The 72,089-nt window shown below is 38.1% G+C and overlaps 2 protein-coding genes across 2 annotated transcripts; one reads left to right on the top strand and one right to left on the bottom strand.

Moving 5' to 3' along the window:
- The first annotated feature begins 37,031 nt into the window (after positions 1–37,031).
- On the top strand, positions 37,032–37,352 carry LOC131896849 (large ribosomal subunit protein eL42-like). Its single transcript, XM_059247660.1, has one exon. It carries the CDS (start codon positions 37,032–37,034, stop codon positions 37,350–37,352), a length of 321 nt encoding a protein of 106 aa, XP_059103643.1.
- A 12,879-nt stretch (positions 37,353–50,231) lies between these two features.
- Anxa1 (annexin A1) lies at positions 50,232–68,414 on the bottom strand. Its single transcript, XM_059259840.1, has 13 exons — positions 68,225–68,414; positions 62,199–62,278; positions 61,990–62,098; positions 60,620–60,714; positions 59,745–59,858; positions 59,000–59,090; positions 57,516–57,595; positions 56,816–56,872; positions 55,315–55,408; positions 54,448–54,543; positions 53,522–53,580; positions 51,668–51,790; positions 50,232–50,582 (listed from the first exon to the last, which is right to left on the bottom strand). The coding sequence occupies exons 2-13, from the start codon at positions 62,262–62,264 to the stop codon at positions 50,526–50,528; spliced, it is 1,041 nt and encodes a 346-aa protein (XP_059115823.1). The 5' UTR covers positions 62,265–62,278; positions 68,225–68,414; the 3' UTR covers positions 50,232–50,525.
- Between the last annotated feature and the right edge of the window lie 3,675 nt (positions 68,415–72,089).

Below are 72,089 nucleotides of genomic sequence, written 5' to 3'. Positions count from 1 at the left end.
GTGTAAAATAGGAGTGCATGAGCACAGATTCGGATAAGCTAAATTGTTAAATAAATAAATGATAAAATAATTTGTTAAATCTTCTGTCTCATGCTTCATAAAGATAAGAGTTTAATGTACGCTTCCACCTCCTTAATCAGATACTGCACATTCTTTAAATTTTAAAGCATTTATGGGCTGAAAATGTCATTCGGTGGTGAAGAGCACTGGTTGCTCTTCCAGAGGATGCAGATTTAATTCCCAGCATCCACATGGCAGCTGACCACCATCTGTGATTCCAGTTTTGAAAGATCTGATGCCGTCTTCTAGCCTCTGAAGGCACCAAGGCATGCAAGCCGTGCAGACAAACATGCAGGCAAAACCCCCATGCACATAAAACACTGAAATTAAAATATCGTTTACTCCTTACATGAATATATAGAATTTAGTGGGCAATGTGAGGGAGGGGCTTTTGTTTGCATTTTTTTGCGTAGAATAACAGAGCTGTACTTGAGAAACAGTCATAGAAACTGTAGGTGTATTTTTATAGGGCCACATTTCAATATGGACCTTGGTTGACTAAAAACCATGTATGCACAAAAAGTTGTTAGCATCTAATTGTATCTTTCTATGTATGGTGAATGATTAAAAATTATTTACCAAGAAATCGATATTTGTTTGCCTTTATTTTTTTTTTAGAAGCATTCATTCACTGTGCATAAAACCTGACCTGAAGACTAAAGAAGGGAGAACAGGTGAAAAGGAGAAACACTGAAAACAGAAAGTAGGAGAAAGGCAAACAGGAGGGTAGAAGGGAGAGAGCAGACAGGATTAAAATGGCAGCCAAGCCTCCATTCTCTTCATTATATGAGGCTGCTACCTGAGGGGTGATTCCTAGTAAAACACTTTTCCTCCCTCAGATACACTATGGGCTTTCACATGTTTTTAAAAATACAGCACGTTCATTTAATTCGAAATAAATGATTTGCTGAAGGGGAGAGAAATCCAACAGGCTGAGTCATGACAAGGAGTCTTAGATGCTATTGGCTTATTTTGATTGCATTTGCAAGTACCTGATGAAAATGTGCAGAGCTGCCCATCTCAGAATTGGAGGCTTCCTGTTGATTGTGTGGCAGAGTCGCCAGGCACACAACACATTTGTTTTACAGCACTTCGTGATGAACTCACAGTGTTTTACCTTCAGGACGGAGAGTCCTTAATTTGCTCTTTGAGGAACAGTCTGTTTTCATCAAGAGACACACTGTCGTTGATCAAGCAATTCGAAGGAGAGTGCATTGAAGTGAAAGAATCAGAGGGTGAGTCTGAGCAAGGGAAATCTGTCCAGTGTCCACGAAAATACAGCAGCTTTTATTTCCCAGTTAAGCACGTGTATTAATTTTTACATGACATTTCTTGGTATGCCTCAGCATAATAAGCTCCAGGGCACAGAGGCAGGAAAACAAAAACAATGGGAATAGATCAGTGAACTTGCACTAAGCACTTCATTTCAAGAAAGGAATATATGTGTCCTGAGAGATCTAATACATTTTTTAAAAATGATTTTAGTAAGACATAGATGTCTGCTTCAAATTCTATCAGAATTTGTCCTAAATCTAGTTTAATATGTGGGCTAAGAATAATATATAGATGAGGAATATGGACTTTCTAATTGGTTTTCAATTTCCCTTTGGGAATATACCCTGATGCACTCATTCAAGTCATATTTAATATTAGTGTACTGCCTTTCTTTCTTTTTTTTTTTTTTTTTTTTAGTGTACTGCCTTTCAACCAGCACACTTCCCCTCGTACCTGTGGATGGTAGATACACAGGCTAGAAATGGTAGATGTTCTTTCTCCCACCGTGGAGCCTACTCCAGTCTGAGCTCATGTGTCAGGGACCTCGGTGTGAAAAAGACACAAGGAAAGAAGGGCAAAAAGGGATTCGTAATGTCCTCTCCATAAGAAAGGGGCAGGCATTTGGGGCTGGAAACAGTAATAAAAGCAGACAAGAGTTGAAGGTTTTAAAGGAAAAAGAAGACTAAACAAATCACCCGTTGATATACCATCATGGCTAGAAAAAAAAAAAATCCCACTGGGCCCTACCCCTAGATGAAGAGCTATAGGCAATTAATGACTATGGAGAAATGGAGAATTAGTTTGGGAATGAGTCCCCTAAAATGTTATCCAATACCAAGTAGTCAGTCCTAAAAATGTACATACAAGCAACACTAAATGGACTCAACAAGTTATATTTATATATTTATTTGCATATATGTAACAATATTAATTAAAGAAAAATAGGGCCATGGATTTAAAAGGAGGTAGCCAAAGGTGGCATAGCAGGGATTGGAGGTAGGGAGGGAACTAATGCAATCACATTTTAATTAAAAATAAAATAAATTTTTAAATTGAGGTTAAAAAATCTGAAGGCTGGAGCAATGAAAAATTACTGAAAATCTAGGTTCAGCCTATCTATTGAGCAGCATTCTCCCTAAAGACCTTTGTGGAACTAGAGTCCACCACATACAGGAGCAACAAACAGACACATAGATGAGAACTGATGCTTCACAGAGGCTAGAAAGTGAAGCAGAGATGTCAGGATAAAATGCAGCACCAGAGGAGTCATAGGACTCTAAGTACTTCAGATGATCTAAAAGTAGCAAAATGATCTAAAAGAATGCAGGGCAGCCAAGGAGAATCATTGATCACCCCTATATCTGTCTGTCTGTCTATCTGCCTATCTATCTATCTATCTATCTATCTATCTATCTATCTACCTATCTATCATCTATCTATCTATCTTCTGCTCCTGAAAGCTAATGCCCCCAATTTCATGTCCAGCTCTAAAGCAGGAAATCTGCTGCAGTCTCCTTTTCCCATCTGACCCCATCCCCAAGGGATCACAAAGAATTTCTCCTCTAACCTCCCTTTCCTCAACTCACTCCAGTAACCCAGTCTCCAATCCAGTAGGCATTCCTTGTGAACATACCAGCTTAACAGCTTAGCAGGCCAGGAAAATAGGTAGGGAAAAATGACTCCACTAGAACCCAGCTATCCTACCACAGCAGGCCCTGAATATTGCAACATAGCTGAAGCACAAGAAAAATTGCTAACCAACTGTATGAAAATGATAGAGTTCCTTAAAGAGAAAATTAATAAATCCCTTAAAGAAATCCAGGATAGCATGCACACACACACACACACACACACACACACACACACACACTTGAACACAAACAGTGTGAGAAAATGAATAAATCCCTTAAATAAAAACAAGAAAACAAAGAATCAGTTGAAGGAAACAAATAAAACTGCTCATGACAAGAAAACAGAAATGGAATAAAAAAAGAAAACACAAATGGAGGGAATTCTGGAACTGAAAATTTTAGGAATGTGAATAGGAACTACAGGGGAAAGCTTCACCTACAGAATACAATAGATTGAAGAGAGAGTCTCAGGCATTGAGGATATGATAGAAGAAATCGATACATTCATCAAAGAAAATGTTAAATCTAAGAAACTGACATGAAACATCCAGGAAATCTGGGACACTATAAAAAGACCCAACCTAAGAAGAACAGGTATAGAGGGAGAATCCCAGCTCAAAGGCCCAGAAAGTATTTTCAATAAAATCAAGGAAGAAAAATTTCCTAACCTAAAGAAGAAGATGCCTATAAAGGTATATGAAGCATACAGAACACCGTATAGACTGGACCAGGTAAGTAAGTCCCCTTGCAACATAATAATTAAACATATAGAACAAAGATAAAATATTAAAACTACAAGAGAAAAAGACCAAGTCACATATAAAGGCAGACCAATTAAAATTACACCTGATTTCTCCATGGAGACTCTCAAAAACAGAAGGGCCTGGACAGATATGCTGCAGATTCTAAGACATGACAGACACTAGTCCAGATTACTATATCCAGCAAAACTTTCAATCACCATAGATGGAGAAAATTAGATATTCCATGATAAAGTCAGATTTAAACAACATCTATCTATAAATTCAGCCCTACAGAAGGTGCTAGAAGAAAAACTACAACTTCAGGAGATTAACCATACCCATAAAAACAAAGGAAACAAATAATCTCACACAGGCAAAATCAAAAGCAGTGATACACACACACACACACACACACACACACACACACACACACACACACACATATAAACAATACTAACAACAACAACAACAAAAACAAAATACCAGAAATAAAAATTTATTGGTCATTGATATCTCGATATCAATGGTCTCAAGTCACCAATAAAATGATAAAGACTAACAGAATGGATGCAAAACAGGATCCATCCTTCTGCAGCATCCAAGAAACACACCTCAATATCAAATATAAATATTACCCTAGTGTAAAGGGTTGAAAAAAGATATTCCAAGTAAATGGACCTAAGAAGTAAGCATGTGTAGTCATTTTAATATCCAACAAAATACTTCAAACAAAAACTAATCAAAAGAGATAAGGAAGGACACTATATATTAATCAAAGAAAAATTCTACTAAGATGGCATTTCAATTCTTAACATCTATGCCCCATATACAAGGGTACCCATGTTTGTAAAAGAAACACTACTGCAGCTTTAATCACATATTGACTCACACACACTGATAATGGAAGATTTCACTACCACACTATCACCAACAGATAGGTCATTCAGATGCAACTAATCAGAGAAATACTGGAGCTAACAGTTATTATAAACCAAATGAACCTAACAGATATTTACATTTTACTAAACACAACACAAAGGAATATACATTTTTTTTTCTCTTTACCTCATGGAACTTTCTCCAAAATTGGCCACATACTTAGGCACAAAGTACTTTTCAACAGACACAAGAAAATTTAAATAAACCCCTTTCAGATCACAATGGATTAAAACTGAACATCCACAATAGGAAGTGTACAGACTCATGGAAACTGAACAACTCCCTACTGAATAAAAAATAGGTCAAGACAGAAATAAAGAAAGAAATTAAGGTTACTATAGAATTTAATGAAAATGAATAAATGACATGTCCAAACTTATGGGACACAGTGAGAGTGATATTAACAGGAAAGTTTATAGCACTAAATATTCACATAAAAAAATTGGAGAGATCAAAACCAGCAACTTAACAGCATACCTGGAAGCTCCAGAATGAAAGAAGTAAGCACACCCAAAGGGAGTAGACAGCAAGATATAGTCAAACTGAGGGCTAAAATTAGTAAAATTGAAACAAATAGAACAATATGAACAATCAATGAAAGAAAGAGCTGGCTTGCTCTTTGAAAAAATCAGCAAGATAGACAAACCCTTAGCCAAACTAACTGAAAGGCAGAGAGGCAATATCCAAAATAAAAAAAAAAAAAATCAGAAACAAAAAGAGTGACCTAACAACAGATACTGAAGAAATCCAGAGAATCGTAAGGATATACTTCAAACACCTGTATTCAAACAAACTAGAAAATCTAAAAGAAATGGATAATTTTCTCAATAGGTACCACTTACCAATGTTAAATAAGATCAAATAAACAATTCAAATAACCCCTATAGCCCCCAGTGAAATAGAAGTAGTTAGTCATTTTAAAACCCCAAATATAAAAAGCCTAGGGCCCGAGTAGTCTACCAGATTTTCAAAGAGTTAGTGCCAATACTCCTCACATTATTTCACAAAATAGAAACAAAAAGAACATCGCTCAATTCATTTTAAGTGGCCACAGATACCCTGATATCCAAACCACGTAAAAATTCAACAAAGAAAAATAATTACAGACTAATTTCCCTCATAAACATAGATATATTCAAAAATACTAAAAAGAAAAATACAAACCAAATACAAGATCACATCAAAAAGATCATCTACCATGATCAATAGGCTTCAACCCAGAGATGCAAGGACAGTTCAATATACAAAAATTAGTAAATGTAATCCTCAACAAAAATAAATTGAAAGAAAAAAACTACATGATCATTTCATTAGATGCTAAAAGAGCCTCTGAAAAATCCAACACCCCTTCACGATAAAAGTCATGGAGGAGGCTTAGGCCAGTACCATGCCTTGGAGTAGGTGGGAATGGGGGTAGGCTGGGGAAAAGGCTGAGGGTGGGAAGAGGGAGGACAAGGGAATCTATGGTTGGTATGTAAAATGAATAGAAAATCTCATAATAAAATAATAATAATAATGTCATAGATAGATTGGGAATACAAGGGATATATCTAAACATAATAAAGGCAATTTACAGCAAGTCTATGGCCAACATCAAATTAAATGAAGAGAAACTCAAAGCAATTTCACTAAAATAAGAAGTAAGAAAAAGTTGTCCACTCTTTCCATATCTATTCACTATGGTACTTGAAATCTTAGGGACAGCAGTAAGACAAATTGAAAGAGATCAAGGGGATACAAATTGGAAAGGAAGAAGTCAATGTACGGTTATTTACAGATGAAATGATAGTATAAATAAAAATGTATAAGTGAACATAAAAATTCCACCAGGAAACTCCTATAGCTGATAAATACTTCAAGCAAAGTAACTGAATGTATGATTAACTCAAAAAAGTCAATAGTCCTCCTATATACAAATGGCAAGTGGACTGTGAAAGAACTTATGGAAAAAACACCTTTCACAATAGCCTCAAATAATATAAAATATCTTGGTGGTAACTCTAATGAAGCAAGTGAAAGACCTGTATGGCAAGAATTTCACATTTGAAGAAAGAAATTGAAGAAGATATCAGAAGATGGAAAGATCTCCCATAATCATATATCAGTAGGATTAACATAGTAAAGACAACCATCCTACCAAAAGCAATATACATATTCATTACAACCCCCATCAAAATTCCAACACAATTCTTTACAGACCTCGAAAGGACAATTCTCAACTTTATATGGAAAAGACAAAAAACCTAGTATAGCTAAAACAATCCTGAAAAATAAAGCAACTGCTGGAAGTCTTGCAGTTCACAATTTAAAGTTGTACTATAGAGTAATAGTAAAAAAAACAAAAACAAAAAAAAACAAAAAAAAACCCAAAAAACATTATATTGGCATCAAAACAGACACATTGACCAATGGAATGGAATTGAAGACCCAGACATAAATCCACACACCTATGGACACCTGGTTTTTGGCAAAGAAACCAGAAATACACACTGGAAAGAAGACAGCATCTTAAACAAATGGGGCCTGTCAAACTGGTTGTCTGCAAATAGAAGAATGCAAATAGATCTATATCACCATGCATAAAACTCAAATCCAAGTGGATCAAAGATTTTAACATAAAACCAGATACAATGAACCTGAAGAAAAGAAAGTGGGGGACAGCCTTGAATGCATTGGCACAAGAGACAACTTTCTGAACAGAGTATTGATAGTGCAGGCACTAAGAGCAACAATTAATAAATAGAATCTCATGAAACTGAAAAGCTTCTCTAAGGGAAAGGATTCCATCAATTGGAAAAAGTGACAGCACACAGGTTGGGAAATGACTTTTACCAGTGGATGGAAGACTAAAATCCAAAAATATATAAAGAACTCAAGAAACTAAGTATTTCAAAAACCAAATAATCTAATTTTAAAAGTGGGGTAGAGATCTAAACAAAGAATTATCAATATGGGAATCTCAAAGGGCTAAGAAACAGTTAAGGAAATGTTCAACATCCTGAGCCATCAGGGAAATGTAAATCAAACCTATCTTGAAATTTCATCTTATACCTGTTATAATAGAATGAGTGATAGCTCGTTCTTGTGAGGATATGGAGCAAGGAAGCACTCATTCATTGTTGGTGGGAGTGTAAACTTATACAGCCACTTTGGAAATCAATATGGTAGTTTCTCAGAAAATTGGGAATTGATTTACCTCAAGACCCAGCTATACCACTCCTGAGCATATACCCAAAGGATACCCCATCCTAAGGGCACTTGGTCACCTATATTCATAGTAGCTTTATTCATAATAACCAGAAACTGGAAACAAACTAGATGTCACACAATCGAAGAATGGATAAAGAAAATGTGGTATATGTACACAATAGAGTAATACTCATTTGTTAAAAAAAAATTACACCATGAAATTTAGAAGCAAATGGATGGACCTAGAAAAAAATCACCCAGAGTGAGTTAACACAGACCCAGAAAGATAAATATGAAATATTGTATTTATTCACTTATAAGTGGATATTACTCATTAAGTAAATGACAAACAAGGTACAATCCACAGACTCGGGGAGGTTAAATAAAGTAGAGGGGTCTGGGAGGAAAGTCGGATCTCCCAGGGAGGGGGAAATAGGATAGATTTTAAGGAGCAGACAGGTGGGGATGGGATCAGGAGGATCAGGTAGGAGGCAATGAGATTGAGGAGCAAAGTGCAGGCAGAGATGGTGGGCTTTTTTTGTGGAGGTGAAATCTGGTGCAGGGGAATCTACCTAGAATCCATGAAGGTGTTCCTAATGAGGACTCCTGATAATGGAGGATATGGAGTCTCAGCTGTTCATCTCTTGTTGCCACGTGAGGCTTCCAATGGCAGGGCTGGGTTTCATTCAACTGAGTTGTTGGCCAGGAGTATCCCCTGGAAATTCCTAAATAACCCAGGCTATTGCTAAAGCAAATAGTTGCTCACTGAAAACTGACATAGGGGGTCCATTCCCAAAGAGAACACTCACACAATTCACTGAACATGGAGAACACAATCTGGTACCTACATGGAGCCTACACCCCTACATTATAGTGTCTTTGTGTGGGAAAGTACTTTACAGGCTACTGAAATAGAAACATGGGCACCAACCCAGACATAAAACCTTTGACCTAAAATTTGCCCTGTCTGCCAAAAATGCTAGGGCAATGGTGGCACAGAACTTATGGGTGTAGCCAACCAATATCTGATTTGTTGTAAGTCCCACTCCATGAGAAGGAACCCATACCCAACACTGCTAGGGTAACCAAGGATCATAGACTAGATAACCTGGATACCTATGGTAAAATGAAACACTACAGGTTTAAAAAAAAAAGTATCAATAAAATGGCTTCTAATGATATTCTGCTATAGTCATAGATCATGCCTTACCCAGTCATCAGATAGGCTTCCTCAGGCAGCAGATGGGAACTGACACAGAGACCCACAACTCGACATTATGCAGAGAGAGAGTCTAAATGGAAAATCTCCATCAAATCCCTCCATTCAGCATTTAGGGAATCCAGTATAGGTTGTTAAGAGCCAGAGGGGATGGAGAACACCAGGAGATCAAAGCCCTCTGAATCAACTAAGCAAGGAGCATATGATCTGCAGAGACTGAAGCAGCAAACACATGGTCTACATGGGACTGCACCAAGTCCTCTGTATATATACTACAGCTTTTAGTTTAGTATTTTTGTGGATCTCCTGACTGTGAAAAAGAGTGGGTCTCTGGCTCTTTTGCCTGCTCTTGGGACTCTTTCTCTCCTTTTCAGTTTCCATGTCCAATTTCAATACACTTTTTGCTTTGTCTTATTATATTTTATTTTGTCATGTTCAGTTGTCATCTCTTAGATGGAAACAGATGCAGAGATCCACGGCTGGGTTCCAGGCCGAGCTTCAGGAGTCCAATCGATCAGAGAGAGGAGGAATTCTATGAGCAAGGGATATCGAGACCATGATTGGATAAAGTACAGAGACAACTAGCCAAACTAGTGGACCAATAGCTGAGGAGCCCCCACGGTACTGGACTAGGCCCTCTGAATAAACGAGACAGTTGTTTAGCTTGAATTGTTTAGGAGGGCCCCAAGCAGTGGGTTTGGGACCTGTCCCTGGTACATGAGCCAGCTTTTTGGAGCCTAGCACCTATGATGAGAAGTCTGTTCTTTTCTAATGAAAGTCAAAAAGTGAGTGGATCTAAATGGGGATGGGATAGGAAGTAGGGAAGAACTGGGGGTGGGAGAAGAGGGTGGGTAAACTATAATCAGGATGTATTGTATGAGAAAAGAGTGTATTTTCAATAAAAAGAAAAAAAATAATGTGAACAGTTGGTCTGGAGAGATAGCGCATTGGATAAAGTCCTTGCCTTGAATGTAAGAGAACTTATGTTTTATCCCTAGAACCCATGTAAAAAGCTGAGGGTGATGACATGATCTTGTAATCCCAGTGCCTGGGAAGTAGAGACAGGCAGAACTCTGAGTCTCATTGGCCAGACAGCACAGCTTACTTGGTGAGCTCCGGATGAGTGAAAAGCTGCATCCAAACAGAAAAGGATGACTGTGACTGAAGAATAATGTGAGATTATCATCTTACTTTCACATGCACATGCATGAACAGGCATACATATCTGTGCTGCATACACACACACACACACACACACACACACACACACACAAATATACACAAGTACAGTGAAGAGCGACTGAGAGAAAGTAAACTAGAGAGGGTGTTGGAATTAAAACAGGGCTCCTACCACCCTGGGTAATTGCTTCACATGGCTTTTTCAAAAAGCAGAAATTATAGCTCCATAATACGCTAATGAACATTCACACTCGCAGCATGCATGCTAATGACTCTGATGGAGAAGCACAGAGCTTCCATTCAGACCTGAGCAGCTTGCCAAGTAAGATTATACCTAGTTTCAATCTACCATAGATTAAATAATGATTTATCATTAACTTGCTTTAAAATATACACACATACCACTGTCATACAATACTAATTTCAATTATAATAAAACAGAAGTGTAGTCAGAGAAGAAGAAAGTAAATTCTGAAATTTACCCCCCCAAAAAAGTTTTAAAGGTTAAACAAATCCAAATGAGTCAGAAAAGCCATACTTTCACTGAAATTTGCTGTCAATCACAGTTTATGGGAATGTCAGTGCCTAGGAGGCATGCCATCAGGAAGATACAGTAGTGACATGAGCACAGGGCACAGTTCTTCATATTGTCACTAGACACAGTGGTTGATCTACTCCTATGTATACATGGGTTTCAGTTTATACATTGATCAGATTCATTTTATTTGCCAATTAAAGAATTAAAATGTAGGAAAAATATCGTAAGTGTAACAGGTAACAGCAGATGAAATCTCAGAGCATACAGCAATATACAGCATTGTCCTGTAAAAAGAAGCTTCTCTTATTCATGCAAAAATACACACACAGCAAAGTACATAGAGAAAAAGACTCTCTGCCAATCACATGGGAAGCTGCAGCACCATTTCTCTTTGAGGGTTGGGGGGTTTTAAAGGTTTTGAGGTGGTCTTCCTCCTCACGTTGTCAGTAAGTTTGGACAGACAGGAAGGCTGCTAGAGTGGTAATGCCACAGCTTTGGGACAAACACTTCCTGAACTGGCCTTGAACTTGCTGGTCTGGCCTTGAACTTGCTGGACTAGTCCACAGGCAGGGGAGCTTACTGGCTGTAGCACAAATCTTAAAGAGTCTTATTAATAAAAACAAATCCAAGGCCAGTTATTGGGGTAAGCACTGGAAGATCAGAGAAGCAGAACAAGCCACAGCTTCCTCACCTCGTCAATTCCTCAGCTGATCCTGTTTCCTTAGACTGGAAGCCTGGAGTCAATGAATCTCAGCTGAACTGCTGTTGGAAGCCGAAAAGCTTAAACAGCCTGTAGTTCCTGGTCCTCATGCCTTAAATACCTTTCTGCTTTCTGCCATCACTTCCTGGGATTAAAGGTGTGAGTAACCATGTCTGGCTGTTTCCAGTGTGGCCTTGAACTCACCGAGATCCAGACGAATTTCTGCCTCTGGAATGCTAGGATTAAAGGTGTGAGTGCCACCATTTTCTGGCCTCTATATCTGTCTAGTGGCTGTTCTGTTCTCTGACCCCAGATAAGTTTATTAGGGTGCACAATATTTTGGGGAACACAACTGGCAGAGAAAAAAGACTGTCAGGCCTTTGGTTTAATCCACCAGGCTTCTATGTCAGGTCAGGAGGCTGAAGAAGAAGCTAGCCCTCTTGGAGTTTCACCATCTTTATCTTTTCATGGCCCATCTCTCCTTTTCTCAGCCTATCAGAGAATTTGTCTAACTTCTAGTCCCTCAAGTGCACATTTATTTTACATGCATATAAATAAGTTGCCCAGTCCCCCCCCCCGATACTCACTACAACAATACAACTTTTCAAATCTGAATACTTCAAAATTCAGTTAGTTTCCTGTTATCTCTCCACGTCATTTTGCCAACCAATAAGAGAAAATCTAGAATCCAAAAATATCTGAATACCACCACTGCTATTTCTCTGGGTGTGAACAGAGAGCGTAGCTGTGCCTTTGTGCATGGCAGTCATCCTTTCCTTCTCCTGGCTTCTCTACTCAGGACTTAAACAGATTTGACTACTTGTCCTAATTGAAACTGTACAGTGAGTTCCTTGTCTTGAGATGGAATCCATTCTCATTTCTTATGTCCCATTCTGAGGAAATCCCATTACACAAGACTGAAACAGTGCTCTCTCAACTCCAGGTATCAGTTCTGATCTGACATCAGGAAGCTTTACATTCATGGGTCTATTCACAGAGATGCCATAGCCTGAGATCCTCCAGAAGACCATGGTGAAATAAGGAACTGAGGAAGGGGCAAGTCTGGCTACACACACACACACACACACACACACACACACACACACACAAACTGACAGACACACAGAGATACATACACACAGAGTCAAATACATACACAGACACAAACACACAAGCACACACAGAGACACATAAACACAGTGATACAAGCACATCTGCACATAGAGATTTGTAAACACAAAGACACACACATAGACACATACACACAGATGCATACACACAGAGACAGAAACACACCCATACAACACACACATAACTGAAAAAAGGGGTGCAGAATATGAGGTAAATAACTAAAAATTGGCTCAAACGGGAGAGTGATAAAAACCTTTATCATTAGAGCTCTATTAGCACCTTCTAGATATACATATACAAGACACTTAAGGCCTGATTCAATAATATTTATTAAATTATGGCTTGAAGTAATATGATTATGATAAAATGTTTTGTTGGCTTGGATGCTCATTTTATATACAATCATCTCTGCGCTTTTCAATGAATTCTTTATTGTCATAGAAGTCTATTTTAGTACTTCTAATAAATTCTACAAAATCAGCTGGGCATTGGTGGTGCACGTCTTTAATCCCAGCACTTGGGAGGCAGAGGTAGGTGGATCTTTGTGAATTTGAGGCCAGCCTGGGCTACAGAGTGAGTTCCAGGAAAGGCTCCAAAGCTACACAGAGAAACCGTGTCTCAAGAGAAACCGTGTCTCAAAAAACCAAAAAGAAAAACCAAAAAAAAATCTACAAAATTTAGATATGGAAAATGGGGAGATAGAGAAGAAAGAGACAGACAGAAACTTAGAGTAACAGTATCAAGCAATACAAATAGATGACAATCTAGATGCTTGTCTTGACTGTAGAAATGACAACATTTCAGCCAAAATATTTCCTATTTAATCTGAGAATAAAGGACAGGGAAGGAATTGGCAATTTCTTCTCGAGCCAAAAATGATCCTCTAGACCATTTGAGGACCCAAGGTAATCTGGAGACAATTTGGGCCATAATGTCTATAAAACTCTATTCTGTTACCGGAAGTAAAAGTTATAGCGATATATCGGTATGTGGTTGTCACTTTTATTGCAATACAGGGAAGGTCACATGAGCTTGCTCCTGCTTATGAAATTTCAAAGAAGTAATATCAGAAGAAAGTTCTGGCTTTCCCTATAGACTCCCACAATTATGGACTTCACCCATGAAAAGGGTACTTACTTATCCACACAGCTTTTAAAAGAAATAATTAGTACTTTCTCAAATTTTCTTTGTTACCAGAACCCTTAGTGTTTACTAACACTTTAAGGTCTCTTATACAAAACTAAAGCATCTGGGTGGTGGTGGAGCAGCACTTGGGAGGCAGAGCCAGGTGGATCTCTGTGAATTCAAGGCCAGCCTGGTCTACAGAGCGAGAGCCAGGACAGGCACTAAAACTACACAAAGAATCCCTGTCTCATAAAAACCAACAACAACAAAAAAGCATATCTGCATTCTATTTACTAAGTAGTGTGTCTAAACTTAGAAACCAGAGTCTGTGTTCTCCCAAGATAGTCACAATGGAAAGTAACAGTAGCCCCAATGTCAATGAAACATAATAGGTTTGTTTCTTAAAAATACTTACAAGGTGTTGTACTTTGTGTGGGACAACTCACATTACTCCTATTTCCTGTTGCCTTTGATAGAGAATTTTAGATTTGGAGATTAATATCTGACAAAATACTCCCTATGGTGAGGTGTACAGTCTATGACCTGACATCTGTGCTTCTCTTAGAAGCCATATGTTGAAAACTTAACTCTCAAAATAGGGATAGAAAGTGGGTTTTGGATGAGATTAGGTCATTAGAGCAGAGCTCTCATGGATGGAATTGATGTACTATTGAAGTGTTCACAGAGAGATTCCTTATCCTTTCTTCCACAGGAGGTTTTTATGAAAAGCATTCCATCTATGAACCAAAGAGTGACTCCTTACCAGACACCAAATTATTAGTGTCTTTGTCTTGGATTTCTCTATAACTGAGATAAAACAAACAAACAAACAAATTAAAAAAAAAAACCTTCTATCACTTAAAAGCTTTCCAGCTCATGGTTTTTGTGCTATAGCTGTCTGACCAGATTAAGATAATGCATCAATACCCAGTTCCCTTGCCTGTTAGACTAAATAGGTCTGCAGAATTTGTTTTTGTCTATCTTCCAGAGCTCCCTAACAGAATTAAGAGAGTCAGTCACAGTGTGTTCTTGTTTAGTAGCATGCTTTCTGATCAGAAGGTAATCTTTCTGTTTAGTTTCTCTGTTCTCTTTCTAGAGATACCTGGAATCACCTAGTCACACCATCAGTGAATGTGTACCCACTCTCCGAGTCTTCCTTAACAGGAAATCAAACTAAGACAATGAATGGGTGAATTGCCATTAATGCACTATATTAGAACCAGCCATCTTCCTCTTTCTAGCTTCTTTCCCCTGGTTTTTATCATCAAAAGTAATTATGAGTGGTATCCATATGGTGGGTACTAAGCTAATTATTGGGTTTTTATATTGCCTAATAACAATACTGGTCATTCAATTAAAATATACTAAGAATATCCCTTTTAATGATATTTATATATTTCACTTCATTTTGTTTTAAAATTTTTACCATTTTACATATCTATTAGAAAGCAGAAACAAACTCATTTCCATCTATTTATTAGACTCAATATAGTCAAACTCACAGACACTTTACACTTTGCACTATTTCCTATTGGTATTTCAAAAAGGGAAGACATTTGAAGTTTTCTGTGTAGCTATAATTCAGGGGACTTAACTCTGTGTGTTGAGGTAGGGGAATGAATAACGGGTGTAGCAAACTTCCCCAATTCATACTAAATAAAGGGAAGTAGCTAGAATTAATGACTATGTCGAAGTCAATACCATCTTTTTTTCCCTCTGGAGTGTGTTCAGGACCTCACACTAGACTAATAAAACGTTGCCTGGAAGCTGTCATTAGAGAAACTGCTTTACTAAATAAGAATGTAAATAAGAAAGAGTCACAATTTGTAGTGTATTGATTGTTTTAAGGGATCATTTCAAAGTAGAATTTACATAAACTAATTAAGGACAAACCCAACAAACTTGCTTTCACTGATAAAACCAAGCCATGGGCTCCTATCACTGCAGAACAATACGGCAAAAGTTTGTGGATGTTCACACAGCAAGTCTACCACAAACACTTCACTACAATAAGGATTCCACTCCATAATGCTGATACCATATCCACTCTAGCACATGTCCAAATTAAAGAAACACTGACAATTCTCTGTACAGAAATATACATGTATGTGTATGAAGCATTTGTTAATACTTATCAAAGAAGAAATAAATATACATTATTTGTTCCTGTTTTCCAGATCCTGTAAGACTATTTTAACTGTCCAATAGGAAATGATCCAACGTGATTTTTTATTTACAAGTTTTTTAATAGTAAAGTTTATTTAAAAAGAATATTTTAAGTGTTGCAAATCAAGGCCTCTCCAAACAATCAAACAAACAAACAAAATACCCCAAACAGAACTTTAAACACAAACACTTTCCTCCAGGAGGAAAAAAAAATAAAAATGGAAAATAAAACCAATACTAGGGTTTATAACTACTAAAGAACAATTTTAAATACACTTTTGTCTGGGGATGCAATTAATAGCAAATACAAAAATCAGAGCATGTCATGATGTAGTTATTTACAGTCAAATACTGGTGGTTCAGTTCAAGATAGATTAGAGATGAGGTGAGAATTAAGGCAACGTCTTTGAAAACACGATTCTACTAATCAAACTAGGAAGCTGGGCAACAGACAAACAGCAGGTAATGAGGGTCTGATGCTCGCCCTTTCTGTGATGTTCTTGTTAAAGAACAAGGTAATTTCAACGCACACATCATATAATGAAAAATCTTCCTTTGGCAAGAAGCTGTCACTGGACTGATCAGAATCACATGCCACTAAATACCTAAAGGACACTTTCAATTTATTTGCTTTCACCTCTGGAAGCTTCTAGTCATCCGTTTTTAAGCTGGGGGAAATCTATGCATTCTTAAAAATATGTATTTTCTAAAACCACTGGATTTTTCTCTATTTTGGTTTTTTTTTCCCATTTTAATTTGAGTTTCAGAGGAGTCTACATAGCATGCAGGCCAATAAGATGCAGAAGGAAACATAATTGACTGGATCTCATCAACATGGGACAGGAATCTTCAACTAAAACAGGCTGTCCTGATATTTTGTCTAAAACTTGGTCCAGTGGCTTTTTCTCTGGTACACAGAATAATAGTTGACAAGCACATTGCAGTTCAGACTTGCATCTTTTTCCCTCATGTATGTGGCAGAATCATAAGTGATGAAATGCTGGAGATATAGGTCAGTTGGTGGCATGACGGCCTAACATGTATGGCCCTAGATTTGATGTCCCTATGGCAAAAAAATCAAGCCTGGTGATGCATATCTGTAATCTCAGCATGTAAGAGGTGGACAGGGATGAGTATCCAGAGTCCAAGGACATTCTCCACTTGCATTTCAGGCCAGCCTGGAAAATGTGAGATCTTGTGTCATAAAAGACAAAAAGAAGAGAGACAAATAAAGAACAATAAACTGCAGACAGTCTACAGAGAATATATTTTGAGGCTTTAAGTATATTCTCTTGGCTGTCTTTTCAGAATGATAAAGGAGACAGTCAGCCTGTGTTACTATCAACTCCAGTGAAATTGCCAGTGACATGGATACTTAAGTTGCTGAGAAATGGATGGAGTATACCCATTCTTTTAAACCAACATTTAACAAAGCTTTCTGAATATATTACAGATGGCATGTATCAACTTCTGACATTGGGCCAATAATGACGGATGTAAATTCAACTTGGAAAATTAGATATGAAGGGCATACTAACCCATTAACAATTTTTATTATTTAACATTAGCAGCAATACACAAGTAATAGAGTGTGACACAGTCAGTGAAGAGATTGCCACCATTGTCAGCAGCAGGAATTCAATGTGGGAGTTTAGTGTGAAGAAGCAGAGCTTTTTGTTCTTCCTGGAGTTATGGAGGGAAGCACTGTCAGAATTTTTCCAGGGTCTCCACATATACACACCATAGTCACAGAAGATGAAGATCGTAGAAGCAGGAGAAATGTAGAGCATTACTGCTAAAGTGAACCATTTTCAGTGGAAAAGCAAGTCACCAATGGCTACATGGCATTGCTAGTCATGTGCTAGAACTGTTGAACTCAGACAAGGTAGTAGACAAACAGCACACAGGCAGCAATTTCTCTATTCAAAACAAAACTAACCCACTTTAAATACCCTCAAACAAAAAATCCACGAGAATGTATAGAAATTTAGGTGAGGCTTGAAACTCAAAAGCCCCCAAAGGCAATATGTTATAGTATAAGTTTGGAGACCAGGGTACCACTTGTGGGAGGGCATGGAGCCTTTAATAGGTGGAGCCTAGTGGGTAAAGTATCCTTGAAGAAGATATTAGAAACCTAACCCCTGAGTGAGTGTTCTCAAGTCTCTTTTGCTTCCCCACTCTTCACACTCCTTTTCTCCCTTCCCTCTCCAGCTTCCTCCCCCCCCCCCCCCCCCCCGTCCCTCTCACTCTGTCTCTCCTTCCTTCTTCCTCTGCCCTCCCACCACCACATTTCTCTCTTTCCTTGCCATCCTCTTCCTGTAATATTCTCACCATCGGGGTATTCTGCTACTTATTGGTCCAAGACAACAAAACCAAGTGAAACTTCTGACACCACGAGGCAAAAAAAAAAAAAAAAAAATGTTTCTTTTTTAGGTTGTTGGGACTGTACTGAATCTGGAGGAGGTAGGCATCTTTCTGATAGTACTCTGCTAATCATGACCATAGTGGTTTGTGCCACTTAATTAGGCTTTTCACTGTTGAAATATCTCTCATCAAGTTTGCAAACTTAAAAGAGCTTAGTTCACAATAATGCAGACCTGGAAGCAACGTTTACCTCCTCTCCTATTTGGAAAACACATGAATTTCAAACCATTGTATACTCAGCTGAGTTCCTCCTGGCTTTATGACAGTGGCACAGATCTTACCAGCACACATTAAAGACACAGTCTACAAACAAAAATAAATCAATAAAATGTGGTGAAGATGATTATCATTATTGTTTAAAATATGAGTTTACCACTAAATAAGAAATGAGTAGCAATAACTGCCCTACCAGACTCAGACTGACAAAGGAGAGGAGTGCATCTGACTGGTCTGCTTTAGGTGTGAAAGATATGGATTGAGAGAATACTCATTGTTAGAACAGGATACTCCCAAAGGAATTTGCTAGGACATGGCAAAAGATCTATATCTGTCTTGCCCCATGTTGTAGGCACACACGTTGTTATAGAACATTTGAAATGTGGCTAATGCCTCAAGGAAACATTTCACAATTAGGATAAGAATTTATACTGTACCAAGCTGATAATAGAAAAATAAATAAATAAAAAAGTGTGGAAAAAAAGAAATGTGGCTAATGCAACTGAGAAAGTGAATATGAATTTTATGTAACTTTAATTAATTAAATTTTAAATTTAAGTGGCCATACAAGGCTATTGATGGGTGGGAAATCTCAAAAGCTTTAGGAGAGAAAAATAGGATGCAAATTGACTTTAAGGTGCACGAATTTGGCAGTGTTATTTAAGGACTTCTAGAGAGAAATGAGATGGTCTCTTGAGAAATTGATCTGGAGAAGTTGACATCTTTGAAATGATACACTACCAGTCACAAACATTATGGATAGCTCTGTTTAGTTAAAACTTTTAATTTTAAATGTCTTTTAACAAGGCTTACTAAACTAATAGCAACATGGTTCATAACAATGAAAACATGAAAGCATCCCAAATATCCATCAAATTGCCAGGCATATAGAAATGTGTATTGTAAGTAGTTGGAGAACTGTAGTTGTATACAATACAAATGATAGTAAACAAACCAAACCACAACATGAAATACATAGTACTTCAGCATGCATAAAGTATGAGCACAGGTCAACAAAGTCTATTTCTATGTAAATCACAGATAAATGGTTTAGTGGAGAAGATAGGCTGGTGGCTTCACTACTGAATGAATGGCATTGCTTCATGAGGTATTTCTAGGACAATTATTAATAAAGGTACTTCCTAATTTAAGTGGTGGATTTATAGACATTTACTTTATATTTACTTATTCTACTGGAATGTCTACTTTATGTACTTCTCAAGATGTGCAGCACAGTAACCAAGGAAAAATTTTCCCAATTTAATGCAAACTAAAATTGAAAACATTAAAATTAGCAGAGATGACCAACACAAAACATGACCTCCAAATCTCTGAACATGATTTCAGTATTTGTTAGTCAATACTAGAGCCAGTATGATTCATTTCCCCTTAATTTACACATTCTTTGTGACTTACTTTAGCTCCTCAGATGTTAGTAAGCATGCTCCAAGCAAAGGCTTAAAAGTGATTGAACATTGGGGCTTGCTTTTATAGCTTTTTTGGAAGAGAATGGGTTCAGTAGATTCTGGAGACACATGGCTTGGTATTGCTTGAAACCATAGAAAACAATAACACAACTGACTAGAAGCTGCAGGTTCCTATTAGCTGACTGATTCTACAGGAAGGGGATTACCTGAGACATAGGGAGGAAGTTCCTGGCTGAACATAGCCCACATAACCAAATCTAGGACATTAGCTAAAACCAATATTTCAAGTCACTAAGTTTGGGTTTACCTAGGTAATAAAGCAGCAGAATATTTCTCTTTTCCTAGCTACCAAAACTTTAGTTCAGTTGATCAAGGGTTCTAATCCCAAGTGTTTCACAGTAAAGAGAAAACACATTGGAGTACAGAGTTTCAATTTTATCTTCAACATCTACCAATAAGAGGCAGAGAATAACAGGGGACTGTTGACTAGCCTATTGACCTGTCACAGGCTTGAATTCATGTCAGGGCTCCTTTAAAAGAACATTAAGTTCAAAATGAAACTATAGTTTCAACTCTCCAAGTCACAGAAAAGTTCCAAGTCAGACAAAGAGCATTACAGTTGCTGGCTATGGTGGCTTACACCTGTAATTCCAGCACTCAAGAAAACAAAGAAGGGAAAGGCAGAGTATCCAAGGTCAGCCTGGGCTACATAGTGAGCTATAGGAAAGCCTAGGCTATAATGTGAGACAGTATCCAAAAAGAAAAAAGTCAAAAAGGAAAGAAAATATAAAAGAGGAGATGGGGTGCAGGGGATTAGTCAAGCTTGATTAGTCAAGAACTCTAGTAGACTATTTAGGATAGGAGCAGGGGAAAAATGAGCCAGATAATTTGCTTTCTAATGAGAAACATCGCTATGAAGATTTCATATCATTTAAGCAGTTTTTAAAGTGTCTGTGTTATAGTCAATTTGTGAGTAAACTTATAAACCTTCTGAAGTATAGGTACATTGCTAATTAACCTGAAGGATATGTCGTTAAGGTACACACAAGTTGAGAACAATTTGTTTTGCTGAACTATTAAAACTTCACCATATTTTCTTTACTTTTTCATATTTTTTCCATTGGAGATTCTTGCTGCCTTCCACATTATAATAGTTTAATTTTCATTGAAGGGATTAATGAATGCCTAGGGCATTGTGTGGCACTAAAGGTATTTACAGTGAGGAGAATATGAATGTGGGTGGCAACATGCCACAGACTAGGGCCAAGGATTTAAAAAAAAAGAAGAGGGCCAGAGAGAAAGCCAAATGAGCATCAAAATTTTCCGTTCTTTGTTTCCCGATCAGCTCAGATGTGAACAAGCCTGCAGCCATGTCTTCCCTGCTCTTATACCTTCAACTATGAGCAGAAACACCTTTGCCTTCATGAAATTGTTTCTTGTCAGTTATTTGCTCGTAGCAATGAGCGAGGTAACTATATACACAGTTTTAAAACTGTTTATTAAAATTTTAAAAGAGATTTAAAATTAGGAGGTACAGCAAGATAGCATAAAAAGTAGAGACTGATAACTTGAGTTCAATCCCAGGAACCCATGTTAAGGTACACAAAGTTGTCCTCTTACCTGCACACATAAGCCATGAATGAGAATATTCCACCTCATACATATCATAGACACACACACACACACACACACACACACACACACACACACACACACTCTCACACACACACACACGAGAGAGAGAGAGAGAACAAAAATTGTATCTAAATATTCATTTTTAAGCTGGATATTGCTATATAACCCAGACTGGCCTCAAATTTGTAATTCTTAGCCCCCAGAATGCTTGGATAATGGGTGTGAATTAGCACGTACATAATAGTACTACAACTTTAAATTTTACTACTGTGAAAATTATATATATAGTCTCAAGTTTATATGCTCACACAAATCTGCAACCAAAGTACTGCCTGGACGTCCTGCTGATCTTGCATGTAATGATGCGAAGACAAAGAAAGTTCCCTATGGTTGTATGTACAAACTGAATCATCAGGGGTCTGCAACAGGTCCCTTTGCTTCCAAAAGCACTGTCAACACCCCCTGAACATGTGCCTACATACTGCTTTTCCTACTTTTTACACAACTTTAAGAGTATTCTTTGCTGTAATATGGTCATTGTTGTGCAACTTAAGTGTGTTGAGGACAAAGATTATTTGTTATTGTTTTGATTCTTCCTGGTGCTCTGTTCATAAAAATGATCTACATAGATATTCAGTAACTTTAAACTTTGAAATCCAATCTTACATCCTCAGTCATTATGGTCACCTTACTTTAGCATGGGCATATGTCTATAGGCAGAAGTGAATTTAATTTGGCTAAAACCTTCTGAAGACTATGCTCTGTGGGCATTCTAGAGTACAGGCTTGGAAAAGTATCTGTGCTCATGGTACTGTCATTACATGGAGTCTAGACAGTGTTTCTGTAAAATACAGAACCTTGATTACAAGATGAAAAATGAACCAAGAGGTGTTGGAAGTGATGGAGAATATACAATGGAAATTACAAGTGAATACAATGTCTCAAAACTGACACCTAGCAGTGCTGCACAAGGCAGAGGAAGGACCCTGGTGCACAGGAGAAACTGCAGTGTTTGTGCACATTAGTTAACACTCTCTCTTCCCCTTAGAAATGTTGTGTAATTATCAGTCATTAAACTGAAGACTTTGGAGTTCTTCATTTTTATTAACATAAGGCATACCTTAAAACTTTTTTTAATATTTGCATAAATTTGATTTGATTTTCACCAATTTCTGTATTTTCCAGTATGAATGGACAACCCATCTTTATTTTCAGGATCAAAGGAAAGAAGAACAAATAAGCAGTCACTATTCCTAGGCAATATATGTTTTGGTGTTAACTAGAATTAATAATAACAATGTTTAAAGTATGATGTATCTTTTGAAGTGTCACCAGAAAGCTATCTTTCTGAACTGGATAAAAATCATAAGAGATTAACTACCTTAGTGAAGAAACAAACATCAGAATATACCTACTACTGCAAACAATTTTGTTGCTTTGTGTATAGGGCTGTTTTCCTGTGTACACTGTGTAACCACACAGACAAATTCATCACTGCTTCTAACATCACACTGTTCCAGTGTTTTACTGCTGCTGCCCAACAGATTTTTATGTTGTACAAACTCACCAGTTTTCATATTATTACTTAAAGCAATGTCAAAAGTTATACATATTGTGATATACTAAAAATCATAGGTCTCTTATTCTTTGACTATTGTTACATATATATGTCATAGGTATAGATATCTCAAAAAATTTTTAAAACATTTAAAATAATAAATAAAATTAAAATTAAGGGTTTAAGAAAATTTACTATAGCCTGGCTATACTTTGTACTGCTTGCTAGTTATTCATTATCCTGCCTCTCATGTGTATAATTTCCTATCAATGATGAGTGCACTTTCCTTGGCTGCTATCAGAATTTCCAATGATAAGATTCTAAAACTAGGTGAGCTTGTTAAATCAAAGGTAGTGTTAATCACAGGACATGATTCCTGATTAACAAAAGAAACCTCTAAAAATCTCAAAATAAAGACTTCAAAATATATACACATATTTTAAGTGCTAAATAGAGTTGATGTTTCAGAGTCCCCTGCATTTTATAAACTTTATAAATTTCTGAGGATCAAATAAAATTATTGGCATATGTCACCTAGGTAGGTAAAGAAACAGTACAGATACCAAAAGTTATGTTCTATGCAATATTTTAAAAATAAAACATCCGTGTATCTAACGTAACTTCCCAGGCTACCTGATCAATGGTACAAACTACATAGTTACGGAGAGAGGACAGCAAGAGGATTCGGCAAATATTTCTGAACTAATGGCACTGATTCATTGTAAACCTTACAAGCTATTATTCTGGCTTTCATAAAGGCATCATTTTATCATAGTTTTGAATCAAAAAAGTTTTTTAGTATTTGTAACTTCTGTGTGATATATTTACTAAATGTATTGTAGAATAGCTGCTATTTTTAAACTACTTATTGATTGTTTTTTATTTTAAATTATGAGTTTTAAGAATGCTAGGATCTGAAGAGTTCAGTCATCTCAGAGGCAGAAGGAAGATGCTGAACAGAAAGAACTCTTACCTGCATCCTCTGAAGCATCCTCACATTTGTTATTTCCTTACTCCCTGATTCCTGGATGACTTTGTTGTCAACAGCTTAGAGTAGAAGAGGGTGACATTGTTTTTAAGGTGGGCAATTGCGGCGTTTAGTGGAGAAAGGACAGACTATCAGTACCAAATACAGAAAACCAAAACAACAACAACAACAACAACAAACAAACAAAACGACAGAATAGTCTGAATGTTACAGACCCAAAGTACTTTCCTGAACTGGAAAAAGAATGTGGGGCTATGTTGACGAAAGGTCTGTATTGACGTGCTAAAAAACTGTCATGACAGCCCATAAAATAATTAACCCTAAATGCTTAGGACTATGTCCGCCAAGAATACTTACCATTGCTTCATTTTAAATTCTGAATCTGCAGTCACTGTCAACCTAAGTGTCTTTCTCTCCAGTCAGTACTACTTAGCATACATGCCAAGTATTAGCTACTTTCTGTTTATACACGAGAGTCTGCGTCACAGGCATCTTGGTACAGTTAAGAACAAATCTTACCTTCAACTGTTTCGAGTGAAATCCATATGATCTCCCAGTTACTAACCCTAACAGCATTAATAATGCTAAATGTTATCCTACGATTGTAATATATAATGTAGGTGCCAATATCAGCAGAACCCCTTTGAAATCTCTGTTTTTTTCTGCCCCCACTAATGGATTGAAGATGATTAAATTGCAAAAGGCAGGACTGCAAGGTGATGTTTTGACAAAATGAGCTTGGTTGTTTGGAAGCAGCCCTGATGCAGTCACTCTGAATCGGGGCCTTGTGCGTTTCTCGGTAAAGCAGATAGAACTTCATGATATATTTAAATCCTTTTCCGCAAACATTTCCCTGATTTGTTGCCAAGCCATCACTGAATTTAGTAATCCAGACAGATTACCAGAGGGGGCCTATTTTTAGTGTCCGTCTGTTGCTGTGGCAGTTGCAGCTGATCGGATTATGGCTCCATCCTACCCATGTAGAATGCATTGATGCTTCAAGAGAAACCTCACTCCACTCCTGTAATTACAATGTCAGACTCTGAGCTGGATATTTCTCTCTGAATTTATTTTGTAGCTCTGTTGTGGCCAATCCATTATTGACTCCTAAGATGGTGTTTGTCTTCTAGCTTTGCTCTGTGCCACTCAAATGAGCTCATATTCTCTCTCTCTCTCTCTCTCTCTCTCTCTCTCTCTCTCTATCTCTCTCTGTGTGTGTGTGTGTGTGTGTGTGTGTGTGTGTGTGTGTGTGTGTGTGTGTGTGTGTTGGGGGATGGTAGGTGACAGTAAATGTATGCTGTGGGTCACAGAGGACATATATAATTTTCTTATTCATAGGGCAAAAAAAATAAGTCGCCCAGCCCTTCAGTTATGGCTGCCTTCTACAAATGACAATATCGCCATCTAGTGGTCACATGACCACATTCTACTTTACCATCTGATGAGGAAAGCAGTGTGTTAACAAATTTATCTCAGATGCAACTTTGTGATTTACCTTTACAATAAAATGTTTTCCTAAGAAGAATCATGATTCACCAAGTGACACTGGATCCCGTCCGTAGCTTGGTCAGAAAAAGAAGAAAAGAAAATGACACTTGTTTAGAGCCAAACGAATGGAAACACATGAACTATGAACCAATGGCTGAGGGGCCCCCAACTGGATCAGGCCCTCTGAATGGGTGAGACAGTTGATTGGCTTGATCTCTTTGGGAGGCATCCAGGCAGTGGGACCGGGTCCTGTTGCATGAGTTGGCTGTTTGAAACCTGGGGCCTATGCAGGGTCGCTTGGCTCGGCCTGGGAGGAGGGGACTGGGCCTGCCTGGACTGAGTCTACCAGGTTGATCTCAGTCCTCGGGGGAGGCTTTGCCCTGGAGGAAGTGGGAATGGGGGTGGGCTGGGGGGAAGGGGAGGGGGCGGAGGGGGGAGAACAAGGGAATAAAAAAAAAAAAAGAAAATGACACTTGTTTAGAGGGAAGTTATCCTTCCCAATACTACATGTACAAATTTGGTCTTTGGCAATCTTTACGTGCATTGTAAGGCAAGAAGTTATCAAATGCAATAAAATACCAAAAATTAATTTACTAGTCTTGTATGTGGTCGAGAAGATACAAATCTCACATCTCTTGTTAAATGATCTTTCATCAACTTCCCAGCTATTACTTCCAAATAAACTAATAGCTATTATGCACATATAAGCAAACAAATCACATTTTCCTGGGAGAAATAAGAACTAAAGCAGATTGCTGAGAAATTTTTTTTCTTTCATAGTTTATCACAACAGTAGTCTCCAAGCTGTTGTGGTATGAAGGCAGTAATTTAAAGTTCTTTCACAAATAGTCTTGATTACATTATTGTTATTTGTTAATGCAAATTCAAGATTGTTTTATCTTTTGCTCCAGTTAAACATCTTGTTGTGCCAAATGTATTTATATGAACAGAGGAATTATCAAGAAACAAGTGAGCCACTCTGTGCATAGCAGAACCACCAGGGGGCAGCACTGTACCCGCTCAGCACATAACAGATCTTTTCTCTACCATAGCAGCCCCCGGGCTTTGTTGGTAGACTTGGAGATTTGGTCCCTCCAGAGAAGCCCAGAATGCTGATTGGTCAATGTAAAACTGAAGTATGTATAAAGTCCTTAGCCAGCGTGATTAGATGTGTATATCTCTGACCTACTCTTCAAACTATACTTCAGAACCCCAAAGACAGACTGGAGGGAGTCATTGGATCCTTTTGACCCTCTTCCCAATGTAGACACATTAACTAATTCTCTTTTTCTGCTTTTAACTATTATTTTGGCTCTTCTTTTAGTGTTTGTATTTTTTTTTTAACCTGACTTTTGGGACGCAGACTGTGACCCAAAGTTCTATAACACTTTTGTCTCTTCATTTTCCCTGACATTGGTGGCTTTCCTTCTTTTCTTTATTTCTTTCTTCCTCATAGCTTCTCCCTGGGGCTGATCTTTGGCTTCATTTCTTCAAAAGTAACAACACTGAAAATGTTAAAAGCAACATCAGCAAATGATATAAATAAGTGGATTTTATAAGACTTGCATATGCTGTCAACTCAAAAACCACAGATCTCGCTCATCTTAAAGGGAATAAGAGACAGCTTATTCTGTAAACATTTTGAGTGGCAATGGCCCCGGAACACAGATTTAGGTTACCCCAAAGTCCATGTTTGAACATCAAGGCAGTTTCATGAAGTTTGACAGTTTTATGGAACAAAGGGAGTCATATCAGGGCAAGTTTAAAATACATTTGTGGAAACATCAGACGGGTAGTTACAGCAAGATGGGGAAGCCAAGTCTATAGGCCTAAAATGCTGTCTGCTGGCATTTTTAGCGTTTGGGTTAGTGGAAGCCAGTGGGCAAGCTAAGCCAATAGATTCCAAAGGCCAAAGGTTTTTATTTATTAATCACAAGATATTAGTTCTGGCACAGCAGTGGTGCCACGATCTAAAGCTAGCCCAAGGAAAGGTTTTGTCTCTGGACCTCTGGCATTCCAATCTCATCACAGTACTGAAATTCTGAATCAGTCAATCAATCCCTGTGGACACAGCTTCTTTTCAGCTTTCATTCAGAACACCTTGGTGAGATTATCTCACTTAACAGTTTTTCACCTCTCTCTCATAACCTGAGTTTACAGATGAGTAAAATGAGGACTAGTCTGTTCAAGGGAACCTTTCAATGTATTAATTTACAGTGAACTTTGAACTTATACTACATTAAGGATGAAACTGAAATAAAATCAGAAACATATTCTTATATGTTTATATCCCCCCTAAAAATAGAAAGAGTATGAGTAATTTGCTTTGGTTTATGATGTCAAGGGATAAAGTCTATCATGGAGTAGAATGCCTAGCAACAGGCAGCTCCATAATGGCACAAGCATGTGTCTGATACCCATCATCTTCTCAAAGCATAATAGAACATGCAGTGGAGACCAAACTAGAAGTACAGCACTCTAGATAATTCAAGGTCTCTCTGACTCAATTCCTCCTTCAAGGCTCCACCTCCTCAAAATTCCAGTCTCCCAAAAGAGCACCATCTGCTGGAAGCCAAGTGTATAAACAGAGGGATCTTTGGGAAAATACATTCCAACCTCAACAGGATACATTTTTAAAAGAATGCTGTTAGGTGAGTCGGTTGTATTAATATGTATGTGTTGCCTATTGACTGACATGTGTCTATGTAGTACTTGAATGTGTATATGCATGCTTAGGTCATGAAGAAGCTGTATACTCAAGATCTGTCATCTTCTGTAAGACATAGAGAAATAAATCTCAAACTGACCTGAGTAGTTCCACCCTGCTTGCTAGTTTTCATAATGCTATAAGGTACTGTGCAGGTTAATGGATAGAACACATATTGATGGTCTTATCCATCTTTGGACCCTGCATGCTACCATAATAGCCTGCCAGTAAAAATGAGTCCACTGGTATAATGGTGGCAAACTGTTATGGAGTAACTATATACTCTCTGATTGGATTTAGGCATGCTACACAGGAGAGAATTCCATGTCTGGTACTGCAATTCTGGTCAAAAGATCACAGCTTGGGGAGGTCATACTCTCTAACATACAATCTGCTAGTGTTGTTTTGCTAAATTGGCTATGCTTTCAAAATGCTTTCTAAATACATATGTTTATATTCATAGATTTGGGCTGCTCTCAACCTTTGTCAGAAAAGAGTCCGTGTTGCAGTAGTCAGTCAATGCAGTGACATATAAACTGGTCATAAGTTGAGTGCTCAAGGTTAAATTTACATCTTTAACCAACCTCACTGCTCCCACCCATACCCTCTTGTCAAGACTCAGGAACACAGCAAAAGAGGAGGTGAAAAGAATGTAAGAGCTGGAATATGGGCTATGACATGCTAGTGAAATTATGAATTCAGGGCAGCTGTGGCTATTTTCATATGACCTACACAAGATCAAAACTACACAGTCAATACTCTGGAATAGTTTATGGAAGTGCTCTACAGGCCCCACCTCTTACTGAGGAGCTATTGGCAGTTGGTAGCTGCTAGAGGAGGGAGAACCATTCTTTTTGAGGACGTGGACACTGGTAGGTTTCCCATGCTCCAGTGCATGTCCCCACACCCATGCACATATGGGAAGCACTAATTGGGCTTAATGGGTTATTAAAAAAATATAGAAGACATGAAGTTGATGTGTTGAAGGGCTATAGGAGAAATTGGAGAAGGGGAATAGGGTGGATATAATCATATTTCATTTTATACATGTATAAAATTCTCAAAGAATAAAATAAATAATAAAGAAAAGAAGTTGAGAACATGTCCCTTAACTAATAAATATGCAAATAAATATCTGCTGTCTTGCCTGTCTGAGCTGTTGCTGAGTTCAATTTGCATGTACTTCTTGAACAAGAAGTTTTGTTTATACTCTCCTTAGTTTTGTTTTGCAAAATCTAAAAGTATTAGACTTTAGTTATCTTAATAATATACCTTAACCCTGCTTCCCTGGGCTCTATGTCCATCAGATGAAAATCTACCAGACTAGTTCTTCAGGTACATATTCACAAATGCCGTACTTGTAGAGATGGTCACTTTTATCTGCTATTCACAAATTATCATCTTTATTTTAAGTTGTGGAGATTTTTTACATACCTGAGTACCTAATACTCACATGTGAAATAACACATCATATTTTAGAAGAAAAATTTGTGAGATTTAAAATATATTTTAAGTGGTTTTAGGAATATGCAATCCCCAATATAAAAATGTTGTTACTTTTTAATAAATTTAAAACAGTTAGGATATTATTTATTAGCTGCCTTTTAACACCCTGTGCCTCCAATCTACTGTCTTCTATTGCTAGGTTGTATAAAAAATAGTAAACATTATGATGGGGTATTTGACATAGTTATGAAAGAGGAAAGGTAGATTGAATACAGGTTGGAAATAACAGCCTTTAAGCTACATGATAGAAATCCATTTGTTTCTTTTGCTTCATAGTTACAACTTTGAAGATGTTCTTGAAAGATTCTATTGCATTATTAAAGGTATACTTAAAATTTTCTTATCCCTAGAAAAACATAAAAAAAACATAAAAACTTTTAAATAAATATTTTCAGTATATTAGTTAATAGAAACTAAAATTTCTCAGGTGGAAAAAAAACATAATAGTTCCAGAACAAGAAATGTTCATGCTCAATGTATTTTTCACAATAATTAGTGAGATTTTTTCTATCTTCTAGCAATTACATTAGATTCTTTTGGTTCAGTCTGAAGAAATAGTTCTGGAGTATTAATTGAGAGGATACATTAATTAATAAGTTATACAAATTAACAATTTAATTTAAATTATTGTAAGCTCTAAGAAGTGCAGAGAATGAAGAGAATATACTAATGAGACAATCTACTAGAGGGAACCATTGGGGTATAGTAATAAGAAGCTAATGTGTTTTCAATGGCCTAAAATAGTTTTTAGAAGTTTGTAAAAATCAGTCAAGATCTGATGAACATCCAGCTTTTAGAATGTGGTTAGTCCCCTCTGATATTTAGTAAAGACGAAATCTCAAACTAAAAACTTACAGTGTAATAAACAAAAGACCCTATCACTTTAATTCTCACTGTGTCTGAATTAAACAGAGATGACTCCTCGAGGTGGGTTTGTAGATAAAATAACACATTTTGTCAATATTAATTTCCAAATGTTAGGTTGCTATGATTTTGTAAGCAAATATTTGGTTAGACAGAGACATGACTGGATACACGTGGGCTGAGAGATACAGGACCAGCACAGGACTGTGGCTGTGAGCCTAACAGTTAGTCTCCAGGGCACCATGGAGGGTCCTGTCCCTGCCTCAGGGAGAGGGGGAATGATAATGCAAAGCACACTGTTATGCTAAAACCACCTGTGCAAGAAACTCGGGCCAAGGGTGATCTGCTTCCCTTCTACTGGATCGCTGCACACCCAGGAGTCTGCTTTTACAGGCCTGAACTGGAGTTGCAACCTGTACCCCCCCCCCCCCCCGGCCCCATGACTTCAGTCTATTACAGGAATCATCATGGGTCAGGACAAAATTCAAACTCATTCCACTAAAAGGGGTACTGACTGGTGTGATAATCTGTACTTTATCATTTCACTTAGTCTTTTACTTCTCCTTTTATTTACAAGTATCATCACTCCTGTGTGATATGCCTTAATGACCTTGCTTTAGTTTTTATATTTGATGGTTATGTCTTATGACTGTTCTTCATGTTTCTGTGCCCATTTTTTCTACACTCCTTACTCTTCTGTTGGAGAACTCCTGCAATTAAGGTTGCAGTCTACCATGTCCAGATAGCTCTCCGAGCTCAGTGCAAAATGGAGGACTTCCTTTCTCAGCGGGTCTTCCTCTTCTCCACTAACCTTATTTGAAGAATGTCTCTAAGCTCAGATGCTAGACCTTATTTGGAGGATGACCCTGCACAGAGCTCCCTGCAAATGCTGTATGACTCAACATACAAGGCCTGCTTTTTACTCCCATCCACATGATAATTAGGTGCTGTGTCATGGCCAATCAGCCCTACACTCCCAGAACCCTAAGAACACTTATATACCTTACCCCTGGAATGATAAAATGAGCTGTCTCTCTGAAGTTCTTTCCATCATGCTCACGGCCTTCCACACCCTGCTTGAAGCTTCTGCTCTTTTCACCCTGATGGTGGTCAATGACCCGCGAGGAAAAGGAGACCCACATCTTCTTCTTATGTACAAGCCATCTATTTTCTGACTTGCCTAACTTCATCTCTCCCCTTTCTCTTTTCCCTACCCCCTTTTATTTTTACTACAGACATCTAACATTTCATGATTTCCTTAATCTTTCAGCACCACAGACCCCAATAACATCCAACATGATCATTTTATCTTTTTTTTGTCATCCATTTTTTAATGTCCAAAGGCTAGCTCTCATCCTTATAGTTTCCCTTCCATTCTTAACTTTAATAATAATGAATACTGGTACCCAAAATTTGAGAGAATCCAACAAGAGTTATTATATAATATTATGGAAAAATGGAGTTCTCTCTTGGACTTAATGATCTTTTAATAAAGGAATTTAAGAAAGGACTTAAATGGAAGCTTACGGATAATTTGTTAGTGTCTGAAAGAAAGACCATAAGTCTGGCAAGTTGTAAATCTAGGCAGCTGCTCAAAAGAAGAGAGAGAAGAAGACAAGAAGAAATACATGCCATTTCAGTTAAGCTGGCACAGAGGTCAGAAACATGATGGACAAGTAGCTATAGTGCAGTGTGTGAGTGTTAGAGGAAGAGTAAGTGAGCCCAAAGTACCAGAAGGAGCATTTGTAGGGTCTGGCCAGGAAAATAAATAAATAATAAATCATAGATAAATAAACATGTGCACATGTGTGCATACATGTACACACACACAGAGAGGAAGAGAGGGAGAGAGAGGAAGGAGGAGGAGGAGGAGGAGAAAGAAAGAAAGAAAGAAAGAAAGAAAGAAAGAAAGAAAGAAAGAAAGAAAGAAAGAAAGAAAGAAAGAAAGAAAGAAAGAAAGAAGGAAAGAAGGAAGGAAGAAAAAAAGGAAGGAAGGAAGAAAAAAAGGAAGGAAGGAAGGAAGAAAGAAAGAAAGAAAGAAAGAAAGAAAGAAAGAAAGAAAGAAAGAAGCACCTGTCTGGGGCATTACTCCAAAAGGCAGACCAACTCAGCAGAATCTCATGAAGAATTATAAGGACTGTGCTGAGAGGGTTGGAATTCTTGGAAGGAAAAATATATTATCTCATTAAAGATTAATTATTCTTCCCACTGTTTTAGCATAACTTAAGGTACACCTACCTTCCTAGGGATGATTCTGCCTTTCTGAGAGGTAGTGGCTTAACTATGTCTTTGACCTTCTTAACAGGAATGTTAGGTCTCTATTTATGCCAGAGATTTCACCCACTTGACCAAAAGGAAAAAGTTTTCCCATACTGGGCCTTAACAGATGTAATGTCAACATCTTTGTGACTATTCTACTGTCCTTGTTCTTCTATGCTCCCTCTCCCAGGTACTAAAGTTAAGGGGACCATTTTAACTGGATATTAAATATTTAAACACTAAGACCGTCCAGCAGATGTGATGTGCAGCCAAGTCTGGTTTGACTGCTGAATTCCTCCAGTCCATGGGGGTAAAAGAGTCCTGGAGGGCTACTACAAAATACTCTCACTTGAACATTGCAAATACTTCAACTGAAAGACTGGCTGAAAAAGAAGCCACTACTTTATTTGTCCAAAGGACTCCAAGGTAAAATACCACAGAGGTAATTCACTGCAGCACTATTCACAACAGCTAAGCTAAGGAGCCAACTGAAGAGTTTGCCAAAAAAGGAATGGATAAATACTTGGCATGTTTCAATCCCCAGAACCACACAACCCATGCATGATGTGAACACCTGTAGTCCCAGTGCTAGGGAATTGGAGGCAGGAAAGTTGGGAGTTACAGACCTTCCTTGGCCTATGTAGCAGGTTCAAGGCCAGTGCCAACTATGTGAAACCTTGTCTCAGAAGATGAAGAAGAGGAAGAAGTGGAGCAGCAGAAGGGAAGATGTGATACATACTTGAAATTTTATTGACCCATAATGAAGAATAAAATTATCTATTTAGGAAAAAAATGAGGCAAATGAAGATTGTCATACTGAGTGAATTAGGTCAGACTAAGATGGAAAAATGGCCCACATTTCCTCTCATTTGTGGACCTAAGTTTTATATAGATACAAAAAGTCTTGCATGTGTGTGTGATATGAAAGGAGAGGGGAAACAATAGGAGTGCTCTCTCTCTCTCTCTCTCTCTCTCTCTCTCTCTCTCTCTCTCTCTCTCTCTGTATGTGTGGGGGGGGGATCTGTATCTGTGTGGAAATGGAAAGGATAAAAAAAAACTTAAAATTAAGGGATCTGAAGTAAAGCTTCCTGAAAATTTTATGTTCTAGAGTTACAACTTTTCTGAATGTCTGAAATTGTTCAAAATAAGAAAAAATTACAAATATATTGTTTGAAGAGTTGTACTAAATACAATTCCTGGCAGTAAAATCTTCATAAGTGGACAGCCATTAAAAAGCACTGGTTGTACTAGTAGAGGAACTGGGTTTGATTACTAGCACATGGTGGCTCACAACCTTCTATAACTCCACTCACATTGAATCTGATGCCTTCTGCCAGCCTCCACAGGCAAAACACCTATACACATAAAATAGAAATAAAAATAATGAGTATGTTTAAATTATCATAAATATCAAGTTAGAATTAAAATTTTCAATAAACAATGGGACTGAATCTCAAGGGTGTGGTAAACTAAGTAAGAAATCCCCTTCAACTTTTAATTCACAAGGAGAAGCATTTTTGTGTGTGTGTGCAGAAAAAAAATGGGAATTTTTCTTCTAGCCCTCTATCAATCTTCATGAAATTGTAGTAAATACACTCAAACAAGTATTATTTACATACTAGAAGAAAGAAAAGATAACATCAACTGGTCACATAAATGTGGAACTTCTACAGTACTAAAAAATCATAACATCTACTGATTGACAAATTAGAATATACAAGGTAATTCAAATTATGGAGATTGAGAAAAGGGGCAAACACTGTTTCTTCATGTGACACCCCAGAGAAACCAGTTAAATCAGACAGTGAGAGTCAGGAGAGATGGGACTTCAGTCACAAAACACAGTGTAAGCTGAAGCTAGGATTGCTGAGCTTGTGTTCTTCCAGATGGCTACTCTACACCATCTCCAATAATGCACAAAAGAAAATGGGGATCGTCTGTTATCCACTCAGTCATAGAGGACAAACACAAGAGGCAGCAGAGCCACTGTCCTGGGGCTTACTCAAACTCAGCATCCTTTACAGAACCCGTGGTTAAGACCTACAAGTTTCCTGTTATGAGCAGGAAGTAAATCCTTACGTGTTCAATCCACAATAATAAGACCAGATTTACTTTCATGAGGACCTAAAATCATTTAAAGACACAGTCCACATTTATATATGCAAATGCAATTATCAGAAAAACTCAAAATTAAATTATGATATAATTATAAGATATCTGTAGAGCAGGTGATATTAAGGAGAATAAGATTTATCTTCATCTTTTTTTAAAAATTTTTTCGTGGTTTTTTTTTTTTTTTAAGACAGAGTTTTTCTGTGTAGCCCTGGCTGTCCTGGAACTTGATCTGTAGACCAGGCTGGCCTTTAACTTACAGAGACTCAACTACCTCTGCCTCCTGAGTGCTGGGATTAAAGGTGTGCACCACCACTGCCTGGCTTGTCTTCATCTTTTACTGTCAGAACCTTAGCATATATTTACTATAGTTAATTAACTGAGCAATAGATCTGTAGATTGTTAGGGAAAAATGGTAAGTTCAAAACTTTCCAAGATCATGAATATGTGAAATGCATTAAACAATGCCATAGGAAAACAAACTAAAAAAAAAACAACAAATAAGTCAAAAGAACTTCATATGAGATGAGAGAAAATTTTAGATGACATTTATTACTCTGTCAGTTTATCATGTCTGTATTTACCTGCTCAAAGAAGTTACTATAACTATTTTCTATATTCCTTAGGATATTGTGATTTGTTTTATAATCTATTTCTAAAGAATGGGCCAAATAAATCAAACATATGCAAAGAAAACATAGTGTTTGTAGCAGATGTTTGAATGCAAAGATTCCTAGAAATAAGCAAAGGCAGTAATTATTGATTTTATGAGGCTCTACCTGGCTAATTTCTTCCCTTGCATTTCCATTTTCATGGCTCTTTCAAAATTTCTTCCCTTAGAATCAGACGTATACACTGGATTTGATGCCAAAACTCTTGAGCATTTAGGAGGCTGCCTTTAGTTGTGACCTGTTATTTATTGGACAGTGCTGTGGGATGTCGTTCTTTATGCTGTTAATATGTGTTTCTCTGATTGGTTGATAAATAAAATGCTGATTGGCCAGTAGCCAGATAGAAAGTATAGGCAGGGCAGGCAGATGAGTAGAATTCTGAGAAGAGGATGGCTGAGTCAGGAGTTGCCATCCAGACACAGAGGAAGCAAGGTGACAAGGCAGAACTGAGAAAAGGTATCAAGCCACATGGCTAAACATAGATGAGAATTATGGGTTAAATTAAGTGTAAGAGCTAGTCAGTAATAAGCCTGAGCTAATGGCCAAGCAGTTATAATTAATAGAAGCCTCTGGGTGATTATTTTATACAAGGCTGCAGGATTGTAGGTAAGAGATTTGTCCCAACCATGGGCCAGGCAGGACACAGGAAACCTTCCAACTACAGGACAGTCTGCAGCAAATCCAAGAGGCAGTTGACACAGGTCTCCCAGTATGAAACAAAGAGTATTCAGAGCAGGAAGTATGTATCCAAGGGTTGGAACGATTTCTGCCAAAGTACCCTTGAAATTGATGACTTCTAGGCAGAGTTAATAAGAGTTTTTATTGACAGTGTACCTGTGGAGCCCCTGAATGCCCTGCTTGTGCTCATGTCCAGTTCAATTATTGGTACAGCTGTTCTTGCTGTCTTCCCATTGGTGACTGGTGTGATGATTTTCATAGTGATGACAAGAATAGCTCATGTGGTTTCTAAAGATCTTTTTTTTTTTTTTTTTAATTTTAAGTTTTTCGAGACAGGGTTTCTCTGTATAGCTTTGCGCCTTTCCTGGAACCTCACTCTGTAGACCAGGCTAGCCTCGCACTCACAGAGATCCACCTGCCTCTGCCTTCCTAGTGCTGGGATTAAAGGTGGTTTCTAAAAATCTTAACACCACACAATGTAAACCTAAATAGGGAAACTAGACAGGAGTTTATTGATAATTTTTTTTCAAGTAAAAATGATGAATGTGGAACTTCTGTTGCTGGCCTTGCCTCTTTCTTTCTGTGCCTATCACTCCTGCCAACATGGTGAATGTTCCTGAGACCTGCCAGACATTCTTCAAGAAATGTGGCAAGCACCACCCCCACAAAGTGACACAGTACAAGAAGGGTAAGGATTCTTTGTCTGCCCAGGGAAAGCGGCGCTATGACAGGAAACAGAGCAGTTATGGTGGGCAGACTAAGCCTATTTTCGGCAAAAAGGATAAAACTACAAAGATGATTGTGCTGAGACTTGAGTGTGTTGAGCCCAACTGCAGATCAAAGAGGATGCTGGCTATTAAGAGATGCAGGCACTTTGAACTGGGAAGCAATAAGAAGAGAAAGGGCCAGGTGATCCAGTTCTAAACTGATCTTGTTATGAAGACAATACAATCATAAGCTTGTATTCACCTCTTAAAAGATTATAAATGTGTAGAAATCATTGTTTTCTATTTCAGTAGTGCATATATTTGGACATGTAATTTAGAGTCCATTATAGTTCAGTAGGTAAAAGCCCTCGCTGTACAAGCTTGGCAACCTGAGCACATGTCCTGAACCAAGAAGTGGAAGAAGAGAACTGACTTTAACATGTTGTCCTCTGACCTCCATAACCTCTGTCCCAAATGCATATACACATCTACATATATAGACACGCAATAATAATAATAAATATTCATTTCAATTTTAATGCGTAATTTCTCTCCCTGTTCATGTTTTTCTACCACATTCTTTCCATAGAGGTATTATACTTTCCAAAAATAATTTTTACTGTGTCATGGGCTAGATCGCAAACCCTAGAAAGATACAGAGCAGTTTTTCTAGTTCCATTGCGTTTTATTGAGTATGATTCTTTACACTATGTGAATTGAGGGGAAATTTTACAGTGTTACCACTAGATGGTGGTAAAAATCAAAAGATGGATGAAGCCAGAGTCAAAGTCTTCCAACAGAAGTAATCAATCATTTTGAAATAAATTACAAACGTGTCCATCAGAAACCAATATAAGTAGCGCATTGCCTTCTTACATAGCTAGAAATTTTCTAAAAATATGCACTGTCCTAATGTCAGTGTTTAAAAGCAGATTAGCTGAAAAACAGATCATGGAAATGTTGATGCCAAGGTGCTAAAGTGCAAAACCTAATGAGCCACCTGCTTACTTGTATTTGTGTTTTCATAAGCCCTCTAAAAGGATTCTAAGCATTTTGCACCATGAGGGAATCACACCTAACACAGCACAGCTCAATGCTGCCCTCGGTCAGCACATGATCGCTAACAAACAAACGTGGTGGGGTTTCTTTACTTTGTATCTTAGCCTTTTTCTTTCCGGCACTTTCGTCCATCTTCCTCTAACACATGAATAGAATAAACAACATTACGGTGTTTTGTAATGATTCTAATAGAATATCTATAACTGAATATATTTAGTAGTGTATTTTGGAAATTTTAAATAATGCCCCAGTTGCTCACTTTTTTTGTCAGCATTTTATTCTAGAGAGGTTAGTGCTGCTCTTAAATGTATGTGATAATCTGGGGAACTTTAGCCACTGTCTCAGCACTCCAGGCAGCTCCACAAACTTTCACAGAACTTCTTGAGGATCCCGTAGTACTTGAGCGAACATGTTTATTGACAGGAAAGAACCATGGAAGTGGGACAGCTCAACATACAGCTCTTACCCTGTTTTTAATCCTTGCCCACCTAGATAGTCAACAGATAATTTACCTATTACCTAAATTGTATTGTTTTAATTTTTATTTTATGTATGAGTGTTTTGTCTGCACATAGATATGTGCAACCTGTGCATGTAGTTCATGTGGAGGCCAGAAAGGGGTGTTAGAGTCACTGGAACTGGACTTAAAGATTGGTCTGGGCTTCCATGTGGGTACTCGAAATGAAATCCAGGTCTTCTTCAAGAACAGCAAATACCTTCAGAGGCACCTCTCCAACCTTTTACTTAAAATAGCTTTCTCTTGTGTCCAACACTGTGCATACAGACTAGACTAGACACTATTTCTGATTTTATGTATTTTTGAACTTGGAAAATTCTTGACTCTTTAAGTGAAGACAGAAAAGAACCAATAAAGAGATACAAAGTATAGATGGTCATAACAGTCTGGGAAGTGCTGTGTTCCACTGAATCCATCAAATAACAATGGAGAAAGAAGAAACAATGGGCAACTTGACTACATCCAGAATTAACTAAAACTCAAGCCACTGGGTACGGCTCTGAAGGATTTTCTAGCCTGGATCATTCTGCAGGCAGTCCCATGCTGATCTTAGCCACACCTGCTGGTGAGGTCTACATAAAAGGACATGGAAAAAGGAAGCCTTTGCCTTTTGCCTTCTTGTCCTCACTCTCACTAGCAAGTTCACTTACCCTGTTCCAGAGGCATTACTTTGCTTCACTGGTGCTAGAATCTACTTCTTCAGGATGCCATTGTACTGCCAGCAGTTCTCTAGGATGTCTCTGGGACTTTAGGAGCAGAATGGGACAGCCAGATCCTTGGCTTTCCCTTCAGGAGACAGTCATTGCTGGACTACTTGGACCATAGCCTGTAAGCCACTATAGTCAATTCCCTTTATAGTAAATTCATATATTTACTATATCATCATCAAAATGTATATATGTATATGTATATGAAATCAGTTCTCTTCCTCCTGCCTAATACAGTTGGCTACCTTTCTTATCCATCCCAGCACACCTACAGTGAGCTGGGCCGTCCAACACTAATTCAATCTGATCTGGCCCATTCTTCAGAGGAGGTTCCTCCTTCTAACTAACCAGCACATGTGGCAAACATGTGCTTCCTTTGTCATTGCAAATTATTCTGTGACTTCAGTGTACTCTCCCAGTGCAGAAAAGGCAGTTACTTTCCTCCAGTCTTCCTTCCTTTCTTTTCTCCCTCCCTCTCTTCTCCCCACGCCCTTGCGCTTTTTCCTTCCATGTACTGTGCCTCATCTTTTCTTGCTTCACCCTCCCTCCTTCATGCTCTTTTTTTCTTTACTTTCATTTGAAAATAAGCATAAACTACAGCTTTTCTATGAAGGTGTAGATAAGTTTCGTGCACACTTCTTTGATAGTTTCTTAGATTTTATTAGATTTGGAAAGACCAAAATAGAGCTCAAAATTCAGACATCTGAAAGCAACATATGTAGATGTTAAACATACCATATCCGTGGCATGATGGTATTTAAAAAAACAAGAGTTGAAACATTTGAAATCAATTAGCTGGTTTATATACTGCCAACACAAATGTTCCAATGGTCACGGTCTCCACAAAAGTGCTACCACACTCATTGTTTCCAGATAGAGAAAAGAGCCTATAATTATATTTCCAGTGCACTGCCCCAAACACTCTTTTTCCAGAAGGATAGTTTGGTTAATGACTCAGCCTGGGGCTATGCCTGAGTTTGTGTAGACTTCTCTTTGGGGCCTCAAATATGTGCAATTCTTTTTCTGTCTCTGTGTATGTGTGTGTTGGGTTTTTTTTGTTCAATCACACAACTTAATTAAGCTGGAATCACTGCTAATTGCATAAAAGCTACATGTTTATGCCAAAATCTATGAAATTCATATGGAATTTTTGTCACGCAAATAAGAAACAAATGTTATGCCCGATATAATAAGAAAATAAGCTGCTATGTGAGTGACGAAGGCTGGAGAGAGGGAAGCCACATTCCCTCTCTCATTCTAGTTATTAAAGTGGTTTATGCTGTGCTGGGGCCACTTGCATGCTAGACAACAAACACCTCCTCTCTGCAATCCCCTCTGTCTTCCTCCAGGTGGATACCTGTGTGTCTCAGAGCTCCAATCATGCCCAGGTCCTACAAATTCTTCTGTTCATTCACACTGTTGGGTCCCACATTTTTCTTACTTAGAGTTTCTATCACTGTCAAGAAACACCATGGCCACAGCAATTCTTAGAAAGGAAAACATTTAACTGAGTGGCTTACAGTGTCAGAGGCTTAGTCCATTATCATGGCGGGACATGGTGGCATGCAGGCAGACATGGTGCTGGAGAAGGAGCTGAGAGTGGAGAAGGAGCTACTTCTTGACCCCATAGGCAACAGGAAGTGATCTGTGACACTGGGAGTGACTTGAGCATATATAAGACCTCAAAGCCTGCCTCCACAGTGACATACTTTCTCCGACAATGCCATACCTACTCCTACAAAACCACACCTCCTAATAGTGCCACTCCCTTTAAGGGGGCGTTTTCTTTCAAACCACCACATTCATCATCTATCTTGCTGGCATCGCTGGGCATAGCCAGCATCTTCCTTTCCTTCTCTAGTACCATGTCTACTTATAGCTCTGAATTCAACATCATTGGCAATAGCAGTACCTCAGCAATTCTTGCTATGTAGAAACATGCAAGCATTTTGCTACTCTTTCTTTCTCTTATATTTAATATTTCCATTTTCTTCTGTTATTTTTCATGTTCTTCCTGCTCATACATTGTCTTCATTTGTATTCCACATTGTCAGAAAAAAAGGACAGCTGCTGGGTAATCATTACGCTGCTATGAAAACTAGAACTATTAGATTTGACAATCTGCAGAAGTAAGAACAAAGGTCATATAACCCATAGCATTTTACTAAATATGAAAATTGGCATCACATTTGTCTTCCTAGGAATAGGAAATGATGTGAGGTTTCTCATATTATAAGCTGTGTCATGCATTATCATATTAAAGGACAATGTATTGCTTAAGAATGTGACATCGCCCCAGGCAGTGGCAGCTGTATGTTATAATATTTACTGAGGGTTTTCTAGATTCTGGATGCTGATATTCTCATTTATTTATTTTTTTTATTCATAATCACCATTGTCCTCATATCACACTAAAACATGGACAGTGAGTGGTTGGGTTGGGGCCTCGTCAATGAGAAGAGGCCTCAGTATGAATCAAATTTCCAAACTGAATGGAGTACATTTGTGAAGAAGTTCTCCTTAGAGCCAGTTTTCAGATCTAGAAAGTAGTCAGGATGGTAAATGCAAGAAGGCACATTGTTTTCCTGCCAAGACCAATGAAAAGATTTGGAAAGGAGGACCCTTTGGCCACTGAGCCAACAACCCTAATACACAGTGCTGTACATAGGGAAGGACCATTTCCATTTGACTGGTTGCATTTGCGGCTTCCCTGCACTATTCCTAGCCCTGTCTTTCTGGCCCAGACTGTAGAAGGTACATAGGACAGGATAAAATTTCCTTCTTGGACAATGCACCATTTTCAAGCTAATTCAGTCTGGAGCCAAGTTTAATCATTCCAGGGTCTGTGCTATCTACAACAAAGTGGATATATAAGAACTGACCAATTATATTGGTTGACCCATTATTACAAAGTATTTGATCATTTCAAAACATAGATTTTTTTTCTTCCTTTTCTCTTACTTAGTTTAATATAAGGTATTCTTTTCACTTTCTTGCTAAGTATCAGTCACTTGAGCACCACTACATGTAACCTTTACAGAATTCTAAACAATCATAAACACATTGTTTTACTAATGGACACTGTAGCTTAGAAAAGAAAATTGCTACCTATAGGCAGCTTCTGTGATTTTTAAATGAGAGTGTTCAACCCCACCCACCCCCCCATAGACTTCTATATTTGAAAGCTTGGTCCTTAGTTATTGGAACTGTAGTGGGAAGGATCAGGAGGCATGGCCTTGTTGGAAGAGAGGTGTCACTGGGAGTGGCCTTTGAAGTTTCAAAAGCCCACTCCAGACCCAATCTCACCCTCTGCTTCCTGCTCAATGGATCAAATATAAGCTCTTAACTGCTGCTTTAGCCTCAGACCTGCCTGCCTGCTCCCCACCATGATGGTCATGGACTCCCCCTCTGAAACTGTAAACAAATCCCCAAGTAAATTCTTTCTTTTCTAAGTTGCGTTGGTCATGCTGTCTCTTCACAGCAACAGAACAGTAACTAAAGCAGTAACTAAACTAATAAGCAGTAGAGATTTAACTGGAGTACAGTGCCAGTGCCACCGTTGTGTGACTTCCTGGGAAGATGTGAATAAATGTCCATTATCCCAGATAACACACTGATGACAAAGAAGGACGACTCTCAAGTCTAGCTTAGTCAACCTGTAAATTTACTGGGGTCACTTAAAAGGGCATGAGTGATTTAAGGGGAGACATATCATGAGCAAAGGTGGCCACTCTCAAAAGCTACATCCCTAGAGCGCCCTGATCAGGAAACTTACCTAGCAGGACTGGATCTCCTTCTCAACAATTTTTCACTGATTTTCTAACCTTGAGGAGGAGACTTAGTATCAAGCACTTCCTGAACTTGTTAGTTTGGTTTACTTCTTGGTCTTGTCTGTTTTGTCTACCGTCTGAGTCTTTACGAGCTTCCCTCCTTCCTCTCTGCAAGAGGGAAAATTTTCAATTTGAAGGAGAAAGCTTCTGCTCAATGCCCCATCCCCAGGCCCCCTAATACTAAACTCTTAACAAGTATTAAAAGTCTCTTTTCTTCTCCATCTTCATGGATGGTTGTAGAGAAATACATGATGATTAATCTTCAGGCAGCTTTCACATACCTCTGAGCTATAAGGTATTATATATCAAACATAAAATCCCAACTCTGACACCAATTATAGTTTCAAGGTATCCAGTGACATGAGTTATAAGTGAGAACATAAAGCTAATTGTTTTTCTAATTCTAATTCTATAATGGATAGTCTAGTTTGGGTGGTAGATAAGTGCATCCAATATATTTAGTACTGAAAGAGTAAGATTTAATGTGAAGTTTCATAGTTTCCACTTCAAATGGGAGTTCTAACTATAAATAAATCATTAAGTTGCGTAGACTTTGGGTCTGGTTAATTTTAGCATGTGGTGGTTTTATTTATTTGCAAGTATTTTATAGTAAAGATTATACATTTTCCAACTTTCTTTTTACTTATTCTTTGTGTCTCTCACATCATGGGTCTTGATCCAAATCATTTCCCTGTCCCTTTATATCCACTCTCTGCCCTTACAACCTCCACCTCAAAAATAAAATAAAATTTAAGAGAGAAAAAGAAGAAAAAAAGCAGAAGAAAATCAATCTCGTCATGGAAACTATAGTGTGACTCAGTGAGTCACACAGTAAACTCTTTTATCCATATATCTTTACTTGCAAGTGTTCATTGCAAAGAGTCTATTGGTCTGGTTCGAGGCCTCTGGTTTTTATTACACTAATTGATGCTGGGCCCTCACTAAGAGTCTTCTTGGATATCCTGTTGCTGCCCTGTGTAGTGAAGGTCCTGCAGCTTTGGGTCTACAGGATTAGCCCCTTCATGTGCTCCAGCAGACCGTAGATGGATTGAATGTCGGGGGCGGGCCAATTTGTAACCCTAGTTCTGGGCCTGGGTAGTTGCAGGGTTGGTCAGCCTGCCCGCTCTCCCCTGTTCTCGGAGTGAGCTCTCCAGAATTGCTCTGATTAGTTCACCCCTTGCAGCAAAGAGCAAGAGACAGAGCCAGTTCTCCTGCTTTCGTGCCTTCAGGGTCTGCTCTCCCACAACTACATCACCAAGGTCAGCTCTACTATGTTGCCCAGCAGAGGTGGAGGGGCCACTCTTCCTAGAGTGCTGCAGCTGGTGAGGAGCAGGGCCAGCTCTCCCACTCTTAGGAACTCAGGGCCAGCTCTCCCACCTGCCACAGGCAGTGAGGGGCGGTGGGGCATAGAAAAGGGCCAGATCTTCCACTCTCACATTCTCGGAGCAGGTTCACAGGCACCTCTATCAATAGGGTAAGCTCTACTCTGCTGCCCAGGGGAGGTACAGGGCTCGCTTTCCCTAGTGCTGCAGCTGGTAAGAGGGAGGATCAACTCCCTTGCCCACCACAGGTCGCAGGGGAAAGGGGAGGAGGGCATCCTTCCCTGTCCATGCCTCCGCATAACATGGGACAGCTCTCCCATGCTCACATCCTCAGGGCCAGTTCACCTGGACCTCCACCAACAAGGTCAGATCTACCGTGCTGCCCAGGTGAGGACCACGGCCTGCTTTCCTGATGCTGAAGCTGGTAAGGGGAAGGGTCACAGGTGATGAGGGACAAGGGGTAAGGGAACATCTCTCTCCTGACCATGCCTCCACCTAACAGACGAGTAGTGGGGACAGCCCTCCCATTTTACAACTTCCAGGCTAGCTCACCCATACCACGGCCAATAGGGTTGTCTCTACTGCGTTGCCCAGGTGAGGTGCAGGGGCCATTCTCTTGCTCTGTTGACCTCAGGATAAGTTTTCCCACTAGCCTCAGGTGTGTGTGTGTGGGGGGGTGTAAGATATCTCTTCCCACCCATGCTGCCATATGGCAGATGAGGGGTGGGGCCAGATCTCTCATGCTCACAATCTCAGGCCTGCCCATCCCACTCCTGTCAACAGGGTAATTTCTGCTGTGTTGCCCAGATGAGGTGCAGGGCAAGCTTTCCCAAGTGTTGCAGCTGGTAAAGAGGCAAGTCAGCTCTTCTGTCAGCTGGGGACAAAAGGTAAGGGGAGGAGGCCACCTTTCCCTCGCCCCCACCACTACACCACAGATGAGCAAGGCAGTACTAGCTATGCCCTCTCACTTCCTCAGGGCTGGCTCATTCATACCCCTGTCTATAGGATCAAACTCTACTGTGGTGCCCAGGAGCGGCACAGGGCCTGTTCTCCAGAGTGCTGCAGCTGGTGAGGGGCAAGTGTGTGGTTCCCCACCCACTACAGGCAGTGAGAGGAGAGAGGAGGCATCTTTCCCTCACCGCATGGCAGACGTGACCTGCCCTCCCATTCTCATGCCCTCGGGGCCAATTCGCCTATGCCCTTGCGACCAGGGTCAGTTCTATTGTGCAGCCCAGAAAAGGTGTAGGATCCTCTCTCCTGGGTGCTTCAGCCGATGAGGGGCAGGACCAATTCTCCCTAGGGTTGCAACCAGTGAGGTGCAGGAGCAACTCTGTACAGCCCTATCCTGTCAGCCCGAGTGGTATCAGGAGCCCTGGATGCCAACACAAAAGGTAGCTGTATCAGAGCCATGAACCCAGACGTGGGCCCCAGCAGCAGCCCAGGCCAAGACATCACCACGGCCCTTGGTGACAATCAAGTCACCCACCCAAGTCAGCCCACTCCACACCACATCTCTTTTGCCCCTTCAGATATACCTCTGTCCACAGGAGTAGCCTGTCTCCCTACTAACTATTAAATTTGGATGGGACAGGGGTGGTTTGAAAGAACATTGAGACAGATAATTGGGGTCTAAGGAACTTTTTAGAAGAGTTTATTGTCTGCCATGGGCAGACAGAGAGGCAACAGTATGGTGGGGACTTAGAGAAGAATACAGGCCCAGTGCCACAGACAGACAGCATGATGGGTCCCTGAAGACAATCCTAGCCTACATTGTAGAAAGGGAGCCTCTCCTCTTTTCAAATATTATTTTATTTTGTTCATTTTTAATATTTTTAAGAATTTCATATGCAATTATGTATTTACATCATTTCCTCCACCCCAACTCTTCATGTGTCTCCCCCACTCCCTAGCAAATTCATGACCTCTATTTCTTTATTCATTGTCCATTGTCACATATATATGATTTATGTATCATATATATGTATATGTATATGTGTATGTACATATATGTGTATACAACCTACTGAATCTACTTAGTGCTGCTTGTGTAAATATATATGTATATATAAGGAACATTAAATAGCAACACTGTGTGTGTGTGTGTGTGTGTGTGTGTGTGTGTGTGTGTGTGTGTGTGTTTAAGGCTTACTACTTGGGATTGGATCATCTATCAAGAGATAGTTGTGGGAAGGAGAGATTTTCCCTCTCAGCAACCTCTGATTGCCTGTAGACCTTCATCTAGAAGTGGGATCTATGAAATTTCCTACATTTATGTAGTCATGTCAACTAGAGTTATCTTAATGTAGTTCGTAGTTCTTGTTTAGGAACTATATCATGGAGATTTCAGGAGTACTGCTTCTATGTCACACAAAAGACAAAAATCTCAAATCCAGCATCCTGGCCCTGTGGCTTTTTTTTTTTCGATTCAGGCACATAAGGGTCCTTTTTTTCACATTCAACCTGGGCTGCTGCATGGCAGATGGAAGGAAATGTGGCTAAGGCCACGAGCCCAGGTGTAGAGGGGTTTTATAGGGAAAAACCACAAGCCAGGAATTGGCAACTTGGGAATGGGTAGAAGGGGCAAGGTGATTTTTTGAAACTATTGGTCTAGACTTTGAGCACAAAACCACAACCTGCTGAACAGAATTATCTGGACTGCTCAGGAGGATTATCCCAATACCCTTGAACTCTAGACAGGTAGGACTCATGTTTGAGTTCTGTCATTGATACTTGTGAAGGGGGGAATGTGAAAGCCTAGACTTAACCGTACGGGCTCAGGAATATGCCATGATAACTCAAATGGATACAGAGCAGTATCCTCCTGCAGACATCCTGTCTGCTGTTTATACAGGAAAGGTCCTGAGGCTCTTACACTCTTTCTCCTCCTGCTCTGTGATGTTCCCTAGAGCCTCGGGTGTACAGTCTGCACTGTAGATGTATCATTTGGGTCTGGACTCTCAGTGGCCACTTATTCTCTACATGTTGACAAGTGAATTTCTGTAATGGTCACTTGGTAGGCTGTAAGTCCATTTGGTTCATAAGTTAGCTCATAAAATAATACGCATCATTGTGGCTTTTTCACATTTCTTACTGTCACTTGTCTCCCCGTCTTCCCTCTCCTTCTGTATTACAACCCTCCCCCTCCCCAGTTAAAGTCCCCCAATTTTTACTATTTCTACCTTCACAACACCTGTTTTCTATACCCGCCCCCTTTCTAGAGCTCCTCCTCCACTTCCTCCTCCTTCTCCATGGGGTCTTTTTACTTTGTGGTTTCAGTGTTTACTCCAGGTTATACACTCAAATCTCAAGATTAGGAGCTAAGATCAACAAATGAGAGAGAACATGCAGCAGTTGTCTTTCTAAGTCTTTGTCACCTCATCCAGTGTATTTCGCAATTCTATTCATTTGTCTACAAATGTTATGATATCATTTTTTCTTTACATCTGTCTTGTTACTTTTCTATTGCAGTGACTAAAGAGCATAACCAAGACAACATGTAAAAGAAAGCATTTAATTTGGGGTTCACAGTTGCAGGGGGTTAGAGTTCATGACCATGAGGGGAGGGGCCATGGCAGCAGGCAGAAAAGCATTGCACTGGATCCAGAGCTGCGAGCTTACAACCCCAGGGTAAGCAAAAGGAGATAACTGAGAAGGGAGTGGGCTTTAAAAACATCAAAGCCCACCCCCAGAGACTCACCTCCTCTAGCAAGGCTATCCCTCTAGTTCTTCTAAAATAATTCTACCAACTGGTGACCACCTGTTCAAACATAGGAGAGTATAGTGGACTTTCTCATTCAAATCATCACAGCATCAGAAGAGAATTCCATTGTGTTTATGTGCCACATTTTCATTATCCATCCATCAGTTGAGGGCTGTTTAGGTTTTCATTTTCTACCTATTGCGAATAGAGCAGCAATGAACACAGCTAAGCAAGTAGTAGGCTGTTGAGTTCTTTGAGTACACACCAGTGAGTGAAATAGCTGAATGATATAATGAGTCTACTTTTAGCTTTTTGAGAATTCCTCATACTGATTTCCACAGGAGTTGGATCAGTTTCAATTTTACCTACAGTGAATTATGGTCACTTTTTTTTGTGCATCCATGACAGCATTTGCTATCATTTTTAATGTTATTTTATTTTGGTCATTATTATTCATGTAAGATGAAATGTCAATACAATTTTTATTTTGATTTGCTTTTATTTCTCTCAAAAGGAATATTCATTTGTTTTATGAAAATGCATTATATTCTCTTCATATTAACACTGTTAAAAATTGCTAATTATTACAGCAAAAAGTACTATTACTATGAGGAATGTTTTATAATTCTTAGATGTCATGAACAGACATCATATACTTCCAAAGTTGTTTTGATTTGCTTTCCCACTAACAGCTAATTATATCAAACACTTTTAAAGATATTTTGTAACCATTTTTATTTCTTCTTTTTATCCCTCCATTCAGATCTGTATTCCAGTTTTTCGTTGGATAATTTTCTTTCTGAATTCTTTCCTTTTGAGTTCTTTGCATATTCTATATATAAATTCTCTGCTAGATGTGTATCTGGCAAATATTCTCTCCAGCTTTCTGATCTTCCTTTCCACGTGATTGTTTCATTGGCTATACAAAAGCTTCTTAGCTTCATGAGATCCCACTTGTCAATGGTTGGCCCTTAATTCCTGAGCAAATGAAGCCCTGAGAACATCCTTTCTGTACCTGCACCTTATAGAGCACAGCCTATTTTTCTTTTTAACAGTCTCAGTGTGTCAGGCTCCACATGATGCTCTTTCATCCATTTGGAGCTCACTTTTTTTAGTGTAACAGATACAGGTCTAACTCCATTCATTCATATCTGAATAACAAGTTGTGACAGCACTATTTGTTAAAGATTCTGTCTTTCCTGCAGTGTGTATTTTGGGTGCCTTCCTCAAATATCGGGTGTCTGTAATTGTGTGGACTCATAATTAAATGTTCTATTTTGAATCAATGATTTACAAGTACATTTTTATGCCAATGCAATGATGGTTTTACTACTATAGCTCTGTGACATAGCTTGAAATCTGGTATAGTAAGTAGTCCTTCCAGATTATTGCTTACTGCTTGGAAGTGCTCTATCGGGAGTCTTTCGTGCTTCCCTGTGTGTTTAGTTTTGTTTTGTTTCTTCCCCTTTGAGAAAGAATGGAATGGAGATTTTGATTGAGTTTGCATTGAATCTGTAAGTGCTTTTGGTAGAATGGCCATTTTCACAATATTAATTCTACCAATCCATGAGCATAATGAGGCTTTTCCTCCTTCTAGTATCTTCCTCAATCTCTTTCTTCAGAGATTTAAAATTTTTCATACAGATGTCTTTTAGCTCCCTGGTTAGGTTTATTCCTAGTTTTCAGATGTTATTGTGAATTGGAATGCTTTCACATGTCTTTCTCAGCGTGCTTGATATTGGTATTCAGAAAGGCCCTTGCTTTTTGTATGTTGATTTTGTATCCCAATACTTTGAGGAAATTCTTGATTATCTGGAGAAAATTTCTGGTAGAACTTTGTGATTTCATGACTAAAATAATCTTCAAATAGGAAAACCTAACTTCTGTTCTTTGTTAAACTAAGCCATTTGATTACACACAAAAAAAGAAAAATCAAACTATAAGAGCTAGTAACACACCAATTGTCTTATAAAATTGTTTTATTTTAGTCTACATAAACTAATTTCTCAGGAATGCTAACACAGTGAATTCCTTACAGGGATTTATAATTTGGGATAAAGATAATTAAGAAAACAAGTGTTTCTCTATTATACAGAGGTATGATGTAAAACTTATACGCTATATTATTCAAAGTTGATAATTAGATAATTAGATTGTTATCTGCTAAAGCAACTCTCTCCTACTGAAGCCTATGTGATAGAGGGAACACAGCTAAGAGATGTCCTCATTACAGTGCTTCAGAGCAGCAGGGACATCTAGTTTCCACCACACAGAGCCACCAAGATTTTTTCATAGTCTCCTTTGGTTTCATCCTGTTGGTTAAAAAAGAAAGTATAAGTGATATGATGCAAAATCATAACAAAGACAAGGTATTTTAGTTGTAGTAGAAGCATGATAGTTTTAGAGTCAGCAACAAAGCAGGTCATACTTTATTTACAGTGTGTGATATAGCTGTGTAAAAAAAAAGGCTAAATTAAACTTTCTGCAGAGGAGAATAAACAGCTTTGAAGAATCAAAGAAAGTCAAGTCTAGAGGCTGGAGAGATGGCTCAATGGTTAAGAACACTGGCTGCTCTTCCAGAGGTCCTGAGTTCAATTCCCAGCAACCACATGGTGGTTCACAACTATCTATAGTGGGATATGATGCTCTCTTCTGTCATGAAGGCAAACATGCAGATAGAGCATTCATACATAAAAAATAAATAAATATTTTTTTAAAAAAGTCAATTCTCAACAAATTATTTATTAGAACAAGTACTTCTAAGCATTAATATATCATATAATTAATTGAAGTATTATATAATCTGATACTCTACATAAGGAAATATCTGAGTCACTCAATAGGGGTGAAAATTATGGGCCTGTAATTTTCTCATTTGTGTCTTCATATATTTTAATTGTCAAATACAAATTATGTGAATTTAAATAATTATCTTTCAATAGGATCAGCCCCCTTAACTTCTTGTTATGTGTTATTTTTCCAACACTCTAATAATATGACCTGAACATATATTTGAAACATTTTACGAGGAAACATATTTAGTAACAGGTAAAACACTAGAAATTAATTGTAGTACTACATTTTTAATCCTTCAATTTTAACTACAAAATAAATATGATATGTATCAATACTTCTAAGAACTCTGAAATATTCCAGGACTGTTTATTCACAAAGACTGAACATTTCTCTGTGCTTCAAAAGTACACTTAGTTCTTTGATAGACTAGATTTAATTATGTGAAGCTTAATTTATTTATGAATCATTTACCCTAAGAAGCAGAATTAATCTTATATATGCAATGTACAGCTATAGTATATCACATCAGCTCTGCTCTTGGAAATTGTTGCATAAAGAACTTTTCTTTGCAGAGGTCCTATTACTGAAAATCACAACATACCAGGATGGCTTGGCAAAGAGAGATTCCATACTTCTTCTGGTAAAATACTTTGATTTCATTCATGTCAATTTCAGAACGGGAGACCATAATCCTGATCAATGCCTTATGGCGAGTTCCAGCTCCCTGTGCAGACAGACCATGGTTTCATTACATGCAGAAAATCTCTCACTGAAGACTGGATTTTAAAATGAGGCCCATTTATCATTCTACACACACAGCATGGGAAAAAAAAATCAACCCTCTATGTTCTTCTCTTTTCCCTCTCCTCCCACCGCTTGTCTTTCTCTATAACACACACACACACACACACACACACACACACACACACACACACACACACAGAGTGGAGACAGTGACAGAGAGAGTAGGGTAAAGAGAGAGAACAGTGGTAATGAAAGAAGAGAATGGGAGTTATATTAGCAGAAGGTGTAAAGGATTTCTAGAGCTTTCTAACGGGCTTTCCACCATCCAATCTTTGCTGTATCTGAACTATCCAATAATAACAAAGTGTTGTTTGTTTGTTTGTTTGTTTGTTTCCTGAAATCATAAATCTAACCTATCCATTATAAATATCTCAGTGGTCTCCCATTTCTCTTATAGTGTCCTGCATAATTCCATAGCCATTCGGCTGTCAAGCCAATCATACCTACTGTCTTGAAAGGATGATTCTGCTTTCAATTCCAAGTGTATGCTGCTTTCTTCTCTTGAGTCACCCCTGCTTTATCCCCCCTTCTCTTCTTCCTTCATTCTAACCCACTTATACCTCACTCTTACTTAAACCTCAAGTTTTTAAATTTTTATTGTATTTTATTATTTATTTGTTATACTATCTCTGTGTGTGCACTCCTGGGCATGTTTATAGACACACATGACACAGTGTTCATGAGGACATCAGAGAACAACTTTCAGGAGTTGGTTCTCTCCTTCAACCATGTGCATCCCAGGGATTAAATTCAGGTCATGAGGATTGATGGTAAGTGCTTTAATCTGCTGAGTCATTTCATTGGCCCAAACTTAAGGTTTTAAAGTAGATCAGGAAAAGCTATACTGACTTCTGAAGTTTTGGGTATAATGCTCTTCTTTCATACACCATCATTACTTATCTGAATATCACACAGAAAACAGTGGGCAGAGGGACAGAGAGGGGGTTAATTATTATTCAGCTAGACCTATTGGGCCTGTCTTGATTGACAAGCACTGGGAACATGTCTATCATTTCACAGAAGCTTCTCAATATTATTTAAATTATTAGCTCTTTTCATCACTCTCTCTTTCTCTTAAGGCTTTGTTATGTGTGGCTTACAAAGGAAAGATCACCTCATAACTATTGTCTTGAGATCTCAAAATGTAAGTACTGGGGCAATCTCCTGTATGGCAACCTCCTTGCAGGAAAATAAAGTACAAGTGAAACCTCAAATACATCCCAATACCACCTTCTACTTCTCTAACCATGGAATAACATTTTAAAAGACCACTATTAGTCTGTGGCATGAAAGACAGCATAATTAGGAAGACAAAAGCATAAAGCTCACAACCTCAGTTGAAGTGGGTTATTAAAGTAGCACACTAAAAGGGGGAATGCACCACCCTTGTTCTGGTGATTCAGGTTTTAAGCAAATTATAAATCACCTATAAACTTTTCTTGCTAGTTCACCTTATAATCATATTTACATATACCTTTTTAAAATGCACCAAATTCAAAGAGTTTATTCTAATACATGCTTCCCCTCAAATTGAATAAAGTGTAATTTTCTTTAAAGATATGTATTGTGATTTTCAAGCAACATTAGGTTCTCTACTCTTCTTTCCACAGATAATTTATTCTCTAAGTAAAACCTATAAGTAGAACAGTACCTTCATGGCTTCGTAAAGTTTCTCAGCAAAGAAAGCTGGGGTGCTGGTGGCACATTTCACTGTAAAAGATGCATATTTCAGTAGAAGTAGTCATCACAAAATAAAGATATATATTAAATAAATAAGAAATAACTCTGCAAAGAGTTCTAGCCCTCCTGTCTAATGTGGGATATTTGGTTTATTAGAAGAGAGAATTACTTTCTACATGGTAGTTATCAGTGTTCTTTCCCTTGTCAATATTCAGTAGTGACTCTACCCAATATATTATCTATACTCTCTGTGGGTATGGAGAAACAAATGTAAGGAGCAGGCACATAAAAACCTGATTCATGTTGTATACAAACACTTGTCAAAGCAGCACAGCAGCAGATTAAGTATAAAGCAGCTGCCCAAATGAAATACTAGCACATATTTGTAGAGTCCTTTCTTTATCTTGCTACTCAAAGTGGGATTTGTGGACAGCAAGACTGATAACCATCAGAGCTTCAAATTCAGAAGCCTGGCCTGCAGAAGCAGAATATATCCCTAGGAGACATGTAACAGGTTCGTATTTTCACAAGTTAACCCAGACCTACTGGATTAGGTCATGCAGGACTTGCCCAAGATTGTATAAGTGGTTATGCTGTTCTCCATATGCATCCATAGTGGCCTAGGTGGTATGGCCTGCTTGGTGCATTGCCTTATAAACAGGTGCTCAAAAATATATTCTGCAAATTCCACATCTTGAAGAACATCTGTTGAATTAAAAAGGCCTTCCTATTTCTTCATCAGCCTTACATATTGCCTCAGTCTGAACATAGATACATAGATGTATCATATTTACAGGGGTTTTGTCTTATATTATTATATATATTTTTTATAGGGAAGCAGTGATATGCAGGTGTATAAGTTGAGGTTAGAGCTTCGCCTGTGCAACTTTTACATACCAAGGGCTGTGAGGCACTTCTCGATGTCACCCTTCATTTCCAGATCCAGAACTTTGTTCATGTCATGGTCACTGTACTTCCTGTAATTCTGAAACACTGAAGAGGAAATTGAGGTTAAGATTTGTGCAAAGCAGCCTGTCTACTGGTATACTTTAGTAAAATTAAGGTAACCGACTCAAGGAGCTCCTCAGGCACACTGGACTTCAGTGACATTTTAAAGGCTATTTGCATGACTCCGCATACTGTGTAGACTTCATCTTCATATTGCAAGCGCCAACTTTTATCAGAAGTGCCAGGTGATTAACCACTTCACTGCTTTCTACAGCAGTATTAATAGTTCATTCCTTTGTAATCTCAGCACAGCAAATTCACTTTGTTTATATAGGAACTTGTTATGTTGGTATACAGTAATGAACTTTGTGTTATCCTTACACTCTGCCTTCCCAGAGATTCAGAACCTAAGTCGTAATGCTGAATCTTTGGGAATTTAGGTTTTTTCTTTTGTTCTCTCTTATTTCTGGACCATCTACATATTCTTTCCTTCATTTAGACTCTAGAGTTGTTTTTGTTTCTTTTTTCTCTCATTAGTTATGTTTTATTTACATCTCTTGTCATAACCAAAACTTTGAAAGAATAGAAATAGTGAAAATAAATGATGTTACGCACTCCAAAGTTACAGAGTATGTTCCCAGTGGTGTGAACGGCGGCAGTTCAAGGCTAACAATCAGGCACACAGCAGTAAGTAGTGAATATCACTGCATCCATTTGATATGGAAAGACCTCTTTCTTTCCTTCCTCTCACTTGTCCTAGATAAGGAACATCTGATCTTGCATAAACACATTCCATAAAAACTAATTTCTTGTTACCTCTGCGAAGATGACTCAAGCTTCTCTTTGTCATAATTGTAATGAACACATTCACATCTGTCCCTTTTCTCCTTTCTCCAGCTTCATACAAAGCCTGTCAAGAAATGAATAAGTAAACATGTGCCCATATGTGGAAATGACAAGCACGCAAACATGCATGTTTAACTATGGTTATATAAGCAATTATGGTGTACTTAATACAATCAGAGTAGGCATCACTGGGGTAAGCCCTTCTTGAAAATGAGGACAGTATCTCTCAAGGAGCTTTGTAAATATGACAAACAGAATATGGGATATCTGTTTGCTGAATCAATTGCTTTAAAATTATTCTGTAGATAAAGACAACTCAAGGGACTCATTAAAACAGATTTCCTTTTTCTACTTTTTATTGCTCAAATAAATTATTAGCAAATAATATCTATAAATCAAAACTTAACAACTGCCTAGGCCTTGTATTTTCCCCATGTATAATACACATTTATTAGCTACTGAAGGAAATGCCATTTTGATGCTATGATTTCTGTACACAAATTTTGACTCTGAAATTTGAAAGCTATATAATCTTAGGAAATAATTTAAAAGCAATTATTACTCATTTGTGAATGAAAATAATAATCCCAGTCTTTTTGTTAAAAGTATGTTCTACTAACTACAAAATATTAATTTCTTTCTTCCTTTTGTTTCTTTGTTTTTTTTTTTTTTTTTTTTCTCCAGACAGAGTTTTTCTGTGTAGCATTGGCTGTCCTGGAACTTGCTCTGTACACCAGGCTAGCATTGAATTCAAAGTGTTCACCTGCCTCTGCTTTCCAAGAGCTAGGATTAAAGGCATGTACCACCCCACCCACCTTAAAATAATAATTTCTATGACAGTCCTTCATCAGACTAATCACGTAGTCTCTATAAATATACATCGAGGGGCCCTAAGAGTCTAGAAATGGAAAGCATATTCACAAAGATGAGAGTAATTTTTAGTACAGGCAACTATGCATCATTATTGTTTTTGATCTGTTTGCACAATTTCTATTAAAACAGAATTGTAATGTGTTTTGGGATTTCACTTTACTCAGCAGTGATTTTCTTTCCCAGCTGGGCATCACGGTGAATGTCTCTAGTCCCAGCAATTGAGAGACTGCGAAAAAAGGATCTCAAATTGGTAGCAACTTATATTACCCAGCAAGGGGTTTGACTGGCATATAGTTATGTTCTTATATTACAGAGTCAAAACTTGGAGTGTTCTCAATCCAGCAGTTCTTGGGAAAGACAGACAGAGTCTCATTGTTCTTTCAGTCATCTCTGGCTTTCTAAACAATGAGAGATAAATTGGAAACATAAAGACTATTTTCCATTCCTGGGCTACAAGAATCTGTGTCAAATTAAATGAACATAAAAACAAAACAAAACAAAACACTGGATTCTCGCAGGACCTGAGATCTGCTTCCACATAGAGGGAGTAAGAAGGTAGGAAGATTTTCTTCATTGATATTGTCTCTCCCTTGCTTACCCTGGCGTCTGTATCAGCCAAATCTTGATTCACACTGAAATCCTCACAACGGTCACCCTGAAAAATGAACCAACATATTGTAAGATTGTCTATAGGATATAATCACAAGATACACTTAATTCTCTTAAAATCAGACATAACTTTTGAGGAAAAAAAAAACAGTGAAAACAGTATCTATCATTTGCAGCAATGTTACTCTGAGGAACATAAGCAAGACAGAACAAAGCAAGTTTGCATGATCTCACTTAGATGTGCTTCCTAAAACACCTGAACCCACAGATGCAGACTGTACATTGATAATGACCAGAGATTGTGGGGTGGGGATCAAAAGACTGGAGGATGCTGATGAAAAGGCGCAGTCTCTAATAGACAAGGGGAGTACATTGTGGTATTACTACATAGTAAGATGAACATATTCAAAACGTAGTGGGTATTTTTAAATGACCAGAAGATAAACTTCAAATATCTCACCTGAAAAGGTGGTAGGAAGTGAGATTATGAAGGTTTTTTTTATATTGTTAGTTTTAAATCATATATATCAAAATATCACACTATTCCCTCAAATACATATAAGTATTATTCATCAATTAAGCAGTATTAATTTTAAAGGAAAGAGTCTCTTGTTCCTAGAAAATGCTTACAAATCTAAGGCTTTATTATTTATAATAGAAAAGACATTTCCAGAGCATTTAAGTTATACCTTGGCCAGAGAGAGCAAACATTTCCGAAAGTCTCCAGATGTATCTGAAGTAATGTCTTTGGCCAGATCTCTCTTTAGCTCTACAAGATGAGAAAATAATTTTTTAGTAAACATGAAAAAATAATGATATTTGCATTAGCTTGTAGTTTACAAAGTGGAATGACTCCTGTAACATATTTCAAAATATTTTTATGGAAATGAAGAAACTAGAGCAGCTGCAATATCAAGATATAAAATAATTTCCTAAAGATCAATGGAAGAAAACTGAATAATACCATGTATGAAAACTAAGTCATAAATATTTGCTAACAAAAATTAATTGTTTAAACATACTGTACCAAATCATTTTGAAATATGTGAAAATTTAATCACTAGAATGAATAGAACAGGATTTAAAAGGAAAAAATAGTACTTGCTTTAACAGTGGCTATTTATTTACCTTAAAATTATAAATATTCAATATATAATATGGTCAATGGCATATGTGTTACATTTATTTAAAACTCATGTCAACAGGTACCAAACTGGCTGTAAAATATAGTGCTTTCATAGGAAAAATAACTGAATTTATAATAAATTTATAGTAAAGTAAAAACAACACCTTAAGCTATTTCTGGACCATCTGGATCTTCAAGATCATAGGGAAATGTGGATGTCTACCTTTGTAAACCACATTTTATCAAACACATTAATAATTATGTCTCTTGAATTATTATTACTGAGAAACGGATCTAAGACAAGTATTGGTTCTGGAGTAAGAATCAGAGAAAATGTGGTTGAAAACTGTCTCACTTTGACTCAGGTGCTCAACTGAGAACAGTGTGCAATGAGTCAGACACAAAGATGCTGCATGAGGTCACATAGTAGTTTAACAAAACAAAGAAGTCAACAGCTCAAAGGAATTAGAGTATCACCAGAGATGTGCAGCCGTCCCCTGTGCAGTGAGGACTGAGTCATTTGACTGAAGGCCTCACTGTACAATGAGCCATTGATAAGTCTTTCAGGTCAAGTATTTGTCTAAGCACAGAGAAAGAGGAATCATTTATGTTCTCAATGGTAAAGTTAAGGTTCCCAACAAAAGATCAGAAAGATGAATGAAAAGTGTTCTGATCAGAAATATTTACTCTTATTATTTAGTCTTTTCAAAATAAAAGGTACAGGTTAGTTCAGAACAATAGAAATGTTTTTAAGAAAGCTATTTAAATCCAATGTTCTGAATTCCTGAATTCAATTCTCTTTGTAACAGTTTGTGCTCATGATCTCCACAAGACATTTTTCATTAAGGTGCAAGTTGCAGGTGGGTTGGGAAATGTATTTTCTTGCTGGCATTTCATCCTGCCTTCCAGAGATGTGTACCAACCAGGAAGGAAACATTTTAAAACTTAGGCTTTCTAAATCACACACAGTTACCACCCATAGCTGATTTTCAGAAAGTATTTCTATTTGGTTTCCTGTCCGTCTAGGGACTCAGATGCTGGCCTGACCTTCTGTGTAGACTCTGTTAATTTCTCTGATTTCTTTGTTAGTTCTTGATGCCAAAATCTCAATGAGAGTGTCTTCATCTGTTCCAAGTCCCTGAATTTAAAGAAAAGAAAATACGTTTACATTTTTACATTCAAGATAATCAACTTGATTTGTCCAAACAAAGTGTGCTGTAATTTGTCATTTAGTCAATTTTGTCCATATTTTTAACAAAATGTATTGTTTCAAAACAAAGTAGTTTATGTTCAGTATTTGGGGTGAAGATTTTAAAATGTAGCTATTTGATTTATGAATTTAAATTGCATGAAGAATGTCAGTTCCAATATTTAATTTTTCATGTATCCAATGATTGATTTATTAAATTATTAACTTGTTCAATCACTGAATTTGGACTGATTGACAGTCCTGCACTGGATAATGAAGGCACAGCCATAGTAACACACAGATTTATCCTGCACATTGTTTTGAGGAAAAGAATTTTTCTTTAAAAAGTTCATTTAGGAACTGGTGAGACAGCTCAGCAGTTAAAAGCATTTGTTCATGCAGAAGACCCAGATTCGATTCCTATCATCCACATAGTGACTCACAACCATCCATAGCTCCAATCCTAGAGGATCCAATGCCCTCTTCTGACCTCTGAGAGTACCAGGCCCACAGGGACATGCATACATACACTCAAGCCAAACACTCATACAAATAAAACAAATCTTTAAAACTGTTGGGGAACAGGGGAGGACAACCATTTACCTTCATGGAAGCACGGAGTTCATCTGCATCAAACTGGGCTGGAGTCTTGAGCAGAGCCAAAACAACCTCCTCCAGGTGGCCTGTAAGGGCCTTTCTCAAAGTTTCATCCAGGGGCTGGAAAAACAAAGGGATCAGAGTGACTTCCTAACTGTCATGCACCCAGTGACAGTTCTCGCTTCAGTCATCTTTTATAGCTCTTTCCTTCCATGCTGAAAACAAGCTGGATATTTAGGATGTCTTCTCAATATTTTAATCTAGAGAAATTAGATGAAATTTACTGCATCCAATACAAACTTCCCCCAGGACCATGTTCTCAGAGTTTCTTACAGGAACCGAGTCATAAAGCTCAAAACACAAAGCTGTTACGTGCTTTTCATTGGTCTACTAAACACTATAGTTAAAAAATTGCTATCTTCCAGTTTTCTTATTGCACCCATTTAAAAATAAGCTATCCACACTTGCGGTGAGAAGTATAAAGTTCACTTCCAACACAGAGTTGTGTAAAATACTTAATTTCTTCATAAAGCAGCTCATTTTTAGTTTTAGCAAAAACAACAACAAAAATACACTTCAATCAGAACAAATTCTTTGTACCCCCACAGTAATTTTGATGTGTATTTTGCTTAAGTTGACGGATTGCCTCCAACACAGAACATCACCTCTGGAAAACTTTACAGCAAGATGGCCAGTGTGTGAGCTGAACAAATTTGCTAAAAGTGGTCCTATTGCAACAAAGGAGACAAATACTGTGATTCCCGTTTTGGAAATGATGAGTTAACTGTGTATAAAGCAGAAAGAGATAGAATTGTGCTTCAGAATCACATTGGAACATAAACATGAGCACACTAAACATCTGAGTTCATCATTCTCCTCACCTTTCCAGTCTCCTGCATATATGCTGCCTTGATCTGCTGGCGCTGAGCATTGGTTCTCTTGGTAAGAATGTCAATGATAGTTGCTTCATCCACACCTGGAAAGAAAGAATCTGAGGCTTTAACATCAATTTTCTTAGTCATCAGCAATTGCCATGAAATGATTCACTATCAAGGCCCATCATAATAAAGTTGAGAAAGGGAACTGCATTAGCCTAGAAAATGAATGCCAGGTGCCCCGTAACAAGCTGAAAAATGTAATGTGACGTTGTGGAGGAGCCCAAAACAGCTTGACTTTGCAGCTACCATGACAGGCTTAGAAGCCCAGACACAGCTTTTGGCAGGCAACATGTGGACCTTAGAAAAGCCTTAAGCCAGCCCCACCCAGGGAGGCCTGCATCTGAGGGGAAATACCTGACATTCCAAACATTCCCTATACTCCAACCTCTGCTATGATAAAAACCCCATCCTGCCTAGGCTCAGGGCTCTCTGCTCTCTCTGGTGCGTCAGACAGAGTCCAAGCTCTGACCTTGAAAACTTTGCTTTTATATACAGGATTTGTCTCCGTGGTGGTCTTTTGGGGGTCCCCTCGATCTGGGTATAACAACATCTCATTAATTTGAATGGAAAATGAAGAGCCAATTAATAGTTTCTGGACACTAGTACTCCAGATGTATGTTCAAACCCTAAATGTGATCACAGGTGCTGATTTAAGCATTGATTTCTACTAGAAACAGACAGTAAGGACATCTATTATAGCAACAGGAATTTCATCACTGACCAAAATTTCCTATGTACTGAAAGGAAGGACTGTTAGAATTCTGCTATATGACTGCGAAGGCACAATTCAGGAGTTAAGCAAAGGGTCTCACGTCATCAGTGTGCGCTGGCGACTACATGTGTGCAGTGTGGTCACCACTTCACCAGGAGTCTTTAGAAAGCCAGACACAGACCCCATCCCCTCTCTCTGCTCTGCTATCTCTCCCCCCACCCCACTATCTTTCCCTCTGCTCTCCACACATGCTACCCCACCCCCTTCCTCCTAATAAAACTGTGAAACTAATACTGGGCTCTGTCATGACCATGACCTTTCCATGCGGTAAGTGCCACAACCTGCGCCGTTTACCATTCATTTCAAATACCTTCCTCTTTTGGAGGCAGAGACTGACTACACAGCACATGTAGGCCTCAAATGGCAACCGTCCTGCCTCAGTCTCTAGTATTGATAGTATAGGTACAAGCCGTTACAGCTGACTAAAAACTTTATCTCCCCAGGAAAAGACTTCACATGACTCAGGTTTATTTCCCGATAACCATTCAAGTAGTTTCTATGAAATTTTCAAGAGGAGACACTTCTATGGATACACACTCACCTTTAACCATGATAGCTTTGTGCAAGGCTGCAACATCCGAGGATGGATTGAAGGAAGGGTAGGGGCTCACTGCTGACCCAGGACCACCTTTGGATGATTTTACAGCTTGCTGTGTATGTGAGAGACATAAATTAGTCTCCATTCATTCATCCATCTTGGTGTCTGTTTTAACATGCTAACTATTATGTCATAATATTTTGACTACTTACAACATATTCCTGTTCTTGACTGTCCATAAAACAGGCCTGCTTGAGGAATTCTGATACCATCGCCATTTTTAAAGAAGTATCTGGAAAGAAAATGGGTAGATGCTTTAACACAACAAACACAACACCCACAAATATTACCCTATGTACATGAGACACTGCCATAGACAGTATACTAGTTCTTACTATGATTATTCTTTGGAGCATAATAAAGTGTGAGGTGTAAATACTTTTTAAGACTGCTCTTACTGTTAAAAAGAAACCCACAGCCTCTACTCAAAAAAAATGGGGCTGTTTTCTTCATCTTTACAGCCCTACCCTCTAAGGAACAGAGGATTACAGCATGTAAGCATACGGTCTGAGGAGAGGAGTGGGGTGCCCTGTCTCAGATCTAAATGTACAAATCATCCAGCAGATGCTAAGCAAAGAGGGTACAAAAGCTTTGATATGACATCCTTTGCCTTGGGGGATCTAGAGCTGGTCTGTGCTCTCAGACTGAAAGGGAAAAGGCTAAGGAAAGTTCCGAGGAAAGTGCCGATTCAGGTGAGGCTTTCCTGAAATGAGTTAAAACAAATCTGACAGGAAGCTTCAGAGGGGGAAAAAAATCGAAGAGAGCCCATCATATTCGAGAAGCAAAGCAAAGTTCACTAGACAGAAATGTTGATAGAAATTGTAACAAGGAATTTAAACGTAGGTCCACCGCTAAGAGCAACGTCATTAGGTCTCTAAATGGAAAACAGTGTAATAACCTTAGCATTTTAGATGAAACATCATTTCTGCATCATGGGAAGCATGCTAAAGGGTACAGAGAAAAGGGTGAGACCAGTTAGTAGTCATCCCAGCACCTGTGTGGGATTAATCAAGGCCTGTGCCAAAAGCAGGCCTAGAGAAAATATGTTTACTTTTATAAGGTAAAATAATTCGGGCCATCTACTAGACTGGATCAACTCAGAACTCTGCATATTTCATTCTAAATAATATAGCTTCTTTATTTTCCCCACTGTTATGTGTAAAATTATTTGAGTAAATAACTATCATCACGTTCTTCACATTTGAGTTGTTTGAATATTATTGTTGTAATGCCCCATAACAATCACTTAGGTGATGCTGCAATATGCATAACTTTTCGGCAACTATCTTAGAGGATGCCTCTTAAGTTGCCTGAATAGCTTGCAGCCTGGTAGTGTTTAAATTGAATTTAATAGAACAAAATCTTTTTCTTTTTTCTTTCTTCTTTCTTTCTTTTTTTTTTTTTTTTTTTTTTTGCTACAGGGTTTCTCTGTGTAACAGTCCTGCCTGTCCTGGAATTCAATTTCTAGACCAGGCTGTCCTGGAACTCACTGAGATCTACCTGCCTCTGCCTTCTAAGTGCTGAGATCAAAGGTGTATGCCACCACCAGCGGTGGAACAAAATCTTTTTAAAACTTGAAGTATGTAAACAATCTGTTTTCTCCATGTACACCAAATGTCATCAGTGATTCCTTTTGTCTAGTCCACATTTTTAGGAGCCACTGTCCAGTGTCTACACTGATCTATCTCTGACACCCTTTGGAGATTTCATAGTGATCAATACCTTTGAGTGAGGCTAAAAATATAAGCTCTGGGACTTCATTTCATGGTATGTAGCCGTAAGACTTATGAAGAGTAAAACTCATAAACTGGTCCCTTTCTAACATGTCCAGACACAGTATTTCAGTCTGAATCTGCTAGAAGAATGACTAAGTCCCAAGTAACAAGATTAAATACCAGAGGAAAATCACTCAAAAGAGAAACAGGCCACACCTGATCACCATGGAGCTGGTTCAAATTAGTGTTCTGTCATTTGTATGAAGGATGTTGACCAATGTCCTGTACTCTCTCCCATAACCAACACATTTAAAGCTGTTCCCTCAGGTAAAGTCAAGATATACAATCATGCATGACATTGTATTTCCCACTAAAGTCAAATCTGGTGCAATTGCTGTTGCCACACGATATTTCACAGTTTGACTGCCAAGTTGGCACAACTACAGCCTCATAGCCACTGGCAGTTTCAGCATTCAGACTTGCTATCTTGACACCACACCCAAGCCCCTAGCAAAACGGAGTCCTCAAAATGAGTGATCTGATCACTTGCTTAAAAAAAAAAAAATCAGTAATTTCGTTGTTTTCAGTTAAGAGAGAGAAAAAATTCTTTAAACTAGAGGAGAATATAATATCAAAAGTGAATATGACAACTCAACACTGATCTTAGGAATTTCATGAAAGTACTATGCTTTCACAGTTTCTTTGCTATTAAAATGAACTGCGTAGTGCACAGCTTTCTTTTTGAAAACTGAGAAAGTGTAATGTAATAATGATGATTATGTTAATTATATTGTGCAACCGAACAAGAAAGAGTAGGTTGAGTGATTTACTTGATAAGAGTGTCCCTAGAGAAGACAGTTTTGAACTTATGTCTTTTGAGCATCTACATTCTAGCCTGATGTATATGATAACCCAGAAGGATGGTCCAGAAAAGCAAAGCATCCAGAACAGAATGGTCTTCATGAATGTCAACAAAAGAAATTGGATTCTAAAGTCAGCTTCTAGCTCTTAGAAAAGTTTAAAGATGCAAGGACTGTAAAAGAAAATTCATTTATTCACAGCCTGTTAAGTGCCAAAGATAATAACCCTCGTTAACAGGATGACTTACATATAAAGCACTTCTCAAATACCACAGGAAGAATGTCAGGCAGATTCACACTGGATCTACTTTGCCTGCCCAGCACTTACATTCTTCATGGACACGAACTTAATTGAATTGGTTCAAAAAGATTTGTTTCTTCTATCTTATTTTGTTTTTACTATAATGTTGTTTCATCGCAACATATATTTCAATTAATTAGCAATGAGTTCTCAATCCAAGTTAATCTCCAGGATTAAAATGTGCTCATTTGAAGATAACCCCCTTGGAAGTTGACACCATTTCACATTTTTTTTTTCTACTTGACAATCTCTTTTGTGAATATGCACCATCTATTAATTTCTACTTATATATAAAGTGAGAAACTTCTAAGGATTAGCCTTTTTCTATATTTATATGTATGTAGTCATCTTCATTTTTCTATCTTTCTGAGTGTCATGGAATGTGACTTCCAGAATCTGTGTGGAAAGCAGCTGAGTTTCCTGGTTTAACAACTCTTCCTGGTTTCAACATTATTTCTGTATTAATTGCAAAGTACAAAATGAAGAAAAAATTGTTGAGTAACTTATTAACACAAGACAGTATCCCTAGAGAAGACAGCTATGTGGCTTATGTCCCGCTTACATGCTAGGGAACACCAGTTTCACAATGATTTTAGCAATCACTAGCCATTTCTTGACAAAATAACTTGGTCACCATCCTCATTATTCTTGCACATGTTGTCCTTTTCAGATAGACATCTTGCTAGTAGTGTCAGTATCATAATGTAAATACATGCTTCCTGGCTGCAAAATACTATATATTCCTTTAAATTAGTGAACAAAGAGATGAGAACAAGATCAACACTATTTTTAATATACTTGAGAATCAGATTCACTAAAGAGAATCCATGCAGACTCAGGTTTCACTGTAGCCTGAGGGTATTTATTTTTGCACGCTTTTGTCTTATGTACAGTTGTTCTTTGAATATGTGTTTTGTAAGTTCTTCCCACAACTACCCACATGCAGAAGATAATTAGGCTGTTCAATGAGCACATGATGTGATAATTAGATTATATAATGACGTCACTTAAAAAAGCCATTTAATAAAAGGTAGCTCCTGGATATTTTGCTTCGGGCTTCTGAACAGGGAGTTTCTGTTGCCTGGAATGCTCTGACCTCATCCACACCACTATCTTTTGCCTGACTCACTGCTATTTGATGAAGACTATGCATTGAGGATTCATGATGCCTTCACTGGTACTCAGTATTACACTAAGGGACCTTCCAAAGCATCTTGTCTCTACCCATCCGATAACCTCATGCCATTATGCATTATCCCTTCATGTTGGCGTCTGTACCTCCTGCAGTCTTCCCTGAAGGCAGAGCCCATTCATTGTGCATCTCCAATACCTTATGAAGTACCCGTCATTCTGCACATTCATAAGGATTATGAATTATTAATAAATAAATGAATAATCATTACTGAATAAACAAACAGCTACACAAATATAACCAACAAATTTGGCCCATATCAATAGTATTTTAAATAGAAGAATCATGGTGTCATGGGTCTTAAGTTTCTTTAACTAAAAAATCTGACTTCACAAAAACGTGAAACTTAATTTATAAAATGAAGATGTTGAAATAAAGTTTCTAACATCCATTGTAGCTCTGAAGCACGTATCTTACATTTCACCTTCAATACAAATAGGAGAGAATTAGCCTAAAGGAAAGGGATATTAAGTAGTTTGAGTATTTGATCTTTCTGATAAATGTGTGCAAGTTTGAAGGAAAAAGACATATTTGACTTTTAGAATTGCTCATGGCTCATCACTAAAGATCAGTAAATTGTTTCATTCTGACTTTAAATATGTAACAAATTAATAGGTCTAGAGAAAACTAAGACAGTCAGCCAGTGTGCTGATTTCAAGCTTATAAATCAACTATGCAGATGTTTTTGATATCCCAGCACTCAGAAGGCAGAGGCAGGAGGATCTCTGTGAGTTTAAGGCCAGCCTGGTCTACAGAGCTAGTTCCAGAACTTCCAGAGCTACACAAAGAAACCTTGTCTCAAGAGAGGAGAGAGGGAGGGAGGAAGGGAAAGTATTTAATAAGCATGTAAATTAAGCTGGTTCCATAAGGGTGTTGCTATAGTCTTGTCAGCATCAATCTCATATCAGGTATCTAAGCGGTGTGGGTGTGTTTCTGGGCCTCTGGTAACCATGTAACTTCTGCGGAAGAGGCCACTTCTGAATCAGGAAACCAGCATTTTTACCACATATGAATCAGCTGAAACAGGCCTTATCTGCAGCTAGCAGAATATATTCCTCACTCAGTATTAGGGGGCATTGATTTCTCAGGATTCACACAGTTGTAGGCCTCTATGGCAAGAAGAAGGACAATTTTCTTAATTGGCTCCCATAAAATTAGAAGTTAAGGCATTTCATTATATTTTTAAAGTGGGCTAAGAGGAAAGTCCCGGAAGGAACGTTTTTTTGTAATATGCCACGTTTGTCTTGCAAGTCTCTCCAACGATGTGTGACTTTAGATCTGCATTTTGTTTTTCTAGGAAGTTTACGTCCTTGGCATATGTGACCTCCAAGAAGCCACTAGGCAGGAGAGTTTCTGTGGGCCCCTCTGGCACTCAGTGGAATGATTTATCTGACATCACCCAGGAAAAATCTGCTTTCCCCTTAGGTTTTTCAAATGAGCACCAGAAAAGCCTGTCTATGACACAGAGATTACAGGGAGGGAATGTGGCCACACCCTGTTTAAATGAAACGAGTAATAAGCGGACCATCTTAAGCTACGAGTAAACATAACATTCACTCAAAACGTTAATTAAAAAGGGCATGGAGACTACTCTGACGCTGGTATTCATTTAGTTTTATTAAAGAAAAATATTTTAGCTATAAAAGCCTTCTGTTTTGGAAAAATTCTTCACAGTATGCCACATCTGGTTTCTCTGGGCCCCCACCTCCATCCTGCCTCCCACTCAACGATGCACTCACACAAAACATAAAGCTCTGGAGACAACATTTTCTGAAGGGGAGGAAAGCAAAACCTCAATCTATGACTGCCAGACAGGAGCACACTTCCTCTCCTCTGATAATAAAGTAAACTTGCCAGAGTTTCAAAACTGCATTTCTTAGCTAAGAAAGGCAAAACTTTATGATTTTTGGTGTCTAAAAGATAAAACACAATGCAATTTTACAGCAAGAGTCATTAAACTATATTAAATGCAACGAGCCATAACTATAGTAGAGTTCAGCAGTCACAACACTTCTCTATGAAGCCCCAGGCAAACCAAGCAAGGAGTGCTCACCCGATTTCGTAGTTTCTAAACCAAGCAGAATTCTGTAAAACAAAAGCTTAGTCTTACCTTTTTATCTTCTTGTCTTCCCAGGAACTGAAGAGAGGCTCTGTTCGGACGGTTTCAGTCTGAAAGTGGAGGGCTGGACTTCTGATTTTATAGGAAATGAAGGGAGGCCACACCTAGCAACCAGAAGTTAGTAACTGGCTGTCTTTTGTTTGAAGAACTGGCTCAGCCCTGGTCAAAACGAAGGAGAAATGAGTCTTGCAAAACTCCTCCCGGAACCAACTCAGTTACAGAACAGAAAAGGAAGGATGGATTTTCTCCCCCTCTTCCTGCTGTGGTTTTATTCCTCCCAGGAGTGGTGGAATGCATTGAGTTTCAGCTCTGTTGAGCTCCCAGCCCTAGCCTAAGGAACGTACTGGAACTTCTTTCATACTAAGTACATTATAGAATTATAAGCACATTAACTACAAAACTAAAAGAGAAAAGTAAAGGGGTGGGGGTTTCGGGATTAATTTCATCCATAACACTTTCTACTATGTGACCTTGGGAATTTACTTTATTTCTCTGAACTTGTTACCATTTTTGCATGAAGAGTTAAATCACTAAGGCTATACTTATTCTCAAGAACTCGTAGACAATTGAGATACAACTTATTTGTAGGTTTTGAAATAATGCTGTAATGAGTAATTTTTTATATTTCACCAGCAAGACTTTTTGTACTGGCATAAAATAAGAAATAGGAAAGATCTAAAGCTCCAGATTGCTTCAACATTTTGAATAATAAATGCTAAAAATTTAATTATAATGACATTTAATTAAAATGTTGGTATTAGAAGAGAGCCTATTTTCTTAATTTTTGAATAGACTCAAGCTACATAACTAGAGTATAAATAGAGGCCAGGTGTTGTAGAAGAGTTGAGCAATAAGCAAAGACCTGGAACTGTGAATTGTAAAGATTAATGGATTAGTAACTACCACATAACAGGTGTCATAGGAGACTTCTTACCTGACATAAGGAGGGGAAATTTTTCCAGGAACCTCAATAGTGATTCATTTCATTCTTCACAAAACCTCACAAAAGAGTATCTGCTATTTCCTCTGAACTTTGCACAGGAAGGTTTTGCTTGCATTGTTCTTTTATATTTTGTCCTTTTTTCTTCTTTTCCTCACAGGTCTTTCAGGTGATTATATATGTCATGTTTATAAAAGTCAGTGAACAGTTACTGAGTGGTAGCTCATCACTAAAGTGTTTGCCATGCAAGCATGTACATGAGTTTGATTCCCAGAAGCTCAATCTAAAAACTTGGCATGATGGCATAATTATTATCCTACCAGTGGAGAGACAGAGACAGATCGATCTTTGAGGCTCTTTGATCAGCCAGTTCAGTGTAATTGGTGAATTCCAAACCAAGTGAAAGACCCTGTCTCAAAAACCAACGGAGATGACACCTGAGGCTGAGGTTGATCTCTGACCTCCATAAGTTATGTATACACAACACAACGGACACACATACAAACACACACACACACACACACACACACACACACACACACACACACACACACACACCAGTCAATCAGTAGACCAGAAATGGTGACTCATATCTACAATCTCAACACTGGGGAGGCTGAAACAAGTGGATCTCTATGAGTTCAAGGTCAGCCTGGGTTACACAGTGACTAAGAGTCTAGCTTGAACTATAGTGAAAGATCTTTGGGGAAAAAAAAAGAAAGAGAGAAAGAAAGAAAGAAAGAAAGAAAGAAAGAAAGAAAGAAAGAAAGAAAGAAAGGAAGGAAGGAAGGAAGGAAGGAAGAAAGAAAGAGAAGAGAGAGAAAGGAAGGAAGGAAGGAAGGAAGGAAGAAAGGAAGAAAAGAAGAGAATGAGAAAGAAAGAGAGAAACTTAAGTCCATGGAGATATTATCTTAAGATTGGCAATATTTATGGCACATTACTGAATACTAACACCAATTCCAAGGAAGCCAATGTTACCTTAAGTATTATGGCCATTTAATGTAAATACTTAAGAGAAAGTCAATCTATATTTTTGATACATGCTGCATGTATGTGTTAAAAATAAAAGTCAACTAATTGGATACTAATTAATATGATTGACATAGTGGAAAATTGATCCTGACACATGTAAACTAGCTCTTCAGCATCATATTTATATTGTCAACTGAGAAGGGAAAAGATAATTATATAAACTCTAGTTAATTTCCATTTTTAATCTATTTTTATTTATATGTCTAACTTCGGTAACAGAAATGTTGGAGTATTCATGCATATTGAAAGCCTTATGAAATGAAAACATCCATGTATTTAAAATAGAATTGACACTGTAGAAGGGATACATAATCTCATTCTGTTTAGCTTTTGTTTCCTATGGCATAAACCAAGTTGAAATGCTTTATATACTTGAGTTTGTGATGCAGTAGGAAACTCATAATAGCAAAGCTAAACATAGTACTTATTAGGATAGAATTAAGGGAAAAATTTGTTTTAAAGAAATACTTCCCCAAACAGTTCCCAGCTATAATGTGAAGGCAGGAAACTCCCAAACATAAAGGGGTAAAGATTAGTCATATAGAATGTGATGTCCTGTGGACACTACTGGAGCTTTTGCTGGGACAGACCCAGTCATTCCCTGGTCCTGTCAAATGGATTTCTGAAAATAAAAGAACATATGAAAGATGTTCTCATTGACAGCTAAGGGACAACCATGGGTTAAACAGTCCCTGTGAGTGAAGCACAGCCCCAGTTCCAAAGCTATGACTCACCAGTCTCTCTGTTTCTTGAAGAGAATGACTCATCAGCCTCACACACTCACAAACAGCTAGAAAGCAAAACACTGGGGGAAAAGGCGGGATAGAAGACTTGAGGGCAGCCACATGTGTGCCTTTCCACAGCATATTTATTTCATTTCCTCTAATGTAATACCTGGCAAGGAAACAAAGCTGTTAAAAAAAGGAGGGGTTGTTAGTTAGGTGCTTCCTGACTATTGTTGAGCTCCTCTGAGCCTCATGTCTCCAGTAGAACAAGAAATGCATATAGAACCACTAAGAACATTAATTCACCCAGATCCCAAATGCCCCACAGCCCCCTCTTACCCACTGTTGACAACCAATGAAAATTGTTGTTTTAGTCTCTAACATTCCTAGATAAAGTAGTTTTGTAGTTTTGAGAACTAACGTTACAAATGGGTTTCTGAATATGTCAAATATAAGGCAAATAATTCCCTCTCTTATTCTCTCCTCCCCCCATCAGAATTAATTAGGGAAGCTATAATTATCATTATCCTTAAGTTTTATCAACATCGCATAAAATAAAGAACATTTTTTAAGCTAATAACATGTACATAGCTAAGGCCTTGGGAGGGTCTTCTCTTTAAGAAAAAAGACAAGCCGGGCGGTGGTGGCGCACGCCTTTAATCCCAGCACTCGGGAGGTAGAGCCAGGCAGATCTCTGTGAGTTCAAGGCCAGCCTGGGCTACCAAGTGAGTTCCAGGAAAGGCACAAAGCTACACAGAGAAACCCTGTCTCGAAAAACCAAAAAAATACAAAAAAAAAAAACAAAAAAAAAAAAAAAGAAAAAAGACAAACTGACCTGTGTACAAATGAGTCAAAGAAAGAAAATTTCATTTATAAACAAATCTGAAGGGTGAAGAATACTTTTTAAAATTTGTCAAATGGTCCTTTGATAAGTTCTCTTCTTTTTCTAATATAGATTCAATAAAATGAGCTGGACTTTGACCACTTGAAACAAACAAGCAAAAAAAAAAAAAATCATTAAAGTTGGATCATGAGAAGACAAGGGGACTAGAAGGAGACTAGAATGCTGAAATCCACAAAGAACAAAGTATTCCAACATGTACTTCAAAATTAATAATGGTTTTAGAATGATAATTGGTTAAAAATACAAAACAAAATG

Source organism: Peromyscus eremicus, chromosome 1, assembly GCF_949786415.1.
Source record: "Peromyscus eremicus chromosome 1, PerEre_H2_v1, whole genome shotgun sequence".
In the NCBI taxonomy this organism is placed as follows: domain Eukaryota; kingdom Metazoa; phylum Chordata; class Mammalia; order Rodentia; family Cricetidae; genus Peromyscus; species Peromyscus eremicus.
Note: the sequence above shows the minus strand (reverse complement) of the source record. Positions and strands in the feature narration are given on the sequence as shown.

Bases quoted from the DNA above. Each gene is read 5' to 3' on its own strand.
- Anxa1 (XM_059259840.1), bottom strand. From the start codon at position 62,264: ATGGCGATGGTATCAGAATTCCTCAAGCAGGCCTGTTTTATGGACAGT. The intron at 59,859-60,619 runs GTGAGGAGAATG...TTGTTTTTCCAG, and splicing joins ATATGCAGGAGACTGGAAAG to CCCCTGGATGAAACTTTGAG. The intron at 56,873-57,515 runs GTATAACTTAAA...TTCATTTTTCAG, and splicing joins GTTTGCTCTCTCTGGCCAAG to GGTGACCGTTGTGAGGATTT.
- LOC131896849 (XM_059247660.1), top strand. From the start codon at position 37,032: ATGGTGAATGTTCCTGAGACCTGCCAGACATTCTTCAAGAAATGTGGC.